The following is a 71,677-nucleotide window of genomic DNA, read 5'->3' as shown; positions in this document are numbered from 1 at the left end:
GGGGTGGGAAAAATTTCCCTTCTTCCCTTCTAGGTTCTTTGGCTGATCTAATAATCAAACTGACGTGTGACAGATTAACAGGAGAAAAACAAATTTACTTTCATACATACATAAGGGAGCCCGAAAGATAGGAGACCCAAAGGCAAGTCAGGCAATTAAGGCTTATGTGCCATCCTGAGCTAAGGAATGGGATGGGGGTCTGGGGCTTCAAAGGGGAGGAGGGTAATTTAAAGGACAATAAGAAGAGCAGATGTTTGGTAATTAGGTGTTTGCCCTGCCATACAGATAAGTCTTTCAGCCAAAAACTTATCTCTGGTAAGAGCCCTCTTTCTCAGCCAGGCTTCCCCTATGTAGATTATTTTAGGTAGTTAAGGGAGAGGTAGAAGATTTTTTGAGGCTACTGGGTCTTGATTGCCTTCAGCTCAAAATAATCCATATGCCAAAGTGGCTGGCATATTTTGGGGTGACATAGTCTGCTTTTTCTCATGGTCCTCCCTTCCGCACCCAAATCCTGGTCATGACTCAGGCCACTTGAGTCTCTGCAAAAACATACTGAATGGGTTAAAATACCTATCACTGCAGTCATTTGGGGCCCCTTTCATTTCCATACAAACAAAGCCATGGACATTAAATCAGAGACTGGGGGGGAGGGGAGGGGAGAGGTATTGGTGGTAGTGCATACACAGAGGGGAGGGAGGGATCACTCTGCATCCATTACCCCACTGTGGTACACACATTAACCCTTTATTTGCTTTATTTTTTAATTTTAAATTTTTTTGTCTATTTCAAGTTTTTATTTTAATTCTCATATGAACACTTTTAAGTTTAATCATTGTTCATTTCTTCTAAGGTAGAGTAGAAAAATAAAATATGTGAAATAAAGCCAATTTCATGAGCAGTATTTCTTCAGGACATGTTTATTTTATTTTATTTTTTTAAAGATTTTATTTATTTATTTGACAGAGAGAGAGAGCGAGAGAGGGAACACAAGCAGGGGGAGTGAAAGAGGGAGAAGCAGGCTTCCAGCTGAGCAGGGAGCCCGATGTAGGGCTTGATCCCAGGACCCTGGGATCATGAACTGAACCAAAGGCAGACGCCTAATGACTGTGCCACCCAGGTGCCCCAGGACATGTTTAAAAGGCAAACCAATTAGGGGGAATTATTAGGTAAGTAATAGTAGAGCTGGCACGAAGACATGGCCCAAACCATGCCGGTAGCATGGCATTTCCTAAGATCTGGAAAGCCCACTGCAGGATCACAGTGAGTCCTCCTGACAACTGTAGGAGTTGCTTATTTTTTGCCCCCACTTTAGAATGGAAAGTGAGGGTCAGGAAATAGAAATGACCTGTCAGGGTCACATGGCTGCAGTGGTCAGTGACAAAGTTGAGATTCATTCCTGGCCAATGTTTTCTTCACCCCTCTCCCACCTCCACTTTATTTGTCATATACAGACTCTGAAAGCCACCAGTAGGGATAATTTTGGAGAAGTGAAAATTCTTCCAGCCCACTTCCTCCTGGTGGCTGTGGTTATCCACCAGATTCCAGTTCCCCTCTGATGGGGGTGGTCTGTTGGAGAGAATGCTCAGGAGATCTGTCAGGTTTGGGGCCTGGACATCTAACTTGGCTGCCTCCTCCAGCATGCCAGCCTGGAAGGTTCAAGCCAGAGGGTTAGGAGGGGCCTGTCTGGGTCTCTGCTCCTTCTCCTTGCCCTTGTCTCTGGACTACAGTCTATATTTTAGGAAGATAAAAGGGAAAGGACAGTGGGGATGGCTTAGGGGGTTGGGATGTTGCCTGAGCACAGGCTGAGTTCCTTCTTCAAAGTCAATGACTCATGTGGCCCCAGAATTCAAGGTCAGAGCTGTTTGAGGCAGCAAATGGAAGAGGGGGTAAGATCCAAGCCAGCCTTCCCAAGGTTTCCGGGGGCCATCAGAGTGCCTCCTGGGACAGAAGTTTCGATGCTGTCTTAGGCTGCAGGCTGGGGGGCCCTGAGACCCAACGAGCAGGGAAGGAGAAGGTCTTTTTGGGCAAGGCTGCAGCCCATTGCTCTTTCTCTAACCCAAACAACTTCTGTTTTATGTCTTAGATTCTAAAAACAGTTTGAGAACCATTGCCCTAGCATCTTCTAGGCTTCAGGTTTAAAGAAATGCTCAAAAGGCCTCATTCAGCCACTGGCTCTGAAGATATCCAAGGCAGAAATGGATGAGTTAGAGGACGAGAGCAATGGCAAGTGGTGACAGAGGAACCTGGAGAACCAGGTGAGCAGAAAGGATACTGGGTCCCAGAAGCTAGCCTTTACCAAACCCTCTTCTGAAGTGCCTCTTGTCATTCCCCTAACTAGCTTAGGGGAAAAAAATACACATTCGTCTCAAAGTATCTCCCCATGATAACTTCCTGATTAGAAAACACTGACTTTCCAGGGGAAAAACCTGGTGGACGTCTACTTTAATCAAAAGGATCACACTTAACATCAGCAATATTGAGATAAAGTAACATCAGGGACCTCCTGATGAGGTGAACTGAGACAGTTCACATACAGCATTTCTGCCAAAAATGTAAAGCCTGGATCTGTCTAACAAGAAGGAAACATCAGGCAGGCCCAAACTGAGGGACAGTCTATAGAATAACTGGCTTATGCTCTTAAAAAATATCTAGGTCAGAAAAGACAAAGAAAGGCTAAGAAATTGTTCCAGATTAAAAGAAACTGAAGAGACATGAAAACAAAATGCAGTGCCTGGTCCTGAATTTGATCTTGGGCTGGAGAAAAAAAAAAAAAGCCATAAAGAACATAACTAGGACAATGGAAAAACATGAATATGGGCTGTGAAGTAAATAACAGTATTGTATCAATGTGAAATTTCTGTTTTTGATAACTGTACTCTGGTTTTGTAAAAGAATGCTTTTTTTTCTTAGGAAATAAACCCTGAAGGTAGGGGTAAGTATAAAGCTTTTTTCAATGTATCCCCAAGTGGTTAAGAGAGAGGGAATGATAAAGGAAAAAACTTACATAAATAACACATACTTGGGGCACCTAGCTGGCCCAGTCTGAAGAGCATGCAACTCTTGATCTCAAGGCTAGGAGTTCTGAGCCCCACATGGGGTGTAGACATTACTTAAATAAATTTTATTTATTTATTTTATAAATAAAACTAAAAAGAAATACATACTCAAGTCAAACAACAGAGATTATAAAGGAAAGGTAAGAATGTCTCCCATCTTACGGCCTCCCAGACATAAGCACTATTTTTGATCTTGAAAGTCATTTTTAACATTTTTTATTTACTATTATTAAAGCAATATACACATTTGGTTAAGAAATAATAGTACTCAAAGGTCTTTAATAAAAGCCAATGCCCCACCACTTCTTGATCTTGATGCTGCTCCACAGAGCAATCACTCTTTTTTTTTTTAAGATTTTATTTATTTATTTGACAGATAGAGATACAGCGAGAGAGGAAACACAAGCAGGGGGAGTGGGAGAGGGAGAAGCAGGCTTCCCGCAGAGCAGGGAGCCCGATGTGGGGCTCAATCCCAGGACCCTCGGATCATGACTTGAGCCAAAGCCACCCAGGTACCCCCGAAGCAATCACTCTGAACTATTTGCTTTTCTGGTAGTTAACTTCTATAGCTCTAAATAATCTATTCATGGAATATATGAATGATGTTATCAACATCCTGCTCTGTGTGAGGACTTAAGTCATTTGTACCCTGCCATCCCCCACTCTTAGAGTTTTTTATCACTATTTTTAGTCCTTGTAACTTTAGGTTTTATGTTTTGTTCTGTCAAATCTAGACAGATACCTAAGTTCCAAGTTTGTCAGATATGGCTACTCTGGCACCTACTCTCCCCTTTGCCTCATTCTCCTACCTCCCTACTTCCCTGATCTGTGATTTTAGTTTTGTTTTTTTTAAAGATTTTATTTATTCATTTGAGACACAGAGATACAGAGAGAGAGAGAGGGAGAAAGCATGAGTAGGGAGAGAGGCAGAGGAAAGGGAGAAGCAGGCTCCTCGCCGAGCCAGGAGCCTGATGGAGGGCTCCATCCCAGGACCCTGGGATCATGACCTGAGCCGAAGGTAGACGCTTAACCATCTGAGCCACCCAGATGCCCCTCTGTGATTTTAGTTTTACACCATCAAACTGGATAGTGCTTATGTTTTGTTCTGTAACCACAAGGGTTGTCCTTGCTGAGTCTGTAGGTTGGTTTTCAAAGTTGAAAAGTCAATAAATATTGCTCATATGATTAGGACTATATAAACATTTTTACCTGCACAACCAAGCAGTATACTGTGGTTATATTTCCTTTCTTGGGCAGCCTTTGACTTTTCTTGTATTCAACTACTTTCAGGGGCTCCTGCCCGGCTCAGTCAGTGGAGCGTGTGACTCTTGATCTCGGGGTCATGAGTGTGAGCCCCATGTTGTGTGTAGAGTTTACTTAAAAAATAAAATAAAATAGGGGCGCCTGTGTGGCTCAGTTGGTTAAGCATCTGACTCTTGAATTCAGCTCAGGTCATGATTCAGCTGGGGTCGTGGGATTGAGCCCCGCATTGGGCTCCGTGCCCAGCATGGAGTCTGCTTGAGATTCTCTCTCTCCTTCTCCCTCCACCCCCACCCCTGCTTGCACTCTCTCTCTCTCAAATAAATAAATAAAATCTTTAAAAAAAATAGAAAAAAGGAAATAAAAATCAACTATTTTTACTTAACAGTGTCTGAAAGGTCTTCCATTTTTTACAATGACCATATGGTAATTCGAGTCTGTAGACTTAAATTTTTTTAATTAAATTAAAATTTTTATTGTGGTGAAGTACATATAACATAACATTTGCCATATTGACCATTTCTAAGTTGTTTAATTCAGTAGCATTAAGTACATTCATACTGTTCTGCAAACATCACCATGCACCCACAGAACTTTTTCATCATTCCGTACAAAACTCTCTACCTATTAACAAATAACTTGCCATTCACTCCTCCCCAGCCCTTGGTAACTACAGTTCCACTCACTCTATGAATCTATTTCAGGAACCTCATATAAATGGGATCATACGAGAGGGAGCAAAATACATGATCCCAAAATATGTCACTTTGGCATGTGGATTATTTTGAGCTGAAGGCAATCAAGACCCAGCAGCCTCAAGAAAAACTTCTACCTTTCCCTAAACTATTTAAAGGAATTTAGACAGTGGTCCTGGCCTAGAAAGAGAGCTATTGCCAAAGGCAACTTTTTATTGAAAGATTTATCTGTATAGCAGGGCAAACACCTAATTACCTAATATCTGCTTTTCTCATCGTCCTGTGAATCACCCTCCTCCCCTCTGAAGCCCCAGGTCCTCCCCGCCCCCGCTGCTCCATCCCATTCCTTAGCTTAGGATGGCATGTAAGCCTCAACTGAATGACTTGTCTTTGGAATCTAATGGTCTTTGTGGGGCCCCCATATGTATGTAATTAAATGTTTTTCTCCTGTTAATCTGTCTTATATTAATTTACCAGCCAAGGGTAGAGGAAAAATTTTTTCTCCCCAACAGTTGGCACAGTCGGCAGGATGAACCACTAGCTGGACACTTCTTGCTTTGAGGCTCTGCTGCAGCAGAGAGAGCCTGGGATCTCTGATAAGCATCAGCAGAAGGAAAGAATTCTTACCACTTCAGTCTCCCAGACCTCTGCCTGAAGGAACTGGTGGAAGTGAGAGTGGTGGTTTTTTCTCCCCCCTTTTTTCCTTTTTTAAATTTAGGTAAGTGGGATAAAATATTTGTGCAACTGGTTCCTTGGATTTATTGACTTTGCTGAAGAATTGTTAGTACTCTTGATTTTTGTTGATCCTTTTCCTCCCAGAGATGGTCACTTGTTTTCCTTTGTCTCTGTTGTGTCATTTGTCACGAGGAAGAAAACCATAGGGAAGAAGGCAGGCGTTGACTTGTAAGCCTGCTGTTTGACCTGGCCTGACAGCACAGTGAGTTCATGGTTCTCACAGACCAGCATTCATTTAGACAAACTTTGCCATGGGTTAATGTGCACATGAGGTAAAGGCTATTGCTAAGGAACATTTTGGAAGCCAAAGCCACAAAACTGGGGGGCATGGGTCTAGCACTTTAAAGCTATTAAGAGTGAGTGCCACCTAACTCAAAGACTCATGTGTTAGGATAAGTTGGTCACAGAAGAGGTTAGACTGACCATAGGTTACCTGTTAACCTCAAAAAAATTTCTGTGTAATGAGGCACTTTGTAAACCACCACAAAATCCCCAACCCTGGGGCACATCCCTCCTACATATTAGTTTGGCTCTGAAACCCAAGGCTTAGCTAAAGCTAAGAAAGCTAAAGAAAGCTAAAGCTATTCTCTCTGGTCTCTGCCAACTGGGGTACGCATATACTGGTGTATCTGGTGCATAGCCATATGCTGTGGATCTGATAAGCATAATTTTCTTTGTCCAACTGTACCAGCTTTCAGGGGAATTTGTCATAAGGGGTCCTGGTCCATAAGGGGCCTTTGTTGTCTCAACAACATCTGTTGTCACTAATTTTGCTGGACAGAAATGTGAGTGTACTCCATTTGCCGCTAGATCTTTTTTCAGGCTAACTTTGGGAGTGAACTTTTTGGAATTATTAAGGCTGCATTTTTTGTACTCTCCTTTGGAAACACCTCTTGAGTTCATGGTTAGGTCATAAAAAGGTTTATTGGTTTGAGTTGCTATTGAAATTAATTTAATTTAAGATCCTACTTGTCAATAGCCAGATGATGGAGCCTCTGAATTGGATATATTTAAAAGAAAAAAAAAATTGGTTTAGAGAGCTCTCATCCTAAACAATTATCTTATTGGTACCTATACAAAGACCAAATTAAAAAGAGGACACACAAAAAATTATAATGGTTAGCCTTAGGGACTCCCTTAACAAGATGAAAGAACACAAATTAGACTTAAAACAAAAATTAAATCCAATGTGAATTCCTCTTCTTAAAATCTGGCCCAGTCTGCCTATTTTAACTTCCTTTTTCCTATAAGATTTACAGAGAGCACTCTGGCCTGATCTCCAGGCCCATGATGTATAGGTTACTCACGTAACTGCTGAAAGTCAGAAAGTGAATTTAGCAGAAGCACAGGGAATAGGGCTTGGTTTGCTGGGCTCCACAATCAGGCTCTGCCAGCATCAGGCTTTCTTACCAATGTCCTTTGCGGGTATATTCTAGAATCGCATCCAAAGAATTCATGTTCCCAAGATGGCAGAAAATAAAATTTCACGTTATCCCTTCCTTTGCAAATCCAGACCTGTTCAGTTTTTGATCCTTTCACCCCAGGGATAATTATTACATTCTTGCTTGCCTAGTTTTGTGTCCTAAGAACTTGGTTTGGCTTTCTGCCTGCCTGGGACATACAGGTTTTTGGTTCTTTCTTTTGGCTTCCTTTGGGAGTGACTCTGGATCTTGGGAAGGTAATATCCTTTGCACCCTCTTTGGGGGCCCCTCTTACATCCAAGGCGGGGATTTGTTTAATACTGCCAGAAATATTTACTGTTTGTTCTGGCTGAAAACTGACACGATACAGGCATACCTTGGAGATATTGCAGGTTTGATTCCAGACCGCCACAATAAACAAATATCACAATACGTCAGTCAAATGAATTTTTTCGCTTCCCAGTGAATGTAAAAGTTATGTTTACACTATACTTCAGTATATTAAATGTGCATTATGTCTAAAAAAAAACAGTGTAATACCTAATTAAAAATATTTTATTGCTAAAAAATGTTAACCATCATCTGAGCTTTCGGGGAGTCATAATCTTATTGTTGGTGAACGGTCTTGACTCGATGTTGATGGCTACTGACTGATCAGGGTGGTGGTTGTCCAAGGCTGAGGGGGCTGTGGCAACTTCTTAAAATAAGACAACAATGAAGTCTGCCACATTGATTGACTCTCCCTTTCACAAGCCATTTTTCTGTAGCATGAGATGCTGTTTGGTAACATTTTACCCACAGTAGAAATTCAAAACCATAGTTAATCAACTCAAACCCTGACACTGCCTTATCAACTAAGTTTATGTCATATTCTAAATCCTTTGTTGTTATTTCAACAATCTTCACAGCATCTCCACCAGGAGCCGATTTCACAAAACCACTTTCTTTGTCATCCATAAGAAGCAACTCCTCATCCCTTCAACTTTTATCAGGAGATCACAGCAATTCAGTCTCGTCTTCAGGCTCTGATTCTCTTGCTATTTCCACCACATCTGCAGTTACTTCCTCCCCTGAAGTCTTGAGCCCTCGAGGTCATGAGGATTGCAGTCAGCTTCTTCCAAACTCCAGTTCATATTGATATTTTAACTGCTTCCCATGAATCACAAACGTTCTTTTTTTTTTTTAAGATTTTATTTATTTATTTGACAGAGAGAGAGAGAGCACACGAGCAGGGGGATCAGGAGAGGGAGAAGCAGTGGGGAACCTCATGTGGGGCTCGATCCCAAGACCCCAGAATCATGACCTGAGCCAAAGGCCTATGCTTAATCAACTGAGCCACCCAGGCACCCCAAGAATCACAAAATTTTTTTTTTAAGATTTTTATTTATTTGACAGAGAGAAAGACAGCCAGAGAGGGAACACAAGCAGAGCAGGGAGCCCGATGTGGGGCTCGATCCCAGGACCCTGGGATCATGACCTGAGCCAAAGGCATATGTTTAACGACTGAGTCACCCAGGCGCCCACAAATGTTCTTAATGGCATCTAGAATGGTGAATCCTTTCCAGGAAGTTTTCAGTTGACTTTGCCCAGCTCCACCAGGTCCACTATCTATAGCAGCTGTATCTTTACACCGTGTATTTCTTAAATAAGAAGACTTGAAAGTTGAAATCACTCCCTGATCCCTGAGCTGCAGAATGGATGTTGTGGTAGCAGGCATGAAAACAACATTAATTTCATACAGCTCCATCGGAGCTCTTGGATGACCAGGTACATTATCAACGAGTGGTAATATTTTGAAAGGAATCTTTTTTTTCTGAGCAGCAGGTCTCAACAGTGGGCTTAAAATATTCAGTAAACTATGTTGTAAACAGATGTGCTTTCATTTGGGCCTTGTTGTTCCATTTATAAAGCACAGGCAGAGTTGATTTAGCATAATTCTTAAGGGCCCTAGGATTTTCTGCATGGTAAATGTTCAACTTAACATCATTAAGCTGCATTAGCCCCTAACAAGAGAGTCAGCCTGTCCTTTGAAGCTTTGAAGCCAGGCACTGACTTCTCTTTTCTAAGCTATGAAAGTCCTAGATGGCATCTTCCACTAGAAGGCTGTTTCATCTGCATTGAAAATCTGTTGTTTAGTGTAACCACCTTCATTAATGATCTCCACGCGATCTCCTGGATAACATGCTGCAGCTTCTATGTCAACACTTGCTGCTTCCGTTTGCTCCTTTATGTTATGGAGACGGCTTCTTTCCTTCACCCTCATGAGCCACCTCTGCTAGCTTCACACTTCTCTTCTGCAGCTTGCTCACCTCTCTCCGCCTTCTCAGAATTACAGAGAGTTAGGGCCTTGCTCTCCATTAGGTTTTGGCTTAAGAGAATGTTGTGGTGGTTTGATCTTTTATCCAGAATACTAAAACTTTCTCTATATCAAAATAAGGCTGTTTTGCTTTATCATTCACAGATTTATTGGAGTAGCACTTTTACTTTCCTTCAGGAAATTTTCTTTTGCATTCACAACTCTGGCTGTTTAGCATAAGAGGCCTAGTTTCCAGCCTCTATCTCAGCTTTCGACAGGCCATAATCATTAAGCTTAATCATTTCTAGCTTTTGATTTAAAATGAGAGGCACGTGACTCTTTCTCACTTGAACACTTAGAAGCCATTGTAGTTTTATTAATTGGCCTAATTTCAGTTCTGTTGTGCCTCAAGGAATAGGGTGAGCTGAGGAGAGGGAGAAAGAGATGGGGGGAAATGGCTGGTTGGTGGAACAGTCAGGAACACACATAACACTTGTCAGTTAAATTTGCTGCCTTATGTGGGCGCATTTTGTGGTGCTCTAAAACAATTACAATAGTAATGTCATAGATCGCCGATCACAGATCACCGTAACAAATATACTAATAATGAGACAGTTTGACATATTTTAAGAATTACCAAAATGGGCGCCTGGGTGGCTCAGTCGGTTAAGCGACTGCCTTCAGCTCAGGTCGTGATCCTGGAGTCTCGGGATCGAGTCCCACATCGGGCTCCCTGCTCAGCGAGGAGCCTGCTTCTCCCTCTAACCCTCCCCCCTCTCATGTACTCTCTCTCATTCTCACTCTCTCAAAATAAATAAACAAATCTTTAAAAAAAAAAAAAAGAATTACCAAAATGGGACACAGAGACATGAAGTGGGCATGGTGCCAATAGATTTGCTCAATGCCAGGGTGGCCACAAATCTCCAACTCGTAAAAATCACAGTATCTGCAAAGTATAATAAAGTGAAGCATGATAAATGAGGCATGCCTATATTTAAGGAGGAATTTATTTTTTATTTTTTATTTTTTTTAGGCCTTCTCTCCTAAGGTAGAATAAAACTATGTACCCAGAGGGAAAGAAAAACATTCTAATATAGGTGTATGGGTGTGTCAGTCTTTTATTAGCCAGGCTACAAACCAATTCTTTGAGGAATTAAGGATGACTGTCTTTATCTTACAAATCTTTGCAAAGCTAGAAATACAGCTCCAGAGGCCATTTCAAACTCCACCTATTCCTTTTTACCAGTTCAGAAATCTAAGTACTACAAGAATTCTTCCCTTAGGAAACCAAAGTTCTTGAAAGAACTTGCATTAAGATTATTTGTCAAGAACAAATACAAATCTTAAGTGTCTTCTAAAAGGCTTTAGCCATCTGAGCAGACATATTCCAATTGTTCTTTTATAACCTGAAGTTTACATTATCATACCTATTTCATGGCTAAAATTTTAAAATGAAACTATAAGGTTTCTGTGTCTGTCTGTATTTTTATATGTGTCCATATATATATATATTGTAGATATGTGGCATTTTATCCCTGTGGATGGTATTACCAAAATTAACCTGTAAAAGAACTTTATTTAATTGGCTTAGAGAAAATGAAGTGCTTATATAATTGAGTTCTCGGAAATAGAAAGTAACCCAAATACTTTTTAGGTTCAAGTGATTTGGAAAAATATTTAGTATTAAAGCTAGTTTAAATTTGTTGGCTTAATTAAAATAGGCATATCTTCAGAGTTATCAGCATAAAATACACTTCTACTCTACCTAGGTTTACCAAAAGTCAAACAAGCTCATGCCATCTCCATTACAGAATTTGTCAGCAAGAAAGATAATTTAAGATGATGGTTAGCTTTCTAATGTCGCATGAAATTTTCCTAACTAATCTAAGCATAACTGTTAAGAACAACTGAATTAAATAGATGTAAGATAACAGCTTATAAATCAACTTTCCAGGAATATTTATGTGTTATGGTATGTCTATTTAAATAGTTTCCCCAAATCTTTTTGGTAACTTAAAACTTTAGAGTTTTGCTAGGTTAAATTAAATGATGTATAGTCATTAAATATCTAGATCATTTCTAAATAAGATAAAATATTGAATATATTTTTTTAAAGATTTTATTTATTTATTTATTTGACAAAGAGAGAGAGCACAAGCAGGGGGAGCAGCAGGGAGAGGCAGAGAGCAAGAAGCAGGCTCCCCACTGAGCAGGGAGCTTGATGCGGGGCTGGATCCCAGGACCCTGGGATCATGACCTGAGGTGAAGGCAGATGCTTAACCAACTGAGCTGCCCTGGCACCCCAAAATATAGAATATTAATTATTGTCTCTTCTGCCTATAAAAGCCTTCCTTTTTTTAAAAAAAGATTGATTTTGGAGAGAGAGTGCATGCACAAGGGAGGGGTAGAGGGAGAGAGAGAGAATCCCAAGCAGACTCCCCCCTGAGCATGGAGACTGATGTGGGGCTCCATCCCACAACACTGAGATCATGACCCGAGCTGAAATCAAGAGTTGGACGCCCAACTAACTGAGCCACCCAGGTGCCCCAAAAGCCTTTCATTTTGTATAGCTCCTTGGATACTGTTCTATTCATGAATCTTGCCAATCAGATGTTCAAATTTTACTCAGTTGAATTTTTTAAAATGGAATTAAAGATATTTGGGTCTTTTGGTAAACATGTCTTGTGTCATGTTGAAAGATTATACTGTGAAGCATATGTTTCTAGAACTTATGAAATGTATTCATAAACTTGCCAATCTAAAGAATACTGGTATAATATAATTCAAAATTGCTTATTCTTAGTTTTCACTAGAAATTAAGATTTCTAAGGGTTAAGAATTCTAATTAATATATGTAATTAAAGTTACAAGAAATAATAAGGGAAATATCTCCATATGTAAGGAAAGTAGGATGTATGTGTTTGGTAAAAGAAGGTATGAGGAAAGGAAATGAATTTTTGTTGAAGGAAAAGAAAGTTGTAGAAATTTGTAGGAAAACAAATCTTTGGAAAGAAATTTTAATGTTTGGTCAAACTTGCTAACATTAGAATAAATTTAATTGAGTTGAATTTTATTTTATTTTTTATTTTTTTAAAGATTTATTTATTTTAGAAAGAGAAAGGGGAGGGAGAGAATGTGCATGTGAGCAGTGGGGGAGGGGCAGAGAGAGAGAATCCCAAACTGACTTCCTGCTCAGTGCAGAGCCCAACAGGGGCTCAATCTCATGACTCTGAGATCACTACCTGAGCCAAAACCAAGAGTCTACCACTTAACTGACTGAGCCACCTAGGTGCCCCAGTTAAGTGAGTTTTAGTATAAATAATAAGCTGGTGCAAAATGAGAATTGTTTTTCTTTCTTAAAAGGACAAAGTTTTCTTGGACTTTTGGTTTGTTGTTGGTAACAGACTGCAAAAGAACTTTACCTTTTAAATAATCTGCCTAGAAAGCAGAGATTCTTTTTTTTTTTTTAAAGATTTTATTTTATTTTGACAGAGAGAGACACACAGCAAGAGAGGAAACACAAGCAGGGGGAGTGGGAGAGGAAGAAGCAGGCTTCCCGCTGAGCAGGGAGCCTGATGCAGGGCTCAATCCCAGGACCCTGGGATCATGACCTGAGCCGAAGGCAGACGCTTAACGACTGAGCCCCCCAGGCGCCCCGAGATTCTTTGTTTTATCAAAATAATTTTCTGTGCTTTATTTAGTCTTTCACTGGTTTTGCTCAAAACTATGTAACATTTTGTATTTGCCTTTAAAATCTTTTGTCATTTTGCTTCAATGGATAATTATTGTTTCATAGTGATCTGTGATCCTATTTGGTCAAGTGTCCAAACCATTTGATATTTTTGACAGTTTCCAGAATCAAATTCTCAGTAAAATCTTTTTTGACCTCAGGGGCACCTGGGTGGCACAGTTGGTTGGACATCCAACTCTTGGTTTCAGCTCAGTTCGTGATCTTGGGGTCATGGGATTGAGCCCTGCATTGGGCTCCCAGCTCAGTGTGGAGTCTGCTAGAGATTCTCTCTCCTCTCCCTCTGCCTCACCCACTCACGCTTTCTCTCTTTCTCTAAAATAAATAAATAAATCTTTAAAAAATATATATTTTTTTTACCTCAAGCTAAGTTTTGAGAATTTCCAGAGGGTCCCTGGAATATCTCAAAAGATTTGTATTCTCTCCTTATAAAAAGATAGCTGTTAATACCAATTGGGCTTATTTGGTATGTTAAATTACAGGGGAAGGATTATCAAATAATCCTGATAAACCTTCTTAGATTATATTGTATGTTATTGATATTATTAATATAATTATTCTAGAAATTGTATGAAATTCCTAACATTCTGATATGTACCCGTATAATGTTATCAGTCATAATTCTAGTTACTACCTTAAAATATTGTATGTCATAGAAATAAGCACATTTATGTGTTAATTCCACTATAATGAGCTCTCATCAGATCTTTAACAATGGGCATTTAAAATGTTTTTGTCATTTATAGAGAGTCATTTTAGTCTGATTCTCTGCAAAGTGTTCTTGCAAAAGTACTCCTTCTTCAAGGAGATTCAAGAGAAGAACTTTTGACAAGTTTAGGTTTCTGGTAATTTGAGATTATAAAACTGGGTTGGGTAATGGGGGCGTCTCTCTGGCTCACTTGGTAGAGCATGTAACTCTTTAAAAAATTTTTTTTTAATTTTTGAAAAAAATTATTTATTTGAGAGAGAGAGGGAGAGAAAGAGAGCACGAGCAGGGGGAGGGGCAGAGGGAGAGGGAGAAGCAGGCTGCCCGCTGAGCAGAGAGCCCGACATGGGGACTTGATTCCAGGACCCTGGGATCACGGCCTGAGCCAAAGGCTTAACTGCCTGAGCCACCCAGGGATCCCTTTTTAAAAAAAATTTTTTGGGGGGCGCCTGGGTGGCTCAGTCATTAAGTGTCGGCCTTCAGCTCAGGTCATGATCCCAGGGTCCTGGGTTCAAGCCCCACATTGGGCTCCCTGCTCAGCATGAAGCCTGCTTCTCCCTCTCCCACTTCCCCTGTTTGTGTTCCCTCTCTCACTGTGTCTCTCTCTGTCAAATAAATAAATAAAATCTTAAAAAAATTTTTTTTAAATTTATTTCCTTGAGGGAGGGAGAGAGAGCATGAGCAGGGTTTTTTTTTATTTTTAAAAATTGTTTAAAATTTATTTATTTGAGAGAGAGAGGGAGAGAGAGGGTAGAGCATCTAACTCGTGATCTCAGGGTTGTGAATTCAATCTCCATCTTGGGCGTGGAGCCTACTTTAAAATAAAATAAAATAAAATAAAATCAGATAAAATAAAATAAAACATTTACCAAAAAACTGCTGGGTAAGAATTTCCAGAGCCAATGGAAAAACTGGATTCAGGTGGAACAAGTATTAATTATTTGGAAATGATGGGAATGCAAGCTGGTGCAGCCACTCTGGAAAACAGTATGAAGTTTCCTCAAAAAGTTGAAAACAGAGCTACCCTATGACCCAGCAATTGCACTACTGGGTATTTACCCCAAAGATACAAATGTAGTGATCTGAAGGGGCACCTGTACCCAATGTTTATAGCAATGTCCACAATAGCCAAACTATGGAAAGAGCCTAGATGTCCACCTACAGACGAATAGATAAATAAGATGTGGTATACACACACACACACACACACACACACACACACACACACACACACACAGGAATATTATGCAGCCATCAAAAAATGAAATCTTGCCATTTGCAACAACCTGGATGGAACTAGAGGGTATTATGCTAAGCGAAATAAGTCAATCAGAGAAAGACAATTATCATATGATCTCATTGATATGTGGAATTTAAGAAACAAGGCAGAGGATCACAGGGCAAGAGAGGTAAAAATGAAACAAGACGAAACCAGAGAGGGAGAAAAACCATAAGAGACTCTTAATCTCAGGAAACAAACTGAAGGTTGATGGAGGGGAGGGGAGGTAGGGGATGGTGTAATGGGGTGATGGACATTGGGGAGGGTATGTGTTGTAATGAACACTGGGTATTATATAAGACTGCTGAATCACAGGGGCTCCTGGGTGGCTCAGTCGTTAAGCGTCTACCTTTGGCTCAGGTCATGATCCCAGGGTCCTGGGATCGAGCCCTGCATCGGGCTCCCTGCTTGGCGGGGAGCCTTCTTCTCCCTCTCCCACTCTCCCTGCTTGTGTTCCCTCTCTCGCTGTGTCTGTCTCTATCCCCATAAATAAATAAAATCTTAAAAAAAAAAAAAAGACTGCTGAATCACAGACCTGTATGCCTGAAACAAATAATACATTATATGTTAATTAATTGAATTTAAATTAAAAAAATAAAAAAATAAAAGGAATTTGAGATGAAAAATAACTAAAATGGAATTGATCGAAACTAAAAAAATTTTTTGGAAATGAATTATTATCATTTTTATGACTTTTGGGAAACATTTTACGGCTTTTTGTTTCTCCAGATTTAAGGAAACCTTTTTCTCTTTTCTCTTAAGTTATCAACAATTTGGTAAGATATACCTTTGCATAACAATTTCTCTCCCTACCTGATCCCTCTAGAATTTGGTAATTTCTAGTGAGTGAATATTCTTATTTTCATGGCAATAGAATTATTTGCATAAGGTCAATAAGAATCTGTTCTTGTAACAGGACACAATTGAAACATAGGTTATATTACCAAGGCTTTGACTGGAATGTCGCATTTGAGAGAGATGTATATAGACTCAGATATAACCAGAGAGCTTTCTAAAAACTTTTTTTTTTTTAAGTGATCTCTATGCTAAACATGGGGCTTGAACTCACAACCCTGAGATCAAGAATCAGATGCTCCTCTGACTGAGCCAGCCAGGTGCCCCCATGACCAGACAGCTTTAAGGAACTAATACTGACTTTATGGAGCCAATAAAGCCCCATGGAAAAATTGGCCTGGTACCTTGCTTACAGGGTTCCCAGGAGCCTTACCAGGTGAATAAGGAAGGTCACATCCTGGCAGGTGCAGGACCTTAGGATATTTTGAAGACCTCAAAAAAAGAGGAATTCACCCAAATCTGTAGGTATTGCAGGCACAATCTGATGCTAGTCCTTAGTATGGCTTGTTAACCTCGAGAAGCTTTTAAAAGTTCAATCTGAGGGGTGCCTGGGTGGCTCAGTCAGTCGGGTGTCTGCCTTCAGCTCAGGTCATGATCCCAGGTCATGTCTCCCTGCTGAGCAGGGAAACTGATTCTCCCCCTCCCTCTGCCATTCCCCCCACTTGTGTTCGCTGGCTCTCTCTCTCTGTCAAATAAATAAATAAAATCTTTAAAAAAATAAATAAAAGTTCAATCTGAGATTCCTTATGAAAAGTTCCAGCAAAGTAGATTTAAAAGAGCCTATATGGTCAATCACTATTCTTGCTGCACTTATGTAAATGATCAGGCCAAGTTGATTAAAACTAGACTTTGTTTGCAGATGCTTTAGTCCTGCTGTGGTTATCTTTGATAAAAATGGGGGTGATTGTAGAGAGAAAAATTATGTTTCAGTAACACACTTTGTGGATATCAAATTCTAGTGCTGTTAATTGTCTTTGAGATTTTGTTTTCTACCTGTAAAGTGGACTAGATCCTGAATTTTTCTTTTCTTTTTTTAAAGATTTTATTTATTTATTTGACAGAGAGAGACACGAGGAGAGAGGGAACACAAACAGGGAGAGTGGGAGAGGGAGAAGCAGGCTTCCCGTGGAGCAGGGAGCCCGATGCGGGGCTTGATCCCAGAATCCTGGGACCATGACCTGAGCCGAAAGCAGACACTTAACAACTGAGCCACCCAGGCGCCCCCAAAGAAATAGTCCGTTTCATCTAGGTTGTCAAACTTATTAGCATAAACTTGTTCATAATATTTCTTTATACTCCTTTTTTTTTTAAGATTTAATTTATTTATTTGACAGAGACACAGCAATAGAGGGAACACAAACAGGGAGAGTGGGAGAGGGAGAAGCAGGCTTCCTGCGGAGCAGGGAGCCCGATGTGGGGCTCAGTCCCAGGACCCTGAGATCATGACCTGAGCCGAAGGCAGACGCTTAACGACTGAGCCACCCAGGCGCCCGGATCCTGAATTTTTCTAGTTTCCTCCAATATTTGGCTCAACTCTCCAAACTAATGTTTCCATTTTTCCTCCCACCCTCTGACAAGGAATCCTTGAGAACTAAAACTGCCATTTTTCTGAAGCCATGCAAGCTATAGTTGGACAACTTGATACAAACATTAGAGAAATCACCACAACAGCTCATGTATAGACCATCAGGCCTCCAATGACATTCAAACTACAAACCAGAAAAATCTGCCGGATTGCCTCTGCCTGAAGATACTTTGAGCCGACATCTAGAAATCTTCCTGTCTCACTGCCTTCGGAACTCAGAAACAGGGATTTTTTTTAAAAGATTTTATTTATTTATTTGAGAGAGAGAGAATGAGAGAAAGAGAGAGAGAGTACATGAGAGGGGGTAGGGTTAGGGGGAGAAGCAGGCTCCCCGCTGAGCAGGGAGCCCGATGTGGGACTCGATCCCGAGATTCCGGGATCATGACCTGAGCCGAAGGCAGTCGCTTAACCGACTGAGCCACCCAGGCGCCCAGAAACAGGGATTATAATCTGCTCCAATCCTTAATCCTTGTTTTTCTTTTGTTTCCATAGAAATGCCTCTTGTACCATAGCCCTAACTTTGGGAGCCCACCTGAATCACCACCTCCTGAAATGAGATACAACTGTTTAACTGAATTGACCTATTCTCAGTATTAAGAGACTGGTTCAATGTGAAGAGGAGCAATCTACCAACTCAATTTCAGGACTGTGAAACTTCTTGGAGAAGTTTCCAAGGTGGGACTGAGGGGAGGGGCAAACTATGTGACTCCAAAATATGCCATTTTGGCTTGTGGGTTATTTTGAGTTGAAGGTAGACTCAAGAAAAACTTTTATTTCCCCCAAATCACCTAAAAGAATTTAGATAGGCGAGCTGGCCCAGAAAGAGAGCCATAACCAGAGATCAACTTCTATTTGAAAGACCTGTCTATATGGCAGGGCAAACATCTAACTACGAAACATTTATTCTTCTTACTGTCCCGTCACCCTCCTTCCCTTTGAAGTCTCAGGCCCCTATCACATTCCTTAGTTCAGGATGGCATAAAAACCTCAACTGATGGGCTTGTCTTTGGGTCTCAAATTCTGATGGGACTTCTGTATGTATGTAATTGAATGTTTTTCTCCTGTTAATCTGTCTTTTTTTTAAGGATTTTATTTATTTGATATAGAGAGAGAGATCACAAGTAGGCAGACAGGCAGGCAGAGGGAGAGGGAGAAGCAGGCTCCCCGCCGAGCACGGAGCCCAATGCGGGACTCAATCCCAGTGCCCTGGGGTCACGACCTGAGCTGAAGGCAGACGCTTAACCCACTGAGCCACCCAGGTGCCCCTCCTGTCAATCTTTTATATCAATTTACCGGCCAAAGAACCTAGAAGGGTAGAATATAAATTCTTCCTCCCAACACATGCAATATTTGTTCGTTCATCCTTTTGGCTTATTTTGCTTAGTGTACTTCCCTCAAGGTTCATCAGTGTTGTAGCATGTGTTAGAATTTCCTTCCTTTTTAAGGATGAGTTATATTCTATAATGTTGTATGCATACACTAAATTTTGTTTATCTATTCATTCACTGATGGACATTTGGGTCCATCATTTGGGACACCTTTTGGCTCTTGTGAATAATACTGCTATGAACATTGGTGTACAAAGAAGTGTTTGAATACCTGCATTCAATTCTTCGGAAATATATCCATAAGTGGAATTGCTGAATCATATGGTAATTCGATGTTTAAATTTTGATGAAGTCCCATCATTTGTTGTCTATGCCTTTTGTTTCATATCCACAAAATCATCATTGAATCCATTGCTAAAACCTTTTGCACTGCTTTCTCTTAAAAGTTTTATCGTTTTACCTCTTATATTTAAGTCTTTGATCCACAGTATGTAGATTTTATAACTTGTTAAATTAGCGATCTTCAAAAAATATAAACCCAGGGGCGCCTGGGTGGCTCAGTTAAGCGTCTGCCTTCGGCTCAGGTCATGACCCCAGGGTCCTGGGATGGAGTCCCGCATCGGGCTCCCTGCTCAGCGGGGAGCCTGCTTCTCCCTCTCCCTCTGCCGCTCTCCTTGCTTGTGCTCTCTCACCCTCTCTCTCAAATAAATAAATAAAATCTTTCAAAAAAAAAATACCCTAGCCTGTAGGGCTCTACATGATCTGGTTTACACTTTTCTGATTTCAACAAATTCTAGGACCCTGCCCACACCATGCTATTTCTCAAACATGCCAAACACATTCCCAACTCAAAGCATTTATACTTGCTATTCCTTCTTTCAGAAGCACACTGCCTTCATATCTCTGATTATTCATCCCCTTCTCAATGAGGTCTTTCCTGAGCACCTTATCTAAAGTGCCATCTTCATCTCTATCCCATTACCCTGCTTTTTTTTCTTATTAGCATTTGTCATTGCCTAACATGTTATTTGTTTTTTCCTCGTGTCCCCCAAAGAGAATATAAACTTTAGGAAGGCAAAAATCTTGGCCTCCCTCTTACTGTAACAGGATCCTCAAATTTTTACCTGAATACACAGATGCTCAGAATAAAGGCACTCAGTGGTGGCCAATGGATGAAAAACTTCTAGGTCATATCCTTAAGTATAAGGAGCTCCTTTTCTCTCTCCCCACTTCCCACTGGCTAGAATTGGATGTGGTGGCAACCAGTTTTAGACTATTTAGATGATGACAACTCCTTAGAGATGACAAAGCACTAAGACTGATGGAACCTAGGTACCTCTTGATTTCTTGAATCAAAGCTGTTAAAAGGGGCACCTGGGTTGCTAGTCGGTTGGGCATCTGCCTTCTGCTCAGGTCATGATCTCTGGGTCCTGGGATCGAGCCCCACATCGGGCTTCCTGCTCGGCAGGGAGTCTGCTTCTCTCTTTCCCTCTTTCTCCCTCTGCCCCTCCCACTGCGTGTTCTCTGTCTCTCTGCCTCTCAAATAAATAAAATAAAACTTTCAAAAAAAAAAGCTGTTGGAAAAGCTTGGACTTTTCCTTTTTTGAGAAAGAGCACACTTTATTTGAAAGAGAGCATTGCACATGACCAAAAGATGAAGGCAGCCCAAAGGGCATTCTACACATCATGTTCTAAAATATACAAAGGATGATAGGTATGAGGATTAAGAGTACACTTAATATGATGAGCACTGAGTAATGTATAGAATTATTGAATCACTATATCATAGTCCTAAAACTAATATAACACTGTATGTTAATTATACTTGAATAAAAAACATTTTTAAAGATACATAGGATGTTTTGCTAAGAAAGGTCAACTGGAATATGTATTCCTTTGGGACATCTCCCCAGTCACATCTCTCTGAGGCGCTGGGACACTCCTAACCAGTTCTTTGAAGGCAACTGTAGTTCACTAAAGACAGAGCCACTCAAGGGTGCCTTCTTGTTTTTCATAAAAACATTTTTAGATTTTTTTTTGAAGTCCTCATTTGTTACTTTCATTCTACGTTCTCTCAAGGTCATCAGACTAGCTTCTGTACAGGTTGCCTTGATGTCAACACCACGGAGGTCATCTTTAGCCATGATGAAATCATTTGGGTTACAGCAGCAGCAGCCAGCATCATCTTGCTTGCATGAATCAGACTTCTTTGTCCTTTCACTGGGCAGGGGGACCTTACTCTCCCTGTCCATGTGGCCTGATCTGATAAGTGCTGGATCCAAACTTCTTACTTGGTTTGTGGCCATGCTAACTTGCACATCTTCCCTTGAATTAAATCCATTCAACTGCTTCCACAGTTCTAATATTGTTTGCTGAATTTCTCTCTCACCACCAAGATTTGAGTAATATTTTTTGTCCCAATAGCATCAATTTCATCAGTAAAAATGATGAATGATAGATGTTCTTCAGCAACTTGAAACAATTCCTGTACAAGTTTGGGCCAATCACCTAGGTACTTCTAAATAATTCAGAGCCAGCTATTCTCAAGAAAGTGGCTGAGGTTTGGTTTGCTATTGCTTTGGCTAGTAAGGTTTTACCTGTGCCAAGTGGGCCATAAAGAATGATTCCTTTGGGGGCTTCATACCCATTTTTCCCCATAATATTCAGAATGAGCAAGAAGAAACCCACAGTTTCCTTAATTCCCTGATTTGGATGTCCGATCCCCCAATTACAGCACAGATCTCCTGGAGGGACTTTTCAATTTCATCGCTGTGACCAGGGGATCCATGTCACTCCTATCACAGCACGCAACTTGTGGGTGAGCAGGACTGAGCAGCCGGGCTCCAGCAGATTTTTGTCTACAAATGAAAAGAATGCTGATGTGATGTTCTGAGCCCACAGATGTAGACACAATGGCATATCTTTGATCATCAATGACCTCTTCCAAGGTTCCTACCAACATTGGGTAGGAACTGGCTACCCTCCAGATCATTCACCTTTGATCTTTTCTCCCCTTGCTTTTCTCCTACAGGCTTCATCTATTCCTGATTTCTAATGAATTCTTCCTCTTCTAACTTCAGTAATTTTAACTGGCACCGAATGAGAGGGTCACCAGTGGCAGTTTGCTGGCAGTATCTGATCCCTTTGTTTCCTTCTTTTCCCCACTCTAGTTGGTACACAAGGCTCATATTTCTTTTTCTTGTCCTCGTCATCCTTCTTGCTACCTCCAGGACCATGACCACCACTACTCTGACTTTGACCCATCTTGCTTTGGCCACTGGAGTCAAGAGTGGACTTTCATGGGCACCTGGGTGGCTCAGTTGGTTAAGCGACTGCCTTCGGCTCAGGTCATGATCCTGGAGTCCCAGGATCGAGCCCCACATCGGGCTCCCTGCTCAGCAGGGAGTCTGCTTCTCCCTCTGACCCTCTCCCCTCTCATGCTCTCTCTCTATCTCATTCTCTCTCTCAAATAAATATATAAAATCTTTAAAAAAAAAGATTGGACTTTCATGTGGAGACAATTTTCATCTTTTTTTAAAGATTTTATTTATTTATTTGAGATAGAGAGAGAGTGAGAGAGAGAGAGAGCAAGAGAGCACACACAAGCAGGGGGAGTGGCAGGCAGAGGGAGAGGGAGAAGCAGGCTCCCTGCATGTGTAGGGCTCGATCCCAGGACCCTGGGATCATGACCTGAGCCAAAGGCAGACACATAATCGAATGAGCCACCCAGGTGCCCTAACACATTTTCATCTTAATAAAGTAACTATTATTTTGCATCTCTGTCATAGTAGCCGTATTTATTTCTTAACTCTGAGCTTTCTAACCATTGTGCCTCAGCCAAAAGAAAGGAGGAATATCAACCAACAGAGCCTACCGTAGTGACCAAAAAGGTTCCTCTTGTATTAATCTCAGTGTATTCTTAGTCTTAGAATGGGGAATAGAAAGAAAAAAAACAAACAAACCCAAACATCATTCTTGCTGCTGCATATATATATATATGTATATATATACACGCATATTATCTCAATATTTATAAAAATACATATACCCATGCATACAAAAAAACACTAGAAGAAAATACTTCAAAATGTTAAGCAGAGGGGCGCCTGAGTGGTTCATTTGGTTAGGCATCTGCCTTCAGCTCAGGTCATGATCCCTAGGTCCTGGGATCTCTCCCGCTCCCTCTGCTGCTCCCTCTGCCGCTCTCCCTGCTTGTGCTCTCTCACTCTCTCACTCTTATGCGCTCTAAATAAATAAAATCTTTAAAAAAATGTTAAGGGTGAAGATTCAATTGCAAGAGTTCAGGGAAGAAAACTAAGTACTGTGAAAGAGAAAAAATGCTGAAAATGACCAGAAGCTTTTTGGATTGGGAAATGGAAAGAATAATGATGCAATTTTCATGAAAGTCACTAAATCTGTCATTCTTATTACATTATAGTAACATAAATACCTTAATAAATCCACCCCGAGTTCAGATAAAATTTTTCTTTGAAAGCATTGGAGAGAGACTGTGCTTGTTCCCTGCTTCCTGAAACATGCACCATGAAACAGTATTCCTTAGACATGACCATTGCAAAAAGAGTTTTTTCTGTGGATGCATACAGTATCTCTCCCTGGAATTTTTTTTTTTTTTTTTTATTCATGAGAGACAGAGGGAGAGAGAGAGAAGCAGAGGGAGAAGCAGGCTCCCAAGGAGCAGGGAGCCCGATGTGGGACTCGATCCCAGGACCCTGGGATCATGACCTGAGCTGAAGGCAGATGCTTAACCATCTGAGCCACCCAAGCGCACCTCTCCCTGGAATTTTAAAGGCTCTGAGAAATCCTTTTAATCGAGCGAGAGAGGGAACACAAGCAGGGGGAGTGGGAGAGGGAGAAGCAGGCCTTCTGCCGAGCAGGGAGCCCGATGTGGGCCTCGATCCCAGGACCCCGGGATCATGACCTGAGCTGAAGGCAGACACTCAACCAGCTGAGCCACCCAGGCGCCCCTTAAAAAAAATATCTTTCAAACCTTGAGCATCTAATATTCTAAGCATCTAATTTGGTTCTGAAGTGTGACGTTGTCAACCTTGTGAAAAGGATTCAACCAACTATGAGCCCACTATCCTTCACTGCTGTTGTACCCATCCTTGCTCTAAACTGTACACTTAAAAACAGTTAAGATAGGAAATTTCATGTGCACTTTTCCACAATTAAAAATTCTCAAATAATTAAGCATATGCAATAGGCACTTCATAACAAACACTAGAGTATGAGGAATGAGCCTCAGAAATAGTTGCTGGTGCCTCTTAGAGGCATTGTAAATACTCCGAAGAGGTGACTGTGAGCTGGGACAGCACAGGTGGCTGTTGGCAAAGAGGCATCTTTGCAAACGGCCCGCAGATCATATCTGCTTGGGGTGGAGACCTTGCAATTTTTCCAATGGAGGCAGGAAGCCTGAGGCACCGAAGCCAGTGGATCTGCCATCCCTCCAACTTCTCCTTGTAGCTTCCTGTGGTAACTGTCACCCTGTGGCTGCCTGCTCCTGTCTCTTGACCAGAGAAGTTCTCTTGCCTCTCAGTGCAGTATTAGTTCCTTACCTCTGATGTTGAAATACTACAGAATTAGAGACCACTAATTGAGTGCCTACTATGCCTTGCATAAAGTCCTTTACATATTGTTATTCTATTATTTTCTATTCTATTTCTATTCTATTATTCTATTATAGTCTATTATTTTCACAGGGACTCTATGAAAAAGGTTAAGTCACTTACTCAAACATGCACAATAAGGAGCTAAATTCTTTCCATCATACCATGTGGCCTCTATAATGATAATAATAAATCCCTATAGCAACTGGGATATTTTTAAAGCCCCCATAAGGTCTCAGAGGCAAAAATGCACTGTAAGCAACTTGGGGTTGCCACGAAATAGTAATTGCTAATATTTATTGAGCATTTAGTACAGATTAGGTACTTGGTGAAACACCGATTACATTACCATATTTAATATATCCAATAACCCTGAGTAGTATGTGTAAAGGTGCCCATATGTCCAGTGCTTGGCACATTGGCAAAAGCTCAGGAATGGTCAAGTATTTCAGGACAGAGGATTGATCCTTCTTTCACATTGAAATATGTGATTCCCAAGATCAATGCCAATTCTGGAACTGCTACTACTTTATTTTTTGAGTGTTGGAAACACATTTCTGGATGATTTTAAGGAAGAACTTGGTTTGAATGCTAGTTCAATGCTGCCATTGTTTCCATGATAACCCTAAAAACAGGAAGATATACCAGAAGATGTCACTAAGAATATGTGTTTATAGTAGAAAGGCATGCATGTATGCATTCATTCATTCATTCAACAAATAGGTCTTGAGTGTTTTGTTTGCCAGGCCACACCTCCTGTTCCCCCTCCTCCCCTCAAAAAACAGACAAAAACAAAAACCCTTCAAAAAAACAATACAAAACCCCAAATCAAAAAAGCAACACCCCTCCCCCCCATATAACTAGCTTTCAAGAGGGCTCAGGTAGTCACATGGGTATAGAACAGAGCTGTTGCAACAAGTACTGTAATATTGACCTTGAAAATTTTATCCTTGCACATTGAATACCATGGATCTTTATTAAATTCACAGTTACAGCTGAAAAATGCCACTTTTTTTGCTATTGTCTTTTAATGATATGATGACCTTATAAAGGAACTTCGTGTATTTAAATAATTATAAAACTTATCTTTCTTCCTATTCCTGTTCCTCACCTTGTCGTATCTATTGCTTTTGTTAGACCAGGCAATTACTGTTACATGCGGAGATATTTTATGCCTAGGCAAGTGTCAGGGCAGAAAAATTTTCCTTCCATCCTCCTAGGTTCTTTGTCTAATAATTAAATTGACATAAAACACATTAATAGGGAAAAAGGTTAATTTTGTATATACAGAAGCCCCATAAAAAGGTGAAACCAAAGACACTCAGGCAGTTGAGGCTTATATGCCATTTCTGAGCTAAGGAATGGGATAAGGGCTTGGGACTTCAAACGGGAGAAGGCAATTCACAGGAAGTTAAAAGCAGATGTTTGCCCGGCCATGCAGGTAAGTCCTTGAGATAAAAAGCTAACCCTGGTAATAGCTCTCTTTCCCGGCCAAGTCCCCCTATTTAAATTCTTTCAGGAAGTTAAGGGAGAGGTAAAAATTTTCCTGAGAATGCTAGGTCTGGATTGACTTCAGCTCAAAATAATCCACATGTCAAAGTGGCAGGCACATTTTGGGGTGGCATATTCTGCTCCCCCTCACAAGCTCTTTTGTATCTTTACCCATGTAGGTCTTTTTTGTTTTGTTTTTTCAAGATTTTATTTTATTTATTGTTTAAATATTTTACTTATTTACTTGACAAGAGAGAGAGCAAGAGTAGGAATACAAGCAGGGGGAGTGGGAGAGGGAGAAGCAGGCTTCCCTCTGAGCAGGGAGTCCGATGCGGGGCTCGATCCCAGAACCCTGGGATCACCACCCGAGCCAAAGGCAGACGCTTAATGACTGAGCCACCCAGGTGCCCCTCAAGATTTTATTTTTTAAAGATATTGTTTTTTTAATTATTTGACAGAGAGGTAAGAGAGCACAAGTAGGCAGAGTGGCAGGCAGAGGGAGAGGGAGAAGCAGGCTCTCTGCTGAGCAGGGAGCCCGATGCGGGGCTCGATCCCAGGACCCTGGGATCATGACCTGAGCCGAAGGCAGCCGCTTAACTGACTGAGCCACCCAGGCACCCCAGATTTTATTTTTAAGTAATCTCTACAGCCAACGTGGGGCTTGAACTCAAAACCCTGAGATCAAGTCTCACACTCCACCCACTGAGGCAGCCAGGAGCCCCAGGACTACCCATATGGGTCTCAAAACAAAACAAAACACAATGTTATAACCATAGACATTTTTCTGTGCTTCGCTTTTTCTCACGTAATATATCTTGAAATTTGTAAACTGCTGCTTTGCTCTTTCTAGCAATGGCAAGTTATTCCTTTGGGGAAAAATGGGCTCTAATTTAATTTCACCTGGTTACTCTCTGGTTTCATGGCTTAAGAGAGGAAAAAGCTGTCTTTTTGTCTACATGAGTCATTTTGAGGTTACTAGGAATCCCCGTTCTGCCCACCTTTCCCTGCTGTTGGCAGGGAAAAGTTCCTTACGGTATAGAACGAGGTATCATTAAGCCCAAACAGTCCCAGGAAGAAGCTGGGCGAGGACGCGCCGAAAAGGACCCTTCCTCCAACCACTCCACCCGCACACAAAGACCGAGGGTGCAAGGCCCATCCCACCTGCGGCGGGGGCGGGGCCGGTCCCCCACCCCGACGCACGTATGCACGCTCCCATTTTTCCGGCTGTCTCCGCGTTCACAGTGGGAGCCGCCATCTTGAGCTTTGGGTCACCTACCCCGTCAAGACAGACACCTGGAAACTCCGCGGCAGCCATCTTTTACGAGAAGCCTGCGTTGCGTTCCCTGCGCTCAGATCATCGCGTTTCTCAAAACGGGAAAAACTCTGTGTTCCGTACAACCCACAAAGGAAGCAGCCATCTTGTACGGCAAACCCCTCCATTTCCGGACTGGCTCGCTGACGTGACAGGGGAGGCATGAGCCAACATAGGCGACTCTCGCGCCCCCTGGTGCTGGTGCTCTAGCAGTGACTCCAGCTTTAACCTGCTGGGGATTCTGCTTCCGGGTCTGCTCGGGCGGGGCCTTGACGTCGCCTGGCCCCGCCGCGAACGCCGAGCTAGGGCAACGCTGGCGTGGAATCTGAGACTGCGCGTTGAGCGATCGGGGGCGTGACGTGGCGTGGCGTGGCGTGGCGTGACGTGGCGTGGCGTGGCGTGGCGTGGCGTGCGGAATTTGGGGAGGAAATACTCACGTTTGTTTAGGGTCCTCCTGTGTTGTGTTAATCCACCACGACCGTGTGAGAAATGTACCATTTCCAGATGAAGAAACGCTCGTCACCCTTGCTCACTCTGCGAGGCCCTGATAGAGCCAGGATTAGGCATTCCCCTCACCGTTTCTGCAAAATGGGGTAACTAACCTGTGGGATCGTTGTGAAGATTGAGTATCGAGATTCAGTGGTTTTTAATTTATATCAAGTTCCTCTCCGTTGGCAGCAGTAATAACATAGTATCAACAAGCACTTGCCAGGCAGACTTTTATCTTCACTTACACTACAACTCTGTGAGGTAGGTAGTATCAGCATTACCATTTTTTTTTTAAAGATTTTATTTATTTGACAGAGACACAATGAGAGCGGAAACGTAAGCAGGGGGAGTGGGAGAGGGAGAAGCTGACTTCCCACGGAGCAGGGACCCTGATGGGGGGCTCCAGCCCAGGACCCTGGGTTCATGACCTGAGCCGAAGGCAGGGGCTTAACGACTGAGCCACCCGGGCACCCCGAGCATTACCATTTCGCAAATGAAGACAGGAGAGCAAAAATAATTGGACGGAGATCGAGAATTAGGTAGTAGCAATGCCCAGGTATATTGGGGTGGGATTGGTCTTAACTGCTATACGTACCCTCTGGTAACAGGACCTTGTTGGAGTATGTGCTAAAAAGGCAATATAGAAATGGACACATTATCCTCGTTCTTGTAACCTTGTGACAGAGGAGTGGGGCTTCTAAGGACAGGCTTATCTGAGAGGGGAGAGAAGAGGGTGGGAGGTAGAGAAGGACTGACCAGAGGGAATGGGCAAGAGAGGATAGAACATTTTTGTCTTGTGTGCACCAGAAGTGAAAAAAATAGCTTCCAGCTTGTGGAATGGGAAGTCAGGATGATAATAATAATTGCTATGACTCATTTAGTAGTTACCATGTCTACTCTTAGAAGGTGTTAATCCAGCCCTAGGAGGCTGAAGTTGGAAAAGCAGGTCCCTCATCCTTGGCCATGTTTAATTACCTATAACACTGAGGTAATAGGAATCCCTGTCCCAGCCACCTAGCCAGATTGAGTTTTGGTGTCCCACACTGTCATTTGGTGTGGTTTTTAATGGGACCCTGTGTTGGCAAGGCTGGGGAAAGTGGGCACTGTGATACCTACTGGTGGAGGGAATGTACATTTTTACAGCCTCCTTAGAAGCCAAGCTGGGAATGTCTTAACATAGATATAATTCTTTCCATGACTCATTTGATCAACCACTTAAAGGCTTAGGAAATTATTTTATAGGTGTGTTCCAAATGTGCACAGACACAGATAACAAACAAGCATTGTCTGAATAGTGAAAGCCTGGAAACAACCTAATTGTTCATCAACAGGGGACTGGTTTGGTTTAAAAAATATAACACATTGGGGAGCCTGGGTGGCTCAGTTGATTAAGCGTCTGTCTTTGGCTCAGGTCGTGAGCTCAGGATCCTGGCATTGACCCCACATTGGGCTCCCACATCGGATTCTGCTTCTTCCTCTTCCTCTGCCCCTCCCTGTGCTCATGCACACACTCTCTCTCAAATGAATAAATAAAATCTTTAAAAAAAATGACACCTCTATGTGACAGTACTAACAGCTCTTTTTTTTTTTTTTAATTTTAGAGAGACAAGGAGAGACACACAGAGTGCACAAGCTGGAGAGGGGCAGAGGGAGAGAGAGGGAGGGAATGTCGAGCAGACTCTCCGCTGAGCACTGGAGCCTGACACAGGGCTCAGTCCCATGACCCTGAGGTCATGACCTGAGCTGAAATCAAGAGTCCGATGCTTAACTGACTGAGCTACCCAGGCGCCCCTATGCAGCTCTTAAAAAGAACAAAGCAGTGCTGTTATGGAATGAGCTCCAAGGTTATATCGATCACATATAATTATGATGCATGTGGCTGCAAATAATAGAATACTCTTCTATTGCAGCTTCAACAGACCAGTGTTAATCTAGTGTGTATAATAAGTAATCCATGCATAGATCTGAAGTTTGTATGGGTATGGTGTGCCCTCAGGGATGCAGACTTTTTTTTTAATGCAAAAATTTTTTCTTACCGTGAATTGTATATTAAAAAGTGCATAAAACATAAATGTCCAATTTAGTGAATTATTGTAACACAAATGTCTATGTAACCACTACCTAATTTAAGAAAGAGAATGTTGCCAGCGTCACAGAAACTCCCCCTTGTGCTGGAAGACCCCACGTAGGTGTGCATCACAATCACAGCATACACAGCAAGATCCATGGCAGGAACACCACTCAAGCAAGCACTGAGCTGGCTCTCCCCGGCCAGTTGCACATAGCCATGGGGTTGTGGCCCGACCAGTCAGAGATGTGAAAAGTCAAGGAATAGGGGGCACCTGGGTGGCTCAGTTGGTTCAGCGTCTGCCTTCAGCTCAGGTCGTGATCTCAGGGTCCTGGGATCGAGCCCTGCCTCAGATTCCCTGCTCAGGTGGGAGCCTGCTTCTCCCTTTCCTCCCCACTCATGTTCTCTCTCACTATCTCCGTTGCTATCTCTGTGTCTCTCAAATAAATAAATTCAGTCTTTATAAAAGAAAGTCAAGGAACAGGACAGAGGAATAAAGTACTTTCCCCCAGTGCTGGTGCCCTCAACACTGGGCCTAACCCTGGTGCACCCGGTGCGGACACCTCATCTGTGCCAGGGAAGACAAAGTAGGTAGATGGGAACCAGGACTGTGATGTTTCTGAGAACCAGCTGAGGGGTCTTGGAGGAAGGCTGTGGGCTGAGGGCTGAATATTTCTCCCTCTCTGTGTATGGTCCACCTTGCTGCTCTGGTCCACCTGCTTGTGGTAGTGGCAGAACTCTAATGGTGTATTGGGTCAGGACATTGTTGATGAGAGCTAAGGAAACTTCTCTCCAGAGGGGCCAACCATGGAGTAGATGAGGAATGAACATAGCTACTAAGCTAAACAAGGCCAGCGACATGCTGAGGTTTATGCCCACGTGGTTTGTGAAGCAGACAGAGGTGGTTTTGGAGACATTCCAGAGAAGCATAGTCCATAGGCCCAATATGAAGAAGCCAGCCCAAGAAGCCTTGTTCCTTACCTGGGGCTGGTGATGGGTTGTCATGGCGATGGTGTTCTTGTACCACCCAGCCAGCAGCTCTCTCAGTCAGGAACTTGACTGAGGTTGGGCAGGTTCTGGGAGGCAGTTCTGGCTCTGTCTCAGGAGTCTGGAAGCCTGGCTTCTCTTGCGGGGGTCCTACTTGTCAGGGTCTTCATAAGGAGGAGGAGAACTAGATCTCTATGATATTCAGCATAGCACCTATTTCCTAAGACATTTGTAAATAAACAGTGACTTTAGGAATCTTAGATAACATTCCCTGCTCTATCTCCTTCAAACCATCAATCAGACCACCTCCAATTCCATTAGGATAGCTTCCTGTTTCTGGAAAGTGGATGCATTCCAGGTCTTCAGGAGACCTCTCTTTAAAGTACAAAAATACCTTCATATCTGTTATCAGTTTCCACATTGGTTATTAGTTAGCACCCCAGCAGGGATGTATTTACCACTTAGTTAAGAGCAAGTCACAATTTTCTTCTTCATCATCACGTCCTCCTCCTCCTCCTCCTCTTGGGTGAGAATCCAGTACCTAGAGGAGGTGCTGTTTCTGTCCTTGGGAAACACACAAGATTTGTCCACCCCTGTGTGCAAACGCACAAAAGTTATTGTCTTGTGGAAGAAATGATATAAGGAAGGCTTTTTTCTTATTTTTCTAGGACTAACACATTAAAAATCTACAATATTGTCTTTTTTTTTTTTTTTTTTTTAAGTAGACTCCACACCCAGCATGGAGCCCAGTGCAGGGCTTGAACTCACAACCCCGAGATCAAGACCTGAGCTGAAATCAAAGAGTTGAATGCCCCCACAATATCATCCCTACAATATTGTCCTTAAACTTCTGAATAACATTCATGCAGGACAACATAAACCAAAACAAAGAGAACATCAGACGTTTGCACTTTAATCCACCTAATATGTACAATTACTGCTTTATGCAGCTGTCTTTTAAATCAGAGGAAAAAAAGAGCTACGAACAAAAAGGACATTTATGTTGTCTTTTATATTTACCCAAGTGGTTACTTTTATTGGTGTTCTTAGTTTTTTCATCTGGAATCAAAGTACTAGTGTCATTTCATTTTAGCCCAAAAGATTCCCTTTAGCATTTCTTGTAGTATAGGTCTGCTAGTGACAAATTCTCGTAGTTTTTGTTTATCTAGAAAAGTCTTGATTTCTCTTTCATTTTTATTCTATTATTTCATTCATTGATTTTTGGATATTAAACCAAACTTTCATTCTTGGGAAATAGCCCATTTGATCATGGTGTATAATTCTTTTTATATGTTGCTTGCTTTTGTTTGCTGATCTGTTGCTGAGAACATTTGCGTCCATATTCATAAAATATATTGGTCTGTAGTTTTCTTCTCTTGTGATGTCTTTGTCTAGTTTTGTTGTTAGGGTAACACTGGCCTCATAAAATGGGTTGGGATGTGTTCCTTCCTCTTCTGTTTTTGAGAAGAGTTACTGAAAAATCGGTATTAATTCTGCTTTAGTGTTTGGTAGAATTCACCAGTGAAGCCATCTCCCCTGGGCTTTTCGTTATGGGAGAGAAGCCCTGTGTTCTTGGCTGCAGTGGCCTGGTGTGGAGTCTCTGCCTTGCCGAGCTAGGATGGTGGTGGGAGGTAGCAGTCTTGGTTTGAATACCTCAGACTCTTGCTTTCCTTACTGAGTTTTCATAGATTTTGTTGAATAGGTGTTTTTTCATTTGTTCTTTGCCTTCATGGCCATTTCAGAGGCTTTAAATGGTTGTGTTTTTATAGTCTTCACCAGTTTTACCATGGAGGTCAGTAGAGCTCCTCACGTCATGCTGGAAGTGAGTCCTGCACCCATGGTTTTCTTTTTTTTTTAATATTTTAAAAAAGATTTTATTTTTTTATTTGACAGAGAAAGACACAGCAAGAGAGAGAACAGAAGCAGGGGGAGTGGGAGAGGGAGAAGCAGGCTTCCTGCGGAGCAGGGAGCCTGATGTGGGGCTTCAACCCAGGATCCTGGGATCATGACCTGAGCTGAAGGCAGACGCTTAACGACTGAGTCACCCAGGCGCCCCCATGGTTTTCATTTTTTTAAAGATTTTATTTATTTATTTATTTGAGAGAGCGAGAATGAGAGAGAGAGAGCACATGAGAGGGGGGAGGGTCAGGGAGAAGCAGACTCCCCGCTGAGCAGGGAGCCCGATGCGGGACTCGATCCCAGGACTCCAGAATCATGACCTGAGCCGAAGGCAGTTCCCCCAGGCACCCCTGGTTTTCATTTTTGAAGGATATTTTGTTCATATGAATTCTTGGTTGGCAGTATTTTTCTTTTTAGCCTTTTGAGGGCATCCCACTGCTTTCTGGCCTCCATTGTTTCTAATGAGAAGTCCGCTGTTCAGCTTATCACGGAGTCCTTGTACATGGTAGATCATCTCTCTCTTGCTGCTTTCAAGATTTTCTTTTTGTGTTTGCCTCTTGTCCACTTATTATGATGTGTCTAGGTGTGGATTGCTTTGAATTTATCCTGTTCTCATACTTTGCCTTAGTTCTTTCAACATATCTAAAATAACTGATTCACAGTCTTTGTCTCATAAGTCCAGTGTTTTGATTTCCTTAGGTACAGTTTCTCTTTATGTCCGCCCTCCCCCAATGTGTGGACCATACTTTCCTATTTCTTTGCATACCTCACAATGTTTGTGGAAAACTGGACATTTGAAGTAATCTAATGTGGCAACTCTGGAGTTCAGATCCCTGCTTCCCCAGGACTTGTTTTTGCTGTTTGTTGTTGTTGCAGTTTGTTTGTTTAGTGACTCTCATGAATGAAATCTGTGAAGTCTGTGTTCTTTGTCACGTGTGGCCAGTGAAGTCTCTGATCAGTTAGCTTAGTGGTTAGCTAATGATTAAACAGAGATTTCATTAAATGCCTGGAACCATTAAATCTCCCAACCTTTGCTGAGGGGCTCTATGTGCATGTCAGGCACACCTTCTGTGCTCATGAAGGCAGTTTGCAGCTTTACCTTATCCTTCACTTACTCTTTCCACGCAACCTCATGAGCAGCCAGAAGTGAGAGCTTAGAGTCTCCTCAGGTATATTTTTGGCATGTGTGTAGCCCTACATGTATATGTGGCCTTCTAGATCCCAAGAATCTGGGATCTAGAACTGGGATCAGTTTCAAAGCATTGATTTTGACCATTTTTTCCAGTGTTCTCATTGTATTTATAAAGGAGAGGGATTTTAGAGGTCCTTACTACGCCATTCCTGCTGATGTTGTTTTATTCATGTAGTATTTGCAAAAGTCTTTACTCTTGATAGATGAGCACATAGGATGGTTTCAGTTTTTGTCATTACAGACAAAGCTCTATGAACATTTTTGTGTATGTATCTAGGGCACATGTGCTCACATTTCTCAAGCGTATATATCTGGAAGCAGAATTGCTAGACCATTTGGTACACATATCTTTGGTAGATGATGCCAAACTGTTTTCTTAAGTGGTTATACCAAATTATAGCAGGGAATGAGAGTTCCCCTTGATCCATATACTCACCAACAGTTGGTATTATGAGACAAATTTTTGCCAATTGATGAGTGTATAGTGGCATCTTCTTGTGGTTTTAATATGCATTTCCCTAATTATTAATGATAGTGCATGCTTTTCATCCTTATTGGCCATTTGAATAATTCTTCTGGAAGTTCCTGGTCAAATTCTTCTGCTTATTTTTCTACAGTGTTGTCTTTTTCTCATTAATTTGTATTTTGTATATATTTTGGATATGGGTCCTCTGTCTGTTATATGTGTTCCAGTGACCTCCAGCTCTGTGTTTCACTTAATGATACCTTTTTTTTTAAAGATTTTTATTTATTTATTTGACAGAGAGAGAGAGAGAGAGCTCACAAGTAGGCAGACAGGCAGGCAGGCAGAGGGAGAGGGAGAAGCAGGCTCCCCATTGAGCAGGGAGCCCAATGCAGGGCTCAATCCCAGGACCCTGGGATCATGACCTGAGCTGAAGGCAGAAGCTTAACTGACTGAGCCACCCAGGCACCCCTTTAATAATATCTTTTGAAAAATATTTTATTTATTTTAAGATTTTATTTTTAAGTAATCTTTATACCCAATGTGGGGCTCAAACTCACAACCCTGAGATCAGGAGTCACATGTTCTTCCAATTGAGCCAGCCAGGTTCCCTGAAAAATCTTTTATTTTTAATTTGAGTTTTAGATTTACAGAAGAATTGGGAAAAATAGGAGAGAGTGTCCCTGTCTGATCTCAGACTGTCTGCAGAGCTGCTAGTTTGCCCCTCTCACCTTCACCCAGCTTTTCCTTGTGTGAACCTCTTGCATAATTATAGAATGGGAGTGGGCATCATTTTTTGTGAATATTCCCCATGGTAAAAGGTTTAGGCTCTGTGGGTCATCCAGTTTCTGCTGCAACTACACAAACCTGCTTTGTAGTGTGAAAGTGGTCATAAAGCATATGTGAATGAATGGGTGTGACTGTGTTCCAGTAAAACTTCATTTACAGAAACAGGTGGTTGGCCTGCAGGCCATAGTTTTTAGACTCTTGCTCTATAGGAAAGGAACATGCTCTCCCCCTCCTCCTCCTCTCTTCCCCTTAGGTAGAATGTAGACATTATGAGGAGGCGGGGGCAGCCATCTTGGCTCATGAAATGGAAGCCATGTGATAAGGATGGGTGAGCAATCTTATTGAAGGAAGCTGCGTTCCTTGGTTCCATAGGATTATTACATGAGAAATAAACATTCTTCTTGTTTAATCCATTGTTGTTTGGGAATTTTCTAACAATAGTTTGTACTGCATACTACTATGCTATGCTCAGTTTGAGTGGGGTTTCTATCTCTTGCTACTAAAAGAGTTTTGACTAGTACAAATGACTACAGGAATTTGGGGTCTAAAGAAAGGAATTGTTCTGAACATTATTCTGTGGGTATGATAGGCTTAGTGTTGAACTTTCTTTTCTGTGATATCTGGATGTTCTGTCTTTCCAAAACGGGAATACTGAGGAGGGTTCACTGTTTTGCTAATGTGCAGAGTGGTATTTCTCAAGCTCCCTTGACTGAATGGAAACACTTTTCTATGCTTTTCTACTGAGCATCTGCAACAACCCATGCACTCTGGGAGTCTTCATGGGGAAGGATGAATTACAGCTTGGTGTTCCCCTTTCCTTTAAAGAAAGGCAGGTATACAGACCACCTACTATGGGACACAGAGGTAAGAGGGATTAATTGTGTGTGTGTGTGTGTGTGTGTGTGTGTGTGTAGATAAGATTCATGAATTGTTCTCAGATGGTTTAATTTTTATTTATTTTAAAAGATTTTATTTATTTGAGGGAGAGCATGCACTAGCAGAGGGAAGGGGCGGAGGGACAAGCAGACTCCCCACTGAGCAAGGAGCCCCATGTGGGGCCCATTCTAGGGTCCTGAGATCGTGACCTTAGCCAGAGGCAGACGCTTAACTGACTGAGCCACCCAGGTGCCCCTCTCAGATGATTTTAAATCTACTGCCAGAAGTAAGCAAAGGAACAGTGAAAGAGTGGGGCTTTTAGTTAGAAGAAATAGTATAGGTAAAGCCATCACAATTTCTTGATGTACAGGCTACAAACACAGGTGTGCAAGAAATATAAACATATTTATTTGTATATCACGTCTTTATATCAAATATACTGGAAGTTTATGGGGTAGCTCACAGAGTCAATGGAGGAGCAGAAGCAGCCAACATTGAAAAGTTTGGGACTAGAGAAGAATTGAGGCCAACTCTTCAGTACTGCCAATGAAGATGAATTAGGTCAGCAGTTATCAGGTGTAGTTACTACATTAAAGATTCAAGTTTCTGGTAGAGAGAGTCTGGTCTATATTGGGTTTTGTTCCCTCTCTGATGCCAGTGGTATTTGGTGCACTTTGTTTCCCCAAATGGAACTAATGAAAGTTCCTCAAAAAGAATTGTGGAGTTATGTGGCACAGACTGCTCATTATCTACCCACCATCTCTCATTCTTCCTTATCAACACTATGTTCTCTGCTATGTTCAGATGGGTGGGTTGGCAATGCAACCCAAAGCTCAACAAATGCTTCTTGAGGGAGTGAATGAATGAATGAGTGAAGAGAATGTCAATGACCTCAATGTTTACAGAGCATTTTTGGGCAGTATTTTCTAAAATTAAAAAGAAAACACTGTTCACTCAGTATTGACATTTTTGGGGGACAGATGCAGTTTGTACTCCCCCTTTGTGACTATCTTTGCAAGGAGACCAAAGAAATGGGAGCAGCAGTTGCCTCCTAGGAGTGTGACTAGGTTCCTGGAGAACAGAAGATGAAGACTGACTTGCCACTGTATACTCTTTGTGGTCGTCCACCTCCAAAATGGTCCCCAGCTATTTCTGCTTCCTGGTACTCACCATGGGCCCTTCATAATCCCTTCCTACATTGTACTGGGGCTGGTCTGCCACCAATAGAATATGGCAGAAATGATGGTATGTCATTTCTGAGATTTCATTTGATGAGAGGAAAAAAACTCTAAAGGCCTGATGGATTTCCTTCTAAGTCAGCATAACTGTACATAAACTTCGTTTAAACCAAAGGTCTGATTTATGGCCCACCAAGCATACATTGTGCACTGACTTTGGAAATGAGTAGCCTAAAGGAAAACCATCTGGTCCTTAATATATTGATCAGTGCTCCTACTCCCTGCATTCCTTGATGTTAAAACTTGTGATTCTTGGGCGCCTGGGTGGCTCAGTTGGTTAAGCGACTGCCTTTGGCTCAGGTCATGATCCTGGAGTCCCTGGATCGAGTCCTGCATCAGGGTCCCTGCTCAGCAGGGAGTCTGCTTCTCCCTCTGACCCTCCCCCCTCTCATGTGCTCTCTCTCTCTCTAATAAATAAATAAAATAAAATAAAAACAAACTTGTGATTCTTGCCTATATGCTAATCTATATGCCTATGTGCTAATCTTTTACAAGATCAAAAAATATATAACCCTGTGAAAACTGTTCATTCTCTGGGACATTTTCTTTCCTGTGAAGAGCATGTTTCCTGGGCAGCTGTCCTAACTTGGGCTCGAATAAAACTCTCTTTCTTACTTTTAAAGATTCTAAAAGGTTTGCTCATTGTGCATCAACACATTGCAGAAGACGCTCTGGCTTCTGTCTTGGTTGCTGTCTCTTTCTGACACCTCATGTAGCCACATGAGTGAGCTGTCAGCTGGGCCACAGCCTCTGAAGACTTGACTGGGGCTAGAAGATCTGCTCTAAGCTCACTTAAGTGGTTGTTGGCAAGAGGAATGAGAGAGAGGGAGGGAGAAAGAGACTGTGACCAAGGCAGAAGTTACCCAGGGAAAATGGAAGGTCTGAAACTCCAGGATGATTCAGGGATATCTTTGCTATAATTGTCTCTTGGTGCAAAAAAATCAAATTGGTTCATTCATTTGGAACCTGGTGGATCTCCCTAGATTTGCAACAGACTGCTGCCAAAGCAACTTCCCTGTATTGTATTTTAATAATAACTATGTTAAAATGTTTAACACTATCCATTCTGCCATTTTTGATGGGGCATTAGGAGATCAGCTTCCTAGTTCAAGACTTTGGTTAAGGTACCCTCTCTGGGCCTGTATTTCATATCTGTGAAATAAGGATTAGATTGGGATCCCTAATGTTTCTTTTTGTCTATATGAATCTGGGATTTTATTCAAGAGTGTGGGGGTAGTGGAAAGAGCTCCAGTTCAGTCAGTCCAGGTTTCTTTTTTTTTTTTTTAATGACCTATACTCTTTTTTTTTTTTAAAGATTTTATTTATTTATTTGAGAGAGAGAGAGAATGAGAGATAGAAAGCATGAGAGGGAAGAGGGTCAGAGGGAGAAGCAGACTCCCTGCTGAGCAGGAAGCCCGATGCGGGACTCGATCCTGGGACTCCAGGATCATGACCTGAGCCGAAGGCAGTCGCTTAACCAACTGAGCCACCCAGGCGCCCAGTCAGTCCAGGTTTCTAAACAACCTGATATTTACTAGCTTTAATATTTGAGTTTAATCATCTATAAACTAGGGATAATAATATTTATAATGAAAAGCTCATTTATTCATTCAATCAATGTTTATTGATACCCTGGGATTCTGGGATGAACAATCGAGGTAACTTCCTGCCCTCAGAGAGATTACCTTCTGTAATAGTTTCTTATTGCTGCTGTAAGAAATTACCACAAACTTAGTAGCTTAAAAACAATACAAATTTATTATCTCTACAGTTCTGGAGCACCGAAGTCTGAAATAGGTCTCACCGGGTTCAAGTCAAAGTGCCTCTGGTTTGTCTGATGTTTTTTAAGGTTGCGTTGAGGTTATACTGTGCATTTTCAGCAATTCTGTGACAACACCACAGAAGTGAGGTGCCCTTCTGGGTGTATCAGATCAGTGGGTACATGCTGTCCTTATGTCTTATAATTGGTGATATTAACCTTAAATCATTTGGTTAAGGTAGTGGTTGCTAGGATTCTCCACGGTAAACTTATTATTTCCCTTTTTCTAATTACTAAATATTTTAGGGGAGATACTTTGAAACTGTGCAGATAGCCTACTTTTGCTTAAACTTTTGCCTAGGCTTTTACTTTCTCCGTTTGAAGTAAATTTTACTGTCGTAAGGAGTAGAAAGCCATTGTTACCCGCAGGATTGGCAAGAGCAAAGGAGCGTGTAGTCGGGCCCCCAGCGGGCCGCCCGTTGCCCTGGAGATGGGGTCCTTCCTCCGTGGGCGCCGCCATCTTGTGGCGCCAGCCCGGACCCAATGAGCGGCTGCACAGTGGCCGGAGGCGGGGCGGCGGCGGCGCTCGGCGCGGCCTGCGGCTCAGCTCGTCCCGGTCATGGAGGCGCCCGTCGCACGCCTGGTCCTGCTCCTGCTGCTCGGGGCCTGGGCCCCGGGGCTGGGCAGCGCCTCCCCGGAGGCACCGCTGCTGGTCAACGAGGACGTGAAGCGCACGGTGGACCTCAGCAGCCATCTGGCTAAGGTGACGGCCGAGGTGGTCCTGGCGCACCCGGGCGGCGGCTCCACATCCCGCGCAGCCTCCTTCCTCCTGGCCCTGGAGCCCGAGCTCGAGGCCCGGCTGGCGCACCTCGGCGTGCAGGTGAGTGCGGGCGAGCGGCGGGGGTCGGCACGCGCCAGCCCGGCCGCCTCGGTGGACACGTCAGCGTAAGCCTGCTGAAGCGAGGCCGCCGCCCACGTGGGCAGCTGTCCGATCGCGGCCCCCCACTCCTCCGAGTGGGCCGTTCCTGGACGGGCGGGCGGGCAGCACCCGCGCTGGCCTCGGGCCGAGCGAGCTCCCCTTGCCCGCCCTGCCCGGGGAAACCAGGCTACTGGCCGTCTCCGCGAAGGGCCTAGCGGCGCGCGGGTGTGCACCAAACTTTCATTTCCCACGACTTGACTCAGGAGCCCAACCCGAGGAGGAAGAAATGAGCCCAAATGAGTATCATTCCCTTAATTCAGGGAATTAATGTAACATTGTGTATTTTCCGGTTTGTAATTTGAAATCGTTGTTAGTGTAATACACTTAAGTTTGCCAATGAACGCTTTTTAAATTTTGTCCCTCTCCTTAAAGTTAGTTTAAGAAGTCATGTAGGTAATAAAACCTCTTTTAAAGTGTACAGAAAGGTCAAGGCCGAATCACTCCCTTCCTCCTGCCGGTTCTCGTTCCTGCCCCTCAGCAGTATATGGCTTGGAAGTTTGCTTTATGTACTTCCCCAGCATTTCAGTGAACATTTTTACAACTCTCAAGGAAAGAAAATGTTGGCTTACATATCCATAGGTTTGCTTTTTATTACTATTTTCATTAAGCAACGTCCATTAAGTGATTACCCAATTATTTGTTGAGAGAATAGTCATTACAGTGTCGTATTTCTTCTAAGTACATCTTACTCTCTCACTGAATCTGGAGCTGTAAAGCTGGGTTTATAGGGCTTATACCTCTGAAAGGATTCCTCTTCCTTTTCGTGCCTTGTCTACGATGGAATGCACAGTTTTACTCAAAGGTTTGTGTAAAGACGGATCAAAACTTCATTTAAATGTGTGCTGCCACCTTTGAGTGTTTTGAATGTTAAATCCCATTCTTTTATAAAAACCAGCTCTGGGGGCGCCTGCGTGGCTCATCATGATCCTGGAGACCAGGGATCCAGCCTTTTGTCAGGCTCCCTGCTCAGCGGAGAGTCTCCTCCCTCTGCCAACCACTCCCCCTGCTTGTGCTCTCTTCCTCTCTCTGTCAAATAAATAAATAAAACAAAATTAAAAAAAAAACAAAAAACTAGTTCTGATAAATTGAAGTTGCCACAGTTTAACGAGACAGCAGTAGAAGCTATCTGCCATCATGCTGGAGAATGCTGGATTACTGCAGACATGTCCTATTGGCAATCTACTTTGTGTTGGGTGTTGTGGTAGGTGTGTGTGTGTGTGTGTTTTTAATGTCATTTCCTTTTATTATTTTTTTAAAAGATTTTTTAAATTTGTTTGTTCATGAGAGACAGAGAGAGAGAGAGAGAGAGGCAGAGGGAGAAGCGGGCTCCCAGGGAGCAGGGAGCCCGATGCGGGACTCGATCCCAGGACTCTGGGATCATGACCTGAGGTGAAGGCAGACGCTTAACCATCTGAGCCACCCAGGCGTCCGTGGTAGGTGTTTTAAGTACATTCTCTTTAACCCTCATAACAGCCCTTTGAGGTGTAGGCTTACTGCAGGTGAGGAGTGCAGTCTAGGAGTTAAGTTGTTTAAACCCCCTGTGTCAGCTCTTAGAGCGATGAGTGAATCGGGGCTTAGGTTAGTTTCCAACTTTGTGTGCTCTTCACTGTACCCCATTGCCTCTTTTGGCCTAGATGGCTCTGAGGTAGGGTTGTGTAGGAATGTGAGACCTGCAGTCGCATCACCAGATTAATTCAAAATCGCTTGTTAATTTTATAGTCCCGTGAGAGAGTCGGGTTAAATAGATATGTGTGCTCCTTTACACCCCTATCCCAATGGGAAATGTAACTAGATGTTAGGCTTAGCAAAGAGGGTGTGTATTTTTCAACAATTGACTTGGAGGTCTTGATAAGGTTGCTAGAAGTTTGAATTTTCAGTGGATTTATCTTCAGCCTTCCATGTAGAATTTTAGGAACTGGTTAGAAGGGACAATTGTGACTTCTTAAAGAATTTTTTTTCAGGATTTTTATTTATTTGAGAGAGAGAAAAAGCATGAGCAGGGGGATGGGCAGAAGGAGAAGCAGACTCTCTGCTGAGCAGGGAACCCAACATGGGGCTGGACCCCAGGACTCTGGGATCATAACCTGAGCCAAAGGCAGGCACTTAACCGACTGAGCCACCCAGGCGCCCCACAGTGATGATTTCTGATGAGGATCTAGTGATTCCTCATCTTCTTACTACCAAGGACCATATTAGTATTTTTCCTCTCACGTGGATCCTGTATTTGAAATCTTTTGTCTCTCTGGTCTTTTATTAATTAATATCTTTTAGTAAGAGATCAACATGTAACTGAATGGTGATAAGCACGAGTATACTAGAATGTTACCATTGTGATAAGATTCCAGTCAAGGTGATGAAGCTTGTTTTTATTAGCCTGAGCAGCTTTATTGAGGATGATTGTATGATTACTTTCAGGCATTTTATTTTTTTTATTTTTTTTAAGTTTTTATTTATTTGAGAGAGAGAGAGAGAATGAGAGCACGAGAGAGAAGAGGGAGAAGCAGACTCCCCGCCGAGCAGGGAGCCCGATGCGGGACTTGATCCCGGGACTCCAGGATCATGACCTGAGCCGAAGGCAGTCGCTTAACCAACTGAGCCACCCAGGCGCCCTCAGGCATTTTATTTTTATTAAAAAATTTTTTTTAAAAATTTGAGAGAGAAAGACCGAGGGAGGGAGTGCGAGCAGGGGGAGGAGCAGAGGGAGAGGGACAAGCAGACTCCCTGCTAAGTGCAGAGCCCAATGTGGAGCTCAGTCCCACGATCCTGAGATTATGACCTGAGCCAAAACCAAGAGAAACCAAGGGTTGGATGCTTAACTGACTGAGCCACCCAGGTGCCCCTAAAAATTTGTTTTAAGGATTTTATTTTATTTATTTTTTATTTTTTATTTTTTTAAAAGATTTTATTTATTTGACAGAGAGAGACACAGCGAGAGAGGGAACACAAGCAGGGGAGTGGGAGAGGGAGAACCAGCCTTCCCGTGGAGCAGGGAGCCCAATGTGGGGCTCGATCCCAGGACCCTGGGATCATGACCTGAGCCTAAGGCAGACACTTAACGACTGAGCCACCCAGGCGCCCCAGGATTTTATTTTTAAGTAATCTCTACGCCCAACATGGGGCTCGAACTTTCAACCCTGAGATCAAGAGTCGAATGCTCCACTGACTGAACCAGCCAGGTGCCCACTTTTAGGCATTTTAAAATAATAAAAATAGCTTCTTCCTCATTATAGTTCTGTGTGCCCTATTGGGAACAAGTGCTTCAGCCCAAAAAGTAGTTTTACTTTTTTTTTTTCTTAGCAGAGTTTGGGTTGGCAAAGAGATCGGCAGTGTGTATTAGGTTTTCCTTATAGTTTGCTCCACCTCTCATGATTCAGGGTGTCTACTTTTTCTCAGATGGACCTTGCAGCCTGCTGGAGTTAACATTCTCTTCCTGGTTACACATCCTTTTGCAGTGAAGGATGAGAATAAGGGATTGTGACAAGCAGTGGTTGTTAGTTATGCTACTGTTAACTTTCATGCAAGTAGAACCAGTTTTGGCAATGTGTGAGACTTTTCTACTACAACAGTAAATAATACTATTTATTTTCTATGCAAACGTGTATTTGAATGTAAATGGAGAAGAAAACGTCACCTTTGTATTGGGAAATGTAAAGTGTAAGTGTAATTTTCATTTATATGTGTGTGTTTCGTCATTCAGAAAAATGTTATGTATTTATAGAGCTTACTATACAACTTATTCATTGCAAAAGTAAGTCTTTGACAATGTTCTTAATGTTTCATATGGAAAAAAAATTGTTACCAGAGTTTTTAAGTTCTTGTAGTTTGAATAATTTACTGTGGACATTCTAAGGCAGTTGCTTAACTGTTGACTCAAATTTAGAGGCTGAAAGACATAATAAAAAGAGTAGTCTCTTTTGTCCTATTACAGGTGAAGGGAGAAGATGAGGAAGAGAACAATTTGGAAGTACGAGAAACCAAAATTAAGGGTAAAAGGTAAGCAACCAAACAGACTGTCTGTATATTCTGCCTCTTCTTGTAGGTTATCCTATTGGTTGGAATCATAGGGTAGGAGAGTTGCTGAGGACATACCTGGTGTTTTAGAGGCTGTTTCAGTTAATATAGTGTGTGGTAAGTAAGCAACAGGCTGTAATGTATTATAGACCCATTGATGTCTTTTCTGATTAGTGATGCTAAAATTGCCCCTCACGGTGGCAGTTTGTTTTACAGGAAGGTAGCTTCTTTTCATACCAGGTCAGGTCTGCTAATGTATGTGGGGATAGGGATCTCCAAACAGTAGATAGAGAATCAGTATGGTATGTGATACTCCAGGCTGTTTGTCTCAGTAAATAACCTCCCATCTGTTGTTGGCTACCATCCTCTTTCCAAAGGGCAGACAGTTCTACCCCCCCCACCTCCTCTTGAGCCTTCACGGCATTGAACGTGGTGCTTCTTTTCGGGAGTTAGACCGAGCTCTCTGAAGGCTGGCGTTGGACTTGCCTTGTTCTCCACTTTAACCTCAGCACCTACCACGGGGCCTGGCACTTACTAGTTATTGTAAAATGGTTTGTTCAGGATATTTTCCAAAATGAATACAAAGCAGGAAGAATTGAATAAAGAATCCCCATATAGCTCATCACCTAGCTTCAACAGTTATCAGTATTTTGCATGGTACTGATTAGGCATTGAAATATTTGTTGAATGAGTGATGTAGGAGGAAGAAATGTTTTTAGCTCAGTGATTCTTAACTGGAGGAGGGAGCAGTTGTGTCCTGCACCTGCCCTGCCCTGCTCAGGACATTTGGTAATGTCTGGAGACATTTTTAGTTATAGCTGAGGGGTGCTGATGGCATCTAGTGGGTAGAGGCCAAGGATGCACCTAAACATCCTACAGTGCCCAGGACAGGTTCCTTCTCCCAGCAAAGAATTATCCACTCACAAATGTCAGCGGTGCTAAGGTTAAAATATCCTGTTTGCTGAGGCAAACAGCGTTAGCTTATGCTGTAGTTTATCATAAAAAGAAATAAAATATTTGATTCTTGACCAGCAAACCTTTGAACCTTACAGCTGTCAGTCCCCACATGATTCAGGAAGTGTTAAATTTGGTCTCCCTGCCTGGCAGAGCTTGTTTTTGTTTTGTTTTGTTTGCTTGGCAAAGTTTAAAGATTTTTTTCTTGTTAGTTTTAAATTAAAAAAAAAATGAGAATATGACATAACTATTTTCTTTATGCATATACCCATTTATACATAATTTTACATAAGCGTATAAATGGGATAATTTTAAATTTATTAATCTGTCTATATAAAACTTAATGGCAACATTAAACAAGTCACTTATCCTGCAACCCTAACATGACAACTTATGTGTCTTTGTTCTGATCCATGAAAAAATCTGTTCCTTAGATGCCAGTATAGTCAGCTCTGTGTTGTCTGCCTAGTCATTCATCATTCAGAAGCTTTCATTAGCTGCTGCTTCCAAGTTGCAATGAGACTTGATATTTCTTTTTTTTTTTTTAAGATTTATTTATTTATTTTAGAGAGAGAGTTTGCACAAGTGAGCAGGAGTGGGGAGGGCAGAGGGAGAGGAAGAGAGAATCTCAGGCAGACTCTATGGTGAGCACGAAGCCGTATGTGGGGCTCGGGGCTCAATCTCATGACCCTGAGATCACATCCTGAGCCAAAACCAAGAACCGGACCCTTAACTGACTATGCCACCCAGGTGCCCCGAGAATTGATATTTCTTTCTTTCTTTCTTTTTTTAAAAGATTTTATTTATTTATTTGACAAAGAGAGATAGAGCAGGAACACAAACGGGGAGCGGGAGAGGGAGAAGCAGGCTTCCTGCAGAGCAGGGAGCCCGATGTGGGACTCCGTCCCAGGACCCTGAGATCATGACCCGAGCCGAAGGCAGACGCTTAATGACTGAGCCACCCAGGTGCCCCAGTATTTCCTTCTTTTTTTTTTAAAAGATTTATTATTCCAGGGACGACTTCTGGGTGGCTCAGTCGGTTAAGCGTCTGCCTTTGGCTTGGGTCATGATCCCAGCGTCCTGAGATCGAGTCCCACATCAGGCTCCTTGCTCGGCGGGGAGCCTGCTTCTCCCTCTCCCGCTCCCCCTGCTTGTGTTTCCTCTCTCATGTGTGTCTCTCCTTCTGTCAAATAAATAAATAAAATCTTGAAAAGATTTATTATTCTAGAGAGAGTGCAGGGGGGCAGGGGCAGAGAGAAAGAAAGAATCCCAGGCCGACTCCATGTTGAGCATGGCCCCTGATGCAGGCCTCAGTCCCAGGAGCCTGAGATCACGACCTGAGCCGAAGCCAAGAGTTGGTCACTTAGCTGACTGAGCCATCCAGGCGCCCCTGAGAATTGATATTTCTAATGATCACTCTGGAACACTGAAATGTTGTTAAAATGAGATTCAGTTATGCTGGGACATTTCATGTGAAAATTAAGGTGGGGTTGTGTCATACTTTGTTAATGGGCTAGAGGGAGAAAGAGATTAGGGGGTTAATTAGGAAGATATGTAATAATCTTGGCAAGGGAGAATTGTTTGAACTGAGGGGGCAGCAATGGAAATCCCGGAAGGGATGAATTTGAGAGACGTTCTAAGGCAGGATTAACCAGACATTAGGGATGGAGTCGAGTGAGGCATCCGAAGATGTAGGAGGGTTTTGGTTTAGAAGTGGTCAGATGGTAGTAGTATGTATTAACAGAGTAAGGAATTGGGATCATGAATGATACTAGTGATACTAGGTATGTTGGGTGGTCAGTGGAGCTGTCTAGTGAACCTTTGAAAGTAAGAGTTTAGTGCTCAGGGCAGAGCGTGGGATGAAAAGCAGATCTGGAACTTGAAGCCAGGAATTGGTTAAGTCTGTCCTGGGAGAAGGTGTAAAGCTTAACTATATTCAGAGTAGTGATAGTGTGTGATGGTGTGACTGATGAAGATACGCAAGATTAGAGTTCCCTAAGGCCATATCAGGAAAAGTGATCCGTGTTCTGACGTGTTCTGACCTCGGAGGACAAATTCCAAAGAAGCCTGTTAAATGCCTTTAATTTTCCACTAACAGTTTCTGGGCCTACCAAAAGTTATCTTCTGGCTTAGAAAATTCAGATTTATTTTTGAGTTAATATCCTATGGATTTTAGTAGTTTCCAGGCCATCTCTTTTTCTTTAAAATGCTAGTAGCTTTATTTTTTTAGTTATGAGAGTGGTACACGTTCATAAAACCAACTGGAGAAAATAACAAAATAAAGCTTATTCTCCTCCCTAGACAGTTACCATTAACAGTTTGGAAACATTCATTGGAATACTTTTCTTCACATACACTTGTTTATGTTTATTCTTTAAGGTAGAATCATACTGTGCCATTTGTGAACTGATTTCTATTATTTACACTGTACATGGAAATGCTTAATATCCTTTTTAGTGGCTGCCATTATCCCACTGTGTGGCTCTGCTGGAATGCTTTTAACCATTATCCTGTTGTTGGACCTTGCTGGACCTTTACGTTTTATACCTTTTTTTTCCCCCCAAGACTTATTTATTTTAGAGAGGGAGAGAGTGGGGTGGGGGCAGAGGGTGAGGGAGAGAGAAAAATCTCAAGCTGACTCCCTGCTGAGCACAGAGCCCGACACAGGGCTCTACCTCATGACCTGAGCCAAAACCAAGAGTCTGACGCTCAGCCAACTGAGCCACCCAGGCGCCGCTATGCTTTTCTGTTACTATAAACAATTGTGAAATGAATACCCAGACATCTGTCTTAAAAGGCTTGAATTAATAGGTTAAAGATGATCTCTTAAAGGTAACTGCTTTTTGTCTTGGGTACGAAATGTTGCAACATACAACTCAATGACTTTGAGTTGCTATTTCTGTTTTCAGTTCCCTTCATCTCTTAATTTTCTTGCCTTGTTCTTGCTCCAGTGGGAGATTCTTCATAGTCAAGCTCCCAGTTGCTCTCGATCCTGGGGCCAAGGTTTCGGTCATTGTGGAAACAGTCTATACCCATGTGCTTCAGCCGTATCCAACCCAGATCACCCAGTCAGAGAAACAGTTTGTCGTGTTTGAGGGGAACCATTATTTCTACTCTCCCTATCCAACGAAGACACAGACGATGCGTGTGAAGCTTGCCTCCCGAAATGTAGAAAGCTACACCAAGCTGGGGAACCCCACGCGCTCTGAGGACCTCCTGGATTATGGACCTTTCAGAGACATCCCTGCTTACAGTCAGGTAGGCTGGTGTGGAGTCCAGTCTGTCTCTACCTACTTCAGAGAATGTCTTCTGGAGTGACTACTAGTGGACGGGCTTGGTGGTGTGAGATGGGTGTAAATCTGAAGTCATTTTTAAGATTATCCCCAAACATTTTCACCTGCTGTGAAATGACTCCGTGGGGGTCACCTTTCTCATTTTGGGAGTATAGCTAGAGGCTGGGAGGTTTAGGAAGATTTTGTCTAATAAGGAAAAACATGGCAGATGAACCTCATAAACTTCATGACTTGGATTTTTGAAGCAGTGACACCATGAGCCGAGTTGAATTATTCCATCAGCATTTAGGACCTGTCAAAGCCTAATATTAGCCAGTGACGATAACTGGAGATTGCTGAGGTCTCTGAGGGTGCCCCACAAACAGCAATCCTCTTCCCCCTTCCCAAGTTCTGTACACACTGAGAAACAAAAGTATTGAGGTAGGTAGGAAGTGAAAAAATATGTAGCTTTATTACAGGTAAACTAGGTTGAAGGAGATAGAGTTCATCTGCAGGTACTGCAGGAGGTTTCCTAATATTGAATCCCAAACTGAGACAAAAGTGTCCATGCAAATAAGGTGGGCCAGGGCAAGCCTCTCCATGTGGAAGTCTTGCCAGCAGATGAAGTGAGCTCTCTAACTGCCTACTGGCAGGTATGCCAGATGGAGAAGAGCAGCTGGGCAGAGCATGCCCTGTCTATTCTTCTCCAACTTTCGCTTTACTTACGGGATGCCGGTCCTCTGGACGAAAAGGCTCAAAGTTACACTAACAGAACTCCCATCACATGAAATAAAATGTGAGCCCAGCGGCATTAACTTTTTAAGTGCAAGCAAGGTGGAGGAGAAGGGCATTAGGGAAGGGAAGAAAAACTTGCTGACCCCCCATCTTATTTCCTAGGCTCTGTAGATAGTGTTTTAAATAAGATCATTCATTTCATTGAATCAGAGTTAAAAACAGTTAATTTTTTTTTGATTGTCTAGCGATAGATGAGGAAACAGAATCAGTGAAATTAAATGACTCCTCCAAGACTGGACTACAAATAAATTAGCTTCCAGGGAAGATGGGCAAGTTGTATGTAGCACAATTAGCAAATATACTCACATTAAAGAAGAATAATAAAAAATAAGGAGGTAGCATGTGGAGGGTTGGAGTGGGGGTTGGGGGAGAATGGAACAAGGCATTGTGGGTAGAGGCCCAGAGATAGGAGACCAGGTGCTGTGCTGGCGGGGATGGCTTCTGGGGTAGTAAAGCTGGCTGCCTTGCTGAGCCTAGGAGTTGGGCCTTAAACGTAGAGGGAGCAGTCAAGGCTTAAAAAAGACTGTTGTTATGGAAAAGTTCAAACATATACAGAGGTATAGAGAATAGTGTGATAACTTCCCATACGCCTATCACTTTGACGTTGTCAATGAGTATCAGAATATTACCACACTTATCAGCAGTCTTTTTTTCCTCTTTTGTAATATTTTAAAACAAATCTTAGGAATCGTGTCATTTCAGCTTATATACTTGATTGTCATTTCTAAAATACATGGATATTTAAGACTTCTATGCATCTCTGTGTTTAGAACATGTGTCACTGAGGAGGTACAGTCAAAATAGTTTGTTCTAATGTCACTTGAAATAATTGTTTCTGTTTTCTCAGTCTCTCAGATGTCAGTTTGACATAGTTAGGGCTGTTCATTTTGGGTCATTTTCCACTGTTAAGAATTTTTTTTTAATTGATACAATTTTTTGAAATGAAAACAGCCAAAATTATTTAACAAGGTATATTCAGAGAACTCTTGCTTCCACTTCTCCCTTCTGTCTGTTCTTTTTGGTGACCATTTATATTAGCTTTTGGTCTATCTTTCTAATGTTTTTTTTCTATAAATATATGCAGATTATAGTAAATTTATATTCCCCCATTTCTCAGAAAAGTAGCACCCTGTGTATACTCTAGCCTTAGGGGTTTTGGTGGGGGAGTGAGAGTGTTTCTCTGTGATTGCTGGTGTAGTTACCTTGTGGTGCAGAGAGCCCTGGGGGCACATGCCTCTGTGGAGCCAAGGGACCGGCTGCTCTCTGAGTTGTGTTTCTTCTAAGTGCATTATTTCTTTCTTTTCCTTACTTAAAACTGAGTGATTCAGTTCATATTGGGGACAGAAATGTGTCTCCTTTGTATAAGCTTCTAAATTTTGAATATTTTGGATTTTGGACTTTTTCCCCCCATTTTATTTATTTTTTTTGAAATTTTATTTATTTATTTGACAGAGAGAGACACAGCGAGAGAGGGAACACAAGCAGGAGGAGTGGGAGAGGGAGAAGCAGGCTTCCTGCAGAGCAGGGAGTCCGATGCGGGGCTCGATCCCAGGATCCTGGGATCATGACCTGAGCCGAAAGCAGACGCTTAACGACTGAGCCACCCAGGCGCCCCTCTTCCATTTTAAATTAATAAAATGCTCATGAGAGACTGTTTGGCAAATACAGAGGGAAATTTGACATCCACTTTTGACTTGGTAGGACCTGAGTCATTTCTTTCTAAGCATAGGGGCTTTTTAATATGGAAATCATACTGTGTATAAAGTATTGCATACTTTGCCACTTAGAATATTCTCTAAACATTTAAATAGCCTTTGTAAATCATTTTTAATAGCCATTTAAGATCCTATAATTTGATGTTTTATAGCTTATTTACCAAGTTTCCTGTGTTGGACAGTTAGCTTTTTTTCTCTAACACTGTAGTGGTCAGCTCTTTACATATAACTTTTTATATAGGGTAGATTTTTTATTTTTTATTTATTTATTTTTTTAAAAGATTTTATTTATTTATTCATGACAGACAGAGAGAGAGAGAGAGAGAGAAGCAGAGGGAGAAGCAGGCTCCCAAGGAGCAGGGAGCCCGATGCGGGACTCGATCCCAGGACCCTGGGACCATGACCTGAGCCGAAGGCAGACGCTTAACCATCTGAGCCACCCAGGCGCCCCTATTTTTTATTTTTAATTAAGTTTTGACTTTAGTTCCAGTTAGTTAACATATTGTGTAATATTAGTTTTAGGTGTACAATGTAGTGATTCAGCACTTCCATACAGCACCCGGTGCTCATCACAGTAAGTGCCCTTCTTAATCCCCATCATCTATTTCACCCATCCCCCCCCACCTCCCTCTGGTAGCCATCAGTTTGTCCTGTTTGTTCTCTATAGTTAAGAGTCTGTTTCTTGATATTTCTTTCTCTCTTTCTCTCTCTCTATATACATATTCTGTTTGCTTGTTTGTTTTTTAAGTTCCACATAGGAGTGAAATCATATGGTATTTGTTTTTGTCTGACTGATTTCACTTAGCATTATACTCTAGCTCCGTCCATGTTGTTGCAAGTGGTAAGATTTCATTCTTTTTTAATGGCTGAATAATATTCCATTGTGTGTGTGTGTGTGTGTGCGTGCGCACGTGCCACATCTTTATCCTTTCATCAGTCGATGGGCACTTGGGCTGCTTCCATATCTTGGCTGTTGTAAATAATGCTGTTATAAACATAGGGGTGCATATATCTCTTCGAATTAGTGGTTTTGTATTTTTTGGGTAAACACCCAGTAGGACCATTGCTGGATCATAAGGTAGTTGTATTTTTAACTTTTTGAGGAACTTCCATGCAGTTTTCCACAGTGGCTGCACCAGTTTGCATTCCTACTAACAGTGCATGCGGGTTCCTTTTTCTCCACCTCCTCACCAACACCTGTTGTTTCTTTAGTTGATTTTAGCCCTTCCGAGAGGTGTGAGGGGATATCTGATTTTTTTGATTTGCCTTTCCTTGATAAGTGATGATGAGCATCTTTTCATGTGTGTTGGCCATAGGATAGATTTTCTGAAGTAAAAGTTTTCAAATCAAGACATACGAACTTTAAAAATCTCCTGATGTGGAGGCTCCCTGGGTGGCTTAGTTGGTTGAGCTTCAGACTGTTGGTTTTGCCTTAGGTCATGCTTTCAGGGTCCTAGATCGAGCCCAGCCTTGAGCCCTGCCTCGGGCTCTGTGCTCAGCAGGGAGTCTGCTTGGAATTCTCTCTTTCTCTCCCTCTGCCTCCCCACCCATGCATGCACCCTCACTCTCTTGCTCAAATAAATAAATCTTTTAAAAAATTAAAAATCTTTTTTTTTTTCAAAGATTTTATTTATTTGATAGCACAAGCAGGGGAAGCAGCAGACAGAGGGAGAGGGAGAAGCAGGCTCCCCACTGAATGGAGAGCCTGATGTGGGGCTTGATTCCAGGACCCTGGGATCATGACCTGAGCCGAAGGCAGCCGCCTAACTGACTGAGCCACCCAGGCGCCCCCAAAATTAAAAATCTTTTTAGTTTTTTTTTTTTTTTTTTTTTAATTTATTTGACAGAGAGAGACACAGAGAGAGAACCAAGCGGGGGGGGGGTGGGAGAGGGAGAAGCAGGCTTCCCGCGGAGCAGGGAGCCTGATGCGGGGCTCTATCCCAGGACCCTGGGATCACGACCCGAGCTGAAGGCAGACATTTAACGACTGAGCCACCCAGGCGCCCCTAAAAATCTTTTGACGTGTGTCGCCAAGTGGTTTTTCAAAAGATTTAGCCAATTTATTATGGCACCAGCAGTCAGAAACTGCTAGTTTCCTCGTATCCTTATCAATATTGGCATTAAATACTATCAAATATGATTATGCATGAAGTTGAACATTTAAGAATCTATGGATTCTTAATTCTGAGAATTCTGAGAATTAATAAGATGTCCTTTTTCATGGACTTTTGGGGAAGGGTGTTTTCCTGATCCTTCTGTCCTTTTAGATCCCATTTCTAAGGTTCCATGTGTGTATTCATAGAAGGGCATTTATATTACTTAGTGACTAGAAAGATTTAGTACTAATTTAAGTGGGGAAATTGGCAAAGTGGAGGAATTTCCAAAGGTAACTCCTTTAATTCGCTGAGGGCTCCCTGGGATGCAGTATTGACTGTGGAGGAGTGTGCAGCCAGAGCTAAAAAGTTGAAGACCTGAAGACCTAGTAGTGCCACTTAGATTTATTTATGACCTTGAATATGTTAAAACTACTGGGCCTCGGTGTTTTTAATTTGTAAAACAAGATGAGTAGTCTTACCTCATTGTGTTGTTTTGAGGATTAAATGAACATGCATTTGTTTAGCCCTCATAAAGAGTGACTGACACATATTTTAGCTCCATACATGTTAGCTGAACAAGTTATCTGGGAACTTTTCTGGGTAGGTCTTCTCCATGTTAGAAAAAATCCAGTAGTGCTATGAATCATCCTCAGTTTTGAGGTCATTTGCTAGCTCATTGGGTAGACGTTATGTCTTTATGAGATCATATATATACCTTGTCAGAATTTTTCTTTATTATAGTTTAAGATTTTTTCTTTCAAAACTGCAAAAATTATTCAAAAGGCAATTTAAAAAGCTCGTTGTAGAAATCTTGAAAACAAAAACTACAAGGAGAAAGTAGAAACAACCTAAGAATTCTGTTTCCTGTCTGTGTTGGGATTCTGCCATATTTCATTTCAGGTTCTTTTTGTTCTTTTCCTCCTGTAGTCTGTAAGATAAGTGGCATGTAGAAGTTTTTGTTTTTAAAATACAAACGATACTTATGTTGGAACCTAAAACAATTTTGTGTAGCCTCTTTTTCCATTTAGTAATACATCATGAATATTTATTTCCATATGCCATTAAAAAGTCCTAGTAATAAGCGTCATTTTAGAATACAGAGTGCATTTGATAGACCATAATTGAGCCATTCTCTTGCTGATGTATGGATTGTCTCCATTGTATTTGAAACTAGTGTTGATTCATCTGTCACCCAGACTTGGAACTACTTGTTTCCTTTCTCTCCAGGATACTTTTAAAGTACATTATGAGAACAACAGCCCTTTCTTGACCATCACCAGCATGACCCGAGTGATCGAGGTCTCTCACTGGGGTAACATTGCTGTGGAAGAAAATGTGGACTTGAAGCACACAGGGGCTGTGCTGAAGGGACCCTTTTCACGCTATGATTACCAGAGACAGCCAGATAGTGGAATAGCCTCCATCCGCTCATTTAAGGTATGGGATGTGCAAAGGGGAGAAAATATCGTTTTATCACATTTGCCCTTTAGCTTTTTGAAAGTATCTAAATATGGACCGTTGTTTGGGATCGATTGGTGTTCAAGTAGTTGAGTTCACAGGGTTAGAACCAACAGAAAGAATCTTAAAAAAAAAATGCCCCCATTTGTATAAGTAGGCCATTTTTTTCTTTTGAAAAGAGATTTTATTTTTAAGTAATCTCTACACCCACCATGGGGCTCGAACTCCCAGTGCTGAGGTCAAGAGTCACGTGCTACACCGAATGAGTCAGCCAGGTGCCCCAAAGTGGCCATGTTTTTTTTTTTTTTTTTTAATTTTATTTATTTATTAGAGAGAGAGACACACAGCAAAAGAGGGAACACAAGCAGGGGGAGTGGCAGAGGGAGAAGCAGGCTTCCCGCGGAACAGGGAGCCCGATGCGGGGCTCCATCCCAGGACCCTGGGATCATGACCTGAGCCGAAGGCAGACACTTAACGACTGAGCCACCCAGGCACCCCAGTAGGCCATGTTTTTTAAAGAAAATTTGAATAATAGGAAAAACCAGACCACCCCCCAGAATTAATATTGCTCATATTTTAATATTTCCTTTCTTTTATAATGCTCTTTTTAAAAGATACTTGATCATCTTGTACATGAAGTTTTATATATTTTTAGTCTTATAAATGAAATCTTATATTTTCATGTACAGTCGGAAACTGAAAACATGTTCAGTTGAAAACCCCCTTGGAAAACAGAGTTTGGGACACCGGCCCCCTGCACAGTTGAAAATCTGCATATAACTTGTGACTCCCTGACAATTTAACTACTAATATCCTCCTGTTTTCTGGAAGCCATACTATTAACATAAACAGTCCATTATCACATATTTGGTATGTTGTATGTATCATGTACTGTATTCTTATAACAAAATAAGTTAGAGAAAAAATGTTAAGAAAATCATGAGAAAATAAATTTACAGTATTTACTGTATTTACTGAAAAAGATCCACATATAAGTGGGCCTGCACATTGAAACCCGTGTTGTCCAAGGGTCATCTGTACTTCATATTATAGAAGGGCTCGTTATGTGAATGAAGTGTTAGAATTGTTTCTTCCTGATTATGAAAATACTCTTACAGATTTGGAAGCTATAGTAAAGAATAAGAGGTGGAAAAACCCCTCCATAACCCTACCACCTAGCGATTTGATGTAATTTCTCCCAATTTTAGTTTCTCTCCCTGTAGAGTAATTTAGAGATTATGTTTATCTTTGTATTAATCCTTCAGTATTCATAAAGGTATTTATGATTGTCTTCGTTATTTATTGTTTAGGAGAATTGGCTTTTTACCTACCATGATTGAGAAATAGATGCAATATCCAAAAATTTTGAAGCCTCGGGTGTGGGGGGGCTAGTTAGACTTCTTTTTGGGTTGTTCCCAGTTTGGGGACTGTTTTACTTAGTGCTATGGGGAGGCTCTTGGCTCAGACATTCTTTTCTGTCTTTAGGATCATCTCCTGTGAGTAAGTGCCTGAGGGCTTTAGAAGGTGTGTCCCCTCTCTTGCAGACCATCCTCCCTGCCGCTGCCCAGGACGTTTACTACCGGGACGAGATTGGCAATGTTTCCACCAGCCACCTCCTTATTTTGGATGACTCTGTAGAGATGGAAATTCGGCCTCGCTTCCCTCTGTTTGGCGGGTGGAAGACCCATTACATCGTTGGCTACAACCTCCCAAGCTATGAGTACCTCTATAATTTGGGTCAGTCTTTAGTAATTAGGGAGTAGAAAGGGGAGAGACTATCATTTTCTTACGTTTCCTGCATTTTTGTTCTAGTGGTGGTTTTTTTGTGTGTGTGTTTTTTTTGTTTTTTTAGCAGTTGCCAGTCATTTTTGATAGGAAGAGTATTGTCATTTTTTGGAAGTCTGGGATATTAGGAACAATTTTTTAATGGGTGGGGACAAGTTACTATTGTAATAACATGCATTTGGTAGTCAGTTCCAACAGTCTGGTAAAAATCCTCTTACCCCCAGTTCCATCATAAGATGGAACTGCTTCAATTCTTTTAATTTGAGGTTTTTAAAAAATAAAGAGAGGGGCGCCTGGGTGGCTCAGATGATTGAGCGTCTGCCTTCGGCTCAGGTCATAATCCCAGGGTTCTGGGATCGAGTCCCGCATCGGGCTCCCTGCTCCTTGGGAGCCTGCTTCTCCCTCTGATCTCTCTCTCTCTCTCTCTCTCCCCCTCTGTCTCTCATGAATAAATAAATAAAATCTTTTAAAAAAAAAAAGAGAAAAACTCAAAGAATAATAAACACATTTACACAAGCACCCAGAACTAATTATTATAATCATTTTGCCATATTTTCTTTGTCTTTTTTTTTTAAAACCTTTTAGATAGAAAATTAAATAGAGAAAACCACACAAATGTACAGCTCAGTAAATGACTATAAGAACACCTCAGAACCACCACTCAGGCCCAGAAATTGAACTGAGCCAGCCAGCCAGAAAGCTCTCCATGTACCTCTTCCTTCCCCACAATAGTGGTTACCATCCTTTTAGTAACCACTTTCTTGACTTTGTTCAGTTTTATCACCCAAGTGTGTGTCTCTAGAATCTCTACTTTAGTTTTACCCTTTTCAAAAAATTTGATGTCTTAATGAGTCTATTAATCCATAGTTCCTTTCTCCATCTGTGTTTTTTTTTTTATAGTTTATCTGCTGAAGAACGTGAGCCACTTGCAGTGTAACCTACAGTCTGGATTTTGCGGACTCCTTACTTAAAGTGCAATTCAGTATTCCTGTGTTTTCTGTGTTTCTTGCATATTGAAAGCTGTTACCTTCCTTGATGTCTTATGAAAGACATTCTTGGCCTAGCTTGTATATTTTCTTTTCTTTTTTTAAGATTTTATTTATTTGACAGAGCACAAGCAGGGGGAGCGGCAGGCAGAAGGAGAAGCAGGCTCCCCGCTCAGTAGGGAGCCTGACATGGGGCTTGATCCCAGGACTCTGGGATCATGACCTGAGCTGAAGGCAGATGCTTAACCAACTGAGCCACTCAGGCGCCCCCAGCTTCTATATTTTCTGCCTCAGACCTGGAATCAGCCATTTCTCCTCAAAGCCCTAGTTTCTTCTTGTAGAAAAACGTGTTTTAAGACCACAGTCTGAGAACTAGGAATGCATATTGTTCTTAGTTTGGTCAGAGTCTAGGCCTTTTCAGTTAACAGAGCTAGGTGTGTATTATGTCTATGTGTAAAAAAATTATGAATTTTTATATAGTTACTTAATAGTGTGAACTGTAATGATTTTGCTCCTATGTTATATCTGTATCTAATTCCATATTGAGAGTCCTCTTTCTGAAGGACAGAGAAGGTGACAGAATTAGAGCATTCCACAATTAATTGTTTTATCCCACACCTAATACACAGCAGTCTCAGAATAAAAAATGGTCATACTACCACTTCCAATATGATTACTGAAAAGAGTTTATTTTTGGCATATCCCCTCCCCATTCTACCCCATTTTGGTGTGCTGTGTGTATACTGTATATCTATTGTCAGAACAAATAGCCATTACACAGCGTGCTCCCCCCCTTTTTTAAAGATCTTATTTATTTATTTTGAGAGAGAGAGCGAGCATGAACGGGGGACAGAGGGAAAGGGAGAAGCAGACTGCCTGAGGAGCAGGGAGCCCGATGTGGAACTCCATCCTAGGACCCTGGGATCATGACCTGAGCCAAAGGCAGACGCTTAACCGACTGAGCCACCCAGGTGCCCCTTTTCACTCTAGATTTACCTCTATAGTAGCTGTAGTTAATGCTTACCCTGTCAGTGTTTACATTGGCAGCTCTAGTCATTTTGATGATCTGAAGCTCATTCTCTAGTAGATTCCTTAGGGTGGGCTTATGGGAATGAGTTCTCACATATTGATAGTTGATAACAGGTTGTGCCTTTTGTGCATATAAGCCATTTTGAGGAATATAACATCACTGGCTCATATGTCTTTCCTTGAATATCTTAAATACGTTACTTTTTTTGGTATAAAATGTCACTGTCAAGGTCTGATGATGATCTAATTTTTCCCCTTTATAAGTCTTTTTATATAAATATTGAAAGGGATTCTTTCTTTAAAATCTAATACTTTTCTGGAACACGTTTGGCACTGTTTGCCGTGTTCCTATTCTTGGGTCTGCATTATGTTTTTTCAACTTACAGTTTTGAAACCTTTTTGTAAGTTTTCTCCTTTTATTTCTATGTTGAGTCTTTGCCTGTTTTCAATATTTGGCAGTTTCTCAAATCTTTCCTTCATTGAAAACTTTACTTTTTACTTTTTATTATAAGACATTACCTGTTGTGTTTATTCATTTCTATTCCTTTTAGCTTATCCTTCGTTTCTAAAACAATTATTTTCTTTCTAAAATTTATTTCCTGAATTTTCCCCTGCATTTTGTCACTTTTTTGAATTTTTATAATTCTGGTTTATATTCTTTCATGACTTGTGTCATTTTTATAGTACCTTTAGTACTATAAGAGACACAGTGAGAGAGGGAACACAGCAGGGGGAGTGGGAAAGGGAGAAGCAGGCTTCCTGTGGAGCAGGGAGCCTGTTGCGGGGCTCATTCCCAGGGCCCCAGGATCATGACCTGAGCCAAAGGCAGATGCTTAACGACTGAGCCACCCAGGCGCCCTGGGAGAGAGAGAATCTTAAGGAGGCTCCATGCTGAGCATGGAACCTGATGTAGGGCTCGATCTCACGATCCTGAGATCATGACTTGAGCTGAAACCAAGAGTAGTATGCTTAACCAACTGAGCCACCCAGGTGCCCTGCAGGAGGAGTTTTAATCAGTTTTGTGGCATGAATTTCTGGCATGTTTTCATTTTCTCTTGGGATGTTCGCTTTTTTGGTAGCTTTTAAAAATATAACTTACCCTGAGAGTGAGGGGCACCCTTTTTCTGTTGCTCAGTTTTCTTTAATTAAAAAAAAACTTTAAGTAGGCTCCGCACTCAATGTGGGGCTCAAATTCACAACCGTGAGGTCAACAGTTGCATGCTCTACCAACTGAGCCAGCCAGGCACCCCTCTGTTGTTCATTTTTTTTTTTTAAGATTTTATTTATTTGTTAGAGAGAGTGAACACGAGAGGGGAGGGTCAGAGGGAGAAGCAGGGAGCCTGATGCAGGACTCGATCCTGGAGCTCTGGGATCATGACCTGAGCCTAAGGCAGTCCCTCAGCCAACCGAGCCAGCCAGGCCCCCTGTTCATTTTTTTTTTTTTAAAGATTTTATTTACTTATTTGAGAGAGAATGAGAGAAAGAGAGCATGAAAGGGAAGAAGGTCAGAGGGAAAAGCAGACTCCCTGCCGAGCAGGGAGCCCGATGTGGGACTCGATCCCGGGATTCCAGGATCATGACCTGAGCCGAAGGCAGTCGCTTAACCAACTGAGCCACCCAGGCGCGCACCCCCCCCCGTTCATTTTTAATGTGAGTTTTTAGGAGGAGGTATCGTAACTGCCAGTTCTCTGTTGATTTAGTATCATATTTTGATTTTCTTCTGGCAGTTTTTCCTCCACTTAGGGTGCTGTCCTGGGAGGAGAGCTCTGATGGCTTTTCCAAGTTCTCAGGGACTAGACTGCTCTAGACTCACAGGTCCGTGGGCATGTTTTGCTCGCCCACCATGTGGGGTCAGGGGAGGACTCCTCGGAGCTCCAGCTGCTTTCTACAGTTGGCTTGCCTCCTTCTCTAGTCAGCATGGTCGCCTGTTTGGGGCTCTTCTCAGGTCTGTCACTTGCCCTGTTGCCTCCCTCTACTTTCTCCTTTACAGACACTAGTAATGTGTGCGTTGTGTGTTGTTGGTGTTTTGTGACTTCCCCGTTTGTATTTTGGGGTTCGTGGAGATCCTTGTTTTACCTAGTTTTGTTGTAAAAAATGCTCCATGCGTTTTTGGTTTTGCTATCTAGTTGCTCTGTCTTTATGTAAAAATTGGGGAAGACCCATAGTATGCTGCCGGTATCACCTCTGTCTCCCAGAATCTCCTAGTCCTTTAACTTTAGGTAGCATCTCTTTCCTCCTCTGTGTAAGATGAGAGTGTTTGTACCCTGTGCTTCCCCCTAGCTCCTGTGTCATTTTCTCGGTTTTTCACATCCCTGCACGTGTTTGTCTTTCTTCAGGTGACCAGTATGCACTGAAGATGAGGTTCGTGGACCATGTGTTTGATGAGCAAGTGATAGATTCCCTAACAGTGAAGATCATCTTGCCCGAAGGGGCCAAGTGAGTGTGACTATTCCTTTCCTCTGCTTCCCATTTCTCTGGTAGTTGCCTTGTACCTCAAGGGGAAGCTATGTTCTGGGGGTGCTGAGTAGGTACTCAGCACATAGCTTTGAGTGAGAGGTCTGTAGGGACTTTCTGACTGGAGTTTAAACAGAAAAGTTAGACTCAAATGAGGGCACAAGGTTTATTTATGATAAATACATTCCCCAGACAGAATGCCTCTGCATGACAGGTGCAGCATCCAAATGGGATGGAATGATCTCCAACAGGACAGAATGCGGAGTCAAGACAGCCAGGTAGCCCTTGTGCTGTGTTAATACAAAAAAGAAAAGCAATGGAACAGTGGCTTTCTTTTATCCTGGGCTGGTTAGACCAGGGTTCAGAAAGGGGCATCCTGATGGTGTATTAGGGTTCCATGCTTACAAACAGTAGTGCTGTCTTTGGCCAATTTAAGCAGAAAGGAGTGCATTTGGAAGGGTAAGTCACTTATACATTGGCAGCATAAGTTGCAGAGCCAGAGCATCTCTGGGAGTCCATTTGGTGGAAACTGACAGTTGTTCACAGGGGACCTGCCCTTGGCAGGAGGGGTAAACACCTACGTGTGTCTCTGTCACTTCGCTCTAGGTTCATCTCAAAGGGGAGCGTCTGTTTGCCCTCTCTTGGGTCACGTGCCCACTCTGGTCACCAGAAGGATCGGCACCTTGATTGTTCCTCCTATGGGGGATAGGGAGTTCTAGCAAAACTAGAGCGTGAGAACCTGGAGGAGGGAGAGTGGATCCAGGCAGACAAAAATGGGACATGTCCCACTGTACCTTATAAAAGTTCTGTGTCATGTGAGGAGAAAGAACTTCTGGAGTAACTTCTCAGGGGCCTCTTCAAGTCCCCGAGAGGCTCTTGTTGGGTGAAGTGCACAGGAGGGCTGTGTGGGCTGTGTGACTCCAGGGGTTGGCCAGTACTGGTGAGCACTAGCAAGAACAAGGGAGCACTAGCAGGGAGACGGTCATTACTTCAGTGGGAGAGTGGTCTAATACTCGGGGTATTCTGGCAGCGGGTCAGCTGTCTCGGGAGGTCTGGTGGTCCCTGGTGGCAGGAGGGGAACAGAGTGGAGCAGGAACTTAGTGACCCTGAAAGGCCCCCTGAGCCTTAGAATTCTCCAGCCCTAAATAAACCTTGTTGGTCAGTGCAGTTTGTCTTAGGCTGTATTTCATTCCTACCTGTGCCCAGGAACATCCAAGTTGACAGTCCCTATGAAATCAGTCGGGCCCCAGATGAGCTGCACTACACTTACCTAGACACATTTGGCCGCCCTGTGATTGTTGCCTATAAGAAAAATCTGGTGGAACAGCACATTCAGGACATCGTGGTGAGTGCTCCACTGGTCTGCCTTCTGTGTCTTCCTCCCAGAGTATGGGGTCCTGGCAGCCATGGACTTGCCTGTCTTTATCTTTCCCTCCTTGGGCTGCAGGGGTTTGAGCACAGTCACCTCTGGGGGTGGGTGGGGCAGCCTGGATGATCGTGGGCCTGCTGAGGCCCCTCTGTTGCCCCCGGGTGTCTGAGTCCATGCAGGCCTGTGGAAGCCCATGCTCCGTGTTCTCTCCCCTAGGTCCACTACACGTTCAATAAGGTGCTCATGCTGCAGGAGCCACTGCTGGTGGTGGCTGCTTTCTACATCTTGTTCTTCACTGTCATCATCTACGTCAGGCTGGACTTTTCCATCACAAAGGTACCCCTTGGCTTTTTTCCTACATTTGTTAGTCGTTTTGTGTCCTTGATAATGTGTTTTGTTAGCTTTACTGAGCACGGGGGTCCTCTCAACAAGCCCGAGGCAGAACCCTGTTGCCCAGAAGCCTCTCCCCTGCTTGTGGCCTCTGCTAATCCTTACTGTAAAGAGAGAGATCCTGTTCTTGTTGCTGTGGTCACAGAGTGTGTGGTGTTATGTGAGGCAGGTTGCCGCTGGTGGGCGAGTGCTGTGGAAACAGGGCAGCCGGCAGTGTATGCTTCATGGTGGGGCTGTCCTGAGGAGGGTGACCACAGACAGAGTAGGGAAGGGCATTAAGCTGGAAGGAACAGTTTGTGCAGCGGCAGGGAGGGCTTCGGTGGAACCCATAGGGAGCAGTAGGGTACATGCAGCAAAGACGTTGATCCGGCTGGTTCCATAGACAGGCTGCCCAGTGAGGCAGCTGCTCGCAAGCCTTGTCATACAGAAGGGCTGAGTGTAGGTTTTATTATGAAATAGTTCCACTTTTTCAGCTATAAATGCTGCTTTCCTTTTTTAATTTATTTTTTAAATTTTCTTTTAAGTAGGCTCCACACCCAGTGTGGGCCGTGAACTCAAACCTCTGAGATTAGGAGTCACTCAGTCACTCCACTGACTGAGCCAGCCAGGTGCCCCTGCTTTTGTCTTTTTAAAACTTTCCTTTAAAATAATTCCACATTTACGGAAACTTTGCAAGAATAGTAAAAATAACGATTGTATACTCTTCACCTAGACATAGCACTTGACATTTGGCTTCTCTCTTGACACATAATTATTTTTCCTGGGCCATTTGAGAGTAAGTTGTAGACATTTATATTCTTTACCCCCTTGAGTATTAAAGCGTGCATGTAGCCTAGGGACAAGAGTATTCTCTTAACATAACCACAGTAGAATGATCAAATTCAGGAAATGTTATGTAGCTGTAATGCTGTTAACCAGCATGCAAGCTGTGTTCAGATTTGGCAGACTGTCCCGGTGACTGTAACCTTTTTAGCAATTGTTTTTCTTCCTCCAGAATCCAGCTGAGGATCATGCATCCCATTTAGTTGTCACGCTTCCTTTGTCTCCTTTAATCTGGAACAGCTCGTCAGCCTTTCTTTGTCTTTAATGACCTTGACATATCTGACGTGTAGAGACCGGTTTTGTAGAATATCCCTTAACTTAGATGTATCATATGTTTCTGTCTGATTAAATTGAGATTATGCATTTTTGGCAAGAGTGCTATAAAGTGGTGCCATATTTGTAGCACATCCCCTCAGGGGTACCTGATGTTAGCTGGTCCCAGTGCTGGGAATGTTATTAACTGTCCTTACTTGGCTAAGTTGATGTCTGCCTAATTTCTTCATGTTAAAGTTACCGTTTTTCTCTTTGCAATTAATGTATGATCTGTTTGAGGCTATATAAATACTCTCATATACATTCACCAATTAGTCCTAGCATTTAGTATTGATTCTTGTCTGAATCTGCTGTTAGTGTGGTGGTTGGAAAATTGTGATTCCTTACTGGAAGGAATTGTGCTGGAAGGAGAAGCTTCTCTTCCTGGTTGACTGGTTGGCTGGGTGTTATTGTTGGGACTCCTGGCTTCCTTCCTTACTCTGTGGGCTACTGTTCACTGGTATTACTTATTTTGATGCTCAGATTATCCCACATTGGTCCATTTTTGTCATGTCTCCTCATTTTTTCGAGCACTTCCTTATTGTCAGGCCCAGCAGCATGTTTCAGGCATATTCTCTACTTTCTCCAGGCAGCCCTGGTTCCTTTCAATGTGGAAATGGTACCTAGAGAGCATGATCTGGGAACTAGGTGTGATCATTGCTTTTTGGGTGTCGCTGTGTCTGGGCCTTTCAGCAGACAGAGCTGGGGAGAGATGTATGGGATTTACGGTAGCAGTTAACACGGATGTCTCACTCCAGTCTGACGGCACAGGGTTCTTGCTGTCCTCTCTCATCCACCAGTTTTCCTTCTCTCCTGGACCCCAGCGTCAGTGTGTTTATTCATTTGTTGAATTCTGTAAACACACAAAATAGTTTCAGAATTGCTGCACTCGTGCCCCCGGAAACACCAGACATATCAGGTAGACTCCCAAAATTTGTTAGCAGTTCTTTTTGTCTCTAGACTGAGAATATCTTGTCAGAGTACTGAGTTCCAAGGTAATTGGCTGAGTTTTCCGGTGTTAACTCATTTGAAATACAGTTAGGGTCATTTTTTTTTTTTTGAATTTTGTTGTAGTTTCTCCGTCTGGCACTGTAAGTATTTAACTTTGATTATGAATTTGTAAAACCCTGCCTTGTAGATAACCAATTTCATCAGTCTCTGGATATCCTTCCTGATTTATTTTGCAGAAATAAGCAGATACTTTAATTCTTATTTCCTCTTCTTTCTTGCACAAAAGGTAGCACAAGTATATATGTTTTGTCCTTTTTTTAAACTAAACAGGTTGTGAGACTTACCCAAAACAGTTCATAGAGCTTTCCCTCATTATTATTTTTTTTTTGTATAGCTGCAGAGTACTTCACTGAATGAACGGGTCATTTCTTGTATATACATTTCCCGATCTTAAAACTTTGATAATTTACTGAGAAAAAAAAAAAATTATGGGCCAAATCAACCATTTGCAGACCAGATTTGGCCTTTGAGCTGCCAAGTTAGAACTTGTCTGAAGTAGACATGTGATGAGAGAGAATTCTGGAAAGTATGTAGAGCCTCATCTAAAGGGTCATGAATGGCAGGATAAGGAGCTTGGGCTTTATCCTTTAGGCCCTGGGAAACTCTTGAAGGTTTTAAGGAGAGAGACATAATAAATGTCCTGGAAGCCTCCCCTGACCTACACGGAGGTTTCTCTTCCTTTAGCACCTCACCTATCCCTTTCATGGTGTATTCTAGCATTTAATATCGTTTCTCCCATCCTCTCTCTGCCCTGCCGGGCTTTGAAGTGAATGTCTTCTTCATCTTCATGTCCCCAGTCCTGCCCTTTGCTGAACTGGTCCAGATTTGGTGTCAGCAAAGGTTTGATTCTCTGACTTTCCAGGAAGATGGCTTTTCTTGTTTGCACAGCCAGTGGTGGGTACTCTTTGGGAGGCTCAGGCCTGGATGTTGTCACTCATGATGTTCTCCCACAGGATCCAGCTGCGGAGGCCAGGATGAAGGTGGCTTGCATCACGGAGCAGGTCTTGACCCTGGTCAACAAGAGAATAGGTCTCTACCGTCACTTTGACGAGACCGTCAATAGGTACAAGCAGTCGCGGGATGTGTCCACTCTCAACAGTGGCAGGAAGAGCCTGGAGACAGAGCACAAGGCCTTGACCAGTGAGATTGCATTGCTACAGTCCAGGCTGAAGACAGAGGGCTCTGACCTGTGCGACAAAGTAAGTATCTGCCGTCCCGGAGTCCCTCAGCTCTTTGCCCTCCCTTGTTATGCCTTCAGGGATTGTCCCCCAACTAGAGCACCACGGGGCTGCTCTGGGTGGGGCACATGCCAGGCAACTCTTGCTCACTGTTGGTTTGTCCTGTGGAGCCAGCCCCTAGAGTGGAACGAGAAGTTTGGGGGTCTTGGTTACGGGCTGGGTTCGGAAAGCTCTGCTAGCCTCCACGTCACTGTCCACATGGGCGCTGTTGAGAACGACAGCTGCCTCTCCCGGAGGCCAGCTTGGGCAAGGCTCCAGGATGCTTGTGTGTGCTGAGAAGAACCTAGACTTAGAATCAGGCATTTGATTCAGACTTTGTCAACCTGGGCAAATTACCTAACTTCTGTGCCTCCGTTTCTTCATGTCTCAGTACTTACCTCACCATGTTGTGAGTGTGAAATGAGTTAGTGCATGTAAAGTCCTGAGAGCCCTGCCTGGGACCTGCTTTGTGAGTGAGTCCTTGTCACCTATAAAGGAAGAGGAGACCCCTTTCTCCCCAGAGGTGCCCTTCAGAGGCCCTGATGATCCCCCTCTCCACACACCACTTGCAGCACTCCCTCTCCTAACCCTGTGTTCTTCATAGCACCTACCTCTTTCTGCAGCTCTTCTCTTTATGTGCTCGAGTATTACCTGGTAGTTTTTTGAAGGCCAGATGCCTCATCTGTCTTGACTGCGGTTTTCCAGAGCCTGGACTTGTGCTTAGCACTGTGGCTCACTCAGTAATTGTTGAATGTTGAATGATTATGATTGTGAAGTCCTCAGCCTCACACCCAGCTGGTGATAACAGGGGAGTCATTCAGTCTCTCTGCCATACCCCCGCCATTAGTCTTGCCCAACTGAGTCCCTGGACCTAATTTGGCCAGCCAAAGGGAAGATGATAAACGTACCTCGAGGACCTGCTGTGTGCCTGGCACTGTGCTGGGGGATTGCCCCTATGTTCCCACTTGATCCTCACAATCCTCCCGTACAGCTGAGGCCTGAGGTCAGAGCTTAAAGGTACAGAAAGTGGAGCTGGCATTGGAAGCCAGGCCCTCTGCCCTGGGAGCCCCAGGGTCTGTAGGCATGGGAGGTGGTGGGCCCTGCTGAGTGTGGGTGGGAGGACCACTCTCAAGCTCTGCCCTGCTCTTGCCTCGGCCAGGTGAGCGAGATGCAGAAGCTGGATGCGCAGGTCAAGGAGCTGGTGCTGAAGTCCGCGGTGGAAGCCGAGCGGCTGGTGGCCGGCAAGCTCAAGAAAGACACGTACATTGAGAATGAGAAGCTCATCTCTGGAAAGCGGCAGGAGTTGGTCACCAAGATCGACCACATCCTAGATGCTCTGTAGCCCCTGACCATTACCATCGTGGTGGGCCCAAGGTGCTGCACTTTCAGATGGCAGGTTGGGGGCAAAGGGGGGAAGGCAACCATCAAGGCCACTGAATGTTGGCATCTGTATTTTCGCAAAAGGCCTTCAAGGAAGTGAAGCCAGGCCCTACCATAGGCAACACAAGAAGCTTAGTTTTTGTCTTTAAAAGGTTCCTTAAAAAAAAAAAAAAAAAATTAAATCCCATTAAAAACAAAATATCTTTGTGTTTTGAACAAAGACATTTTCAGTAGATGATTGGTTTTGTTTTGTTCCGAAGCCTAGGATATCCTTTCAGCCCATAAGCCCCTTGTTTTTTGCCTTTCTAATTCCCGATGTTTGGGTATTTTGCGAGTGTATGTTTTTTTTTTTAAACGTGTGTGGCCAAATGAAAATAAAGCAAGGACTGTGAACATTTGTTCTGGTGACAATCACGTCTCATAACATACTAACTTTGAGGATAGTACTTGTATCAAGTGCTTTTTATTCATTAAATAGTGGATTTGCTTCTTAGAGCAAGTTTGCATGGCAGGCATTGCCTCTGTTTTACATGTTAGAACACTGAGGCCACAGAGGTAAAAGTGGGCTACGTAAGGTTGCCGAACAGAGTAGTGGAGCGAGGGCTTTGTTCTTACACTTTTACCTGTTCTTTTTTTTTTTTTTTTAAAGATTTTTATTTATTTATTGAGAGAGAGAGCGAATGGTAGAGAGAGAGCATGAGATGGAGGAAGGTCAGAGGGAGAAGCAGACTCCCTGCTGAGCAGGGAGCCTGATGCGGGACTCGATCCCGGGACCCCAGGATCATGACCTGAGCCGAAGGCAGTCGCTTAACCAACTGAGCCACCCAGGCACCCACACTTTTACCTGTTCTGCATCACATGCTCTACTAGGCTTTAAGGACACAATGATGGATGAAAAAGAGAACAGTGGTTCTTACGGAGGACAGATAGATGATCAGACACAAATTCATAATCACAAATTGTGACAACCCCACGGAGAAAAGGGACAGGGTTCTCCTGACAGTATTTATTGGAGAGTAGCAAGTATGATCTAGGTGGAGAGGGGAATCGGGCAGTTTCCCTAAGGAAGTGACTTTGGAGTTGGGCTCTGTAGGAGTTACATAGATGACAGGGGCATAGCACGTGCAAAGGTCCTGGGACAGGCTGGGGCTTGAGGACCGGGAGGGAATCCAGAGAGTGAGGTAGAGGGTGTTGTACAGCATAGGCTGCAGAGGTGGGAGAGTCCCAGCGATACCAGGCTTTGTAGGTCTGACAAAACTTTTGGCTTTATCCTAAAATCAAGGGGAGACCGACCACTGTGTGAGACATGCTTAGATTTGTATTTGGGCTGAGAGCAAACAACTGCTGAAGGCCATAAATAGGGGTGGGAGAAAACCTTGGGCAACGATGGCCATGTGTCCACATGGTTGCAGCTGAGAGATTTAGGTGGGGGAATGGACAGTGTGAAATGAGTGCCATGCTTTCTCCCCCTCCTCTCTGCCTGAGGTCTGTGCCTTGTCTTCACTTAGGTAATTCCACCCTTCAGGTAACAGCTTAAGTTATTGGCTTAGGGAGCCTTCTTTGGTCTCCCAGACCCAGTCTGGCCCTGTTGTTGCACTCTGTCTCCACATCGTACTGCAATTGGGATGTGTGTAATCACTGGAACTAGCTCCGATGGGGCAGGGGTTTCGTCCAATAAGGTCCCCTTATGGTACCAGCTAGATGTTCGGGTTGGCGTGTGACACATAGTGTGTTACATATTGGCGGGGTAGGTGGAAGGATGCTTTACCATTCATTTAATACGGAGAGGTCTGTAAAGACCAGTTTTGAGGATGATGATGATGTGTTCTGTTTCAGACACAGGTGGCTGGGAATGTCGGGGCAGTTGGATATTCAGGCTTGGGGTTCAAGGAAGGGGCCTGGTGTGGAAATGATGAAGGTGGGTGGTGGTCAACACGCTGTGGAATGGCTGTGGAAATGGTGAGGTCGAGGCTGTGGTGGGTGAGGGTGCCTAGGAAGGGTATCGAGAAGAAGGGATGCAGAACTGAATGTATGGCTGCAAAGTGCAGTGGCTGCTTGGAGCACCCCGCTCCCTGCACACGGCTTGTGAAGTGGCCCGTGAAGTAAGGGAGTGGGAGCGCATGGGGTCACGGGGCACCAGGGAAGGGGGTTTGGGGAGCAGCAGGCGGGGAGAGGTCAGCCTATGCTGGGAGCAGGTCACAGAAGGGGTCCTTCGGGGACTGGAGCACTGTGTGGGTAGAGCAGTGGGCGGGGGCCGGGCCAGGCTTCCTTCCAGTGTGCATGGTGTGAGGCAGAGACAGGCCGTGAGAGGGAAGGCTGGGGGGCCGGGGGGGTGCCCGTGCAGCTGCAAGCTTTCAGAGGGAGACTCCTCTGAAACGGCTGGGGCAGCCGTTTCCTCATTTGTAAAATGGAGCAGTGCGCCCTTATCTGCTTCATAGGCTGGATCACATGAGTAACAGACATGAAGGGTCATAGGGCAACTGCTCCTTAAGCATTAACTGTTTCCTTTCATCCCTTCATCTCTTTACGTTTCGCCAAGTCAGTGCTTCTGGCCTGAGCCTGGGTGTGTCCTTGGGGTGTTCTGGCCTCATGGGTTGGAAAGCGTGGAGGCAGCACTTGATGGGAGTTGACAGTGGTGTTCTCATGGCCTGACCCCACACGCACCCAGCCTCTGGCGCCCCTAGGCGGGACGGAGCTGGGCCTCCCCTCGCTCCCTTGGAATTGCCTCTTGCTCGGCAGTGGCTGCCCCTCTCCTTTGCCTCCCCGCGCTGCCTCTGCTTCTCGAAGGAAGGCCCAGCGGCAGCTGGGCCTTCCCCGTCTCACGGCGGGGACCTGGTTACCCTGGAGAGATACCGTCTCAGGCCATTTGGCCAGTTTCTTCCTCAGCCCTCCCCGCACTTTTGCATTTGGTTAAATCTTTTCTCACTTTTGGAGCAGGAAAAGACAACTTGGCAGGAACCAAAGGTTTGTGTCGACGGGCGCCCTCTGCTGGGCTGGGGGGCCGCTCGCAGGCCTGGGGAGGTTGCTGCGCTTGCGCCCTCGTGTCCTTGTGAAACCTGTGGACACGTCACTGGGGGCGCCAGGAAGTAGGGCCGAATGCACAGGCGCAGAGGGCCCGCTGGGCTAAAAGAGCAGCGCATGTGCGGGGCTGCAGCCACTGGAAGGGCAGGGCGGCTCCGACATTCCCCAAAGCGAATGCTCTGGCTATGGCGCCATCTAGGGGTGTGGGTTGGTAACCACAGCCCTGGCCTGGGCTAGAACTGGGTCTGGGGTCGGTGCGCAAGGGGGGCCGTGCTGCTGCAAGAGGGCTGTGTGTCTCAGGGGACTTGGGCTCCCAGATGTCCTGTAGGGTTTGGGGGCCAGCTGGCCTGGCCAGAGCCCATGGCTCACCCAGCATCAGGGCTGGGGACCACAGGTGAGGCATCCCACACTCTCCTTCCCCCGGCTCCTCATATTCCCAGCTCTGGGGCATAGCATCATAGTCCATGGACAGCCCTCTGTCTCTCTGGTCCTTGATCTCTGTGGCAGACGGGGCTTCAGTTTCCTCCTTGTAAGTCCTGGGGTGCAGTGAAGTGGGGTCCCGAGGGTGGAGCCTTGGCCCAGGCATAGTAACCCCCGCCCCCCCGCCAGTATAGGATGAGATGCCTCAGACATCTGATACCTCTCATTTGGTCTCAGCCCCAGTCTGCCCATTCCAAGGCCCTCTTGGTAGGCGGAGAGGAGTGCTCACTGGGGGCTTCCCCACCACGGTTCAGACCCCCAGGCCAATCCCATTTGTCCAGCCCTGCCCAAGACTCCTGATCCCAGTGGCCTGGCCCTGGCCTCCACGGCCACAGCTTCGAGCTGCCCCTGCAGCCATAGGTGGTTGGGTGGCAGTCCCCCAGCCCTGGGCAGCTGCTGCCTACAGCCCGGCCCCTGGCTCAGAAGGGGGAAAACATGGCTGAAGAAGGGCTGGATGTCACTTTGTCTCCTTCATTTGTCTTGGAGGCTGACACGGGAGAAAACCCCAAAGGACTGAGTGCACCCTCACAGTTTCACCACAAGTATCCTGACCGGGCGTCTGGTGCCGAGCTGATAGTGCAGGCCCCGGCCGCAGCCCCGCCGGAAACCGCGCTGCCAGCGGTTGGGGGCCGCAGGCCCAGACAGGAAACGCCCCCAAGCGCACCCCAGGGCCCATGGCCTCCGCACAGGCCTGCTGCCTTGAACCAGGCCCTGGCGCCATTTTGAAGCTGGGCTGGACTCTAGGACTCTGGCCTGGGATCTGGGGACTTGTCTGTCCCCTGCTTGGACAGGCTTGGGAGATGACAGGGAGGGAAGGGGGAACCTTCAGACTGGGCTAGACCCGACCCAGAGCCTCTCCCCTACTATGGCCAATCCTTCCATCATGCCATCCGACCCAGCCTTCTAAATTCCCAGCCTCCCTCAGGTCACTGGTTCCGTGTTTTCTGTGGCAGGCCCAGAAGGAAATGCAGGGGACACAGAAGTGAG

At 43.4% G+C, this 71,677-nt stretch overlaps 1 protein-coding gene and 1 pseudogene across 1 annotated transcript; one reads left to right on the top strand and one right to left on the bottom strand.

The window, feature by feature from the left end:
* Positions 1 to 20,583: 20,583 nt before the first annotated feature.
* On the bottom strand, positions 20,584 to 22,228 carry LOC114207759 (26S proteasome regulatory subunit 4 pseudogene; annotated as a pseudogene).
* Positions 22,229 to 39,729: 17,501 nt separating this feature from the next.
* Positions 39,730 to 67,586, top strand: RPN1 (ribophorin I). Its single transcript, XM_028101728.2, has 10 exons — positions 39,730 to 40,034; positions 44,062 to 44,126; positions 48,050 to 48,356; positions 54,204 to 54,413; positions 55,979 to 56,171; positions 60,571 to 60,670; positions 61,895 to 62,033; positions 62,274 to 62,393; positions 65,546 to 65,791; positions 66,969 to 67,586. The coding sequence occupies exons 1-10, from the start codon at positions 39,774 to 39,776 to the stop codon at positions 67,149 to 67,151; spliced, it is 1,824 nt and encodes a 607-aa protein (XP_027957529.2). The 5' UTR covers positions 39,730 to 39,773; the 3' UTR covers positions 67,152 to 67,586.
* Positions 67,587 to 71,677: the final 4,091 nt, after the last annotated feature.

This window comes from Eumetopias jubatus, unplaced genomic scaffold (assembly GCF_037043125.1).
Source record: "Eumetopias jubatus isolate StellerSeaLion01/CBP00866 unplaced genomic scaffold, mEumJub1_p1.0 scaffold_1, whole genome shotgun sequence".
Lineage (NCBI taxonomy): Eukaryota > Metazoa > Chordata > Mammalia > Carnivora > Otariidae > Eumetopias > Eumetopias jubatus.
The sequence above is the reverse complement of the archived record's forward strand: the minus strand, read 5'-3'. Positions and strand labels throughout refer to the sequence as shown.

Coding starts and splice junctions, on each gene's coding strand:
- RPN1 (XM_028101728.2), top strand. CDS start 39,774: ATGGAGGCGCCCGTCGCACGCCTGGTCCTGCTCCTGCTGCTCGGGGCC. Junction 40,035..44,061: donor TGGCGCACCTCGGCGTGCAG/GTGAGTGCGGGC, acceptor GTCCTATTACAG/GTGAAGGGAGAAGATGAGGA. Junction 56,172..60,570: donor TGAGTACCTCTATAATTTGG/GTCAGTCTTTAG, acceptor GTCTTTCTTCAG/GTGACCAGTATGCACTGAAG.